Below are 72,089 nucleotides of genomic sequence, written 5' to 3'. Positions count from 1 at the left end.
GATTTCACTGTCAAATGGAAGAATGCGGTTCTCTTCTCAGAAATCCCTTCATTCTCACTTAGCACCACAGGTTGGGAGCAAGAAAGGGGAAGAGCTTTCCTGGTTACTATATATGATTGCTGGCATGTAGGGTTACATCCAAGCCCTATCAGAGAGGTCTTAGATACCTTCAAAAAAATCTTCATGCCAAGGTTGGAGTCCCCATTTGGAAGATTTCTGTAAAACCACATGTCGAAACAAAAAACATTCACATCATTAACAGCCTCCATCCCTTCCAGGCCAGGTGAGGGAGGCCACCTCACCGTCCCTGCCATCACAAAAGGCAGGCACAGACCTGCTGTGGCCTCAGATAAGAGTTGGACCTTGTTCGGGTGAGTAATCCCAAGCCCACAGCTCTCTTTCAGGTAAGAGAAGACATTCGTAAAGGGACAAGAGGCAGAAGTCCTACCGTTCATTTATCACTCTTGGGTCGTTGACCAGGAGGTGAGAGAAGAGAGCGAATGAAGGAAAGAGAAGAAGCTGCTGTTTCCCAGAATCAGAGCTCTAAGCTCCGGAAAGAATCCTGAGAGCTCAGCTGCTCTCTCCCTCTGGCCACATGCAAGACCATATTTAAATCATTTCAAATTGATGAGACTATGATATTTTTTTAAGACCTCTAGAGAAGCAGATAACATTCCCTCAGCAAAGTATTCCCTGACTCAACAACTCTCATGAAAGCAGTCCTTAACTCAATGTGATTGAAATCTCTACCACTGCTGTTTCCAGCCCTTCTGTGCCTTTAACCCACAGTCTCTGGTTTCCTAGTAGGTAGGAGGCCCACACTGAGGGGATGTGAAGGCAAAAGAGGCAGGCTCTGGGCTCCACACACTTGCAGTTCAGTAAGGAAGATAAGCCTTGTGCATAAATAACTGCAATCCAAGGTAGAAAGTGCTAAGTGCAATAAGATAATGCTCTGAGACAGATCTGAGGACAGAACTCTTTGTCCCTGGGAAGAATGGAGAACAGCTGGCCTCCATCCTCCTTGTTTGTCCTGGCTAATCTCCCCCTTCCTCACTTTTTATTTGCTCTTCTACATCATTTCTTAAGGCTGTCAATATTTTGAGACATATGGAAGACACTGTATGAGGTGGGAACATACCCTATCTGATAGTAGAATGTTCTGTTTGGGGACATTCTGGCTAACTGCCCAGGCAGCCACCACACCTGTTCCAGAACTTTCCTTTCTCTCTCTTGCCAATTATGTGTCCCACCTGCTGTATTAAAACTGAGATCAGAGATCAAAACAAGCACTAAACAGTGTATTTTTGAGCTCATTTAATGTTAAATAACATCTCTCTCCTTTCTCACTATCTTGTGTCTTTTCTGACCTCAAAGCAGTGCCACAGAGGATCATTCTCACATAGGACACCAATGTTCTTATATTATCTCGTGTGCTTGTCTTGTTTCCCTGGTGGGTTATAGCCCTTGAAAGCAGAGATTTAATTGTTTCTTATCCTTTTCTGTTTTTCTTGCTGCCAAACTATGTGGCTCTTAATTAAAAAAAAAAAAAAAAGAATGTTTTCTCAGAAGAAATCAGAAGTAAGGTCTCTGAGAAATGAAGTGACTTATTCAATCCCACACAACTATTAGTGATGGAATGGGGATTTGAACTCAGCTTTTCCACATCCTTTCTTCTTTCCATTGTGTTAAGTTTCCTATGTGCTCATCGGATCTCCTTGACAACACTGTGAGCTCCTAGGGGGCAGAGACCGTGCCTGACTTAGCACAGAAAATAAGAAGTACAATTCTTGTTAAGTAGTTGCTTTGACTGTTCTGTTATAGATTCCTGGAGACTAGTTTTATATTATTTAATTTACTATGCTATGTCCTTTCCCCTTGGGTTGAGTGTGGGAGTATACATGCATGTGCACATGCATGCGTGTGCTTTAACCTATGTGGGGAACGAGATCAGACAGATATGGAAGGTTCTGGGGAGAAAAACAGAAAGATGAATACAAATACCTGTTCCATGTACAAACCTAGAACTATTGGATATCTAAACACATGAATGTTACTTTCTATTTCTCTCAAAATAATACAATAGAGAACTAGGGTTTAGCTGTTTACACACACACACACACACACACACACACACACACACACACACAACAGCACAGGTGATGGCAAGTGTTAACATACCAACCAACCAGTGGGGGAGAAGCCCACCAGGCCTGCCTTCCCCTCAGACCCTGACATAGACCTTCTAGATCAGAACAGGCCACAAAAATCAATGGAACAAATTCAGGACCTGTTTCAGTTTTGGACCCAGTGTCAAAGTCCTTGAGGAATAGAGAAGGGGTGACATCATTTATGGTTTGTAATTTCTGGGTGTAGAGAGAAGGACTTGCCAAGGCAGAAGAAGTTGACTTAGGCACTTTAGATGCCCAGGGAAGACCGAGAATGGAGGGCTGATTCCACCTAAATAAAGAACTCAAGGAAAGGAGAAGATACCCCATAAAAGAGTAGTTGATAAAAATGGCTAAGTCTAAAAAATTGTTGTTAATGAAATGGTGAGACTTAACACATTTGTTTGAAAAGATGAGGGGGCTTTTTGAAATTGAAAGTGCTTGATATATAGTAATATATATAGTAATATATAGTAATATATAGTAATCTGGAACTAAAAACTTCAGGTTATTTCAACAATTTCTGGGAATTGCAAAAGGGTATTAAATTTCTCATTTAGCCCAAGGATAATCCATACTTTTTCATTCTTAATGATGAAAAAGAACTAGGCTTATATAATATGTATACATACATTTTTTCCCCCTTAAGTTTACCCTAGCCATGGAAAACAGAATAGAATGCATAACTTTGAATTACTAGAGAGGAAAGAAAGGAACAAAGTTTAATGCAACAATAGGGTAAAGCATGTTCAATTTTGAAATAATGCATGTTAATTTTTCATTTTCACTTATATTTACTTGTATTAAATTTGACACCAATATAGCTTTCATAATTTTCTCATGAGATTTTTTTTAAAAAAAAAAACTGTAATGTTTGTTTTTATTTTTGAGAGAGAGAAAGAGCATGAGTAGGAGAGGGACACAGAGATGCAGACACAGAATCCGAAGCAGGCTTCAGGATCTGAGCTATCAGTACAAAGCCCGATGCAGGGCTCAAACTCACAAACCACAAAATCATGACCTGAGCCCAAGTCTGAAGTTTAACCAACTGAGCCACCCAGGCACCCCTTATGAGATTTTTTTGATGTAAGATACAGTAGAACATTAAAAATATTTTTAAATAAAATGAGACAAGACATTTAAAATAATGACAATACCAAAAGGTTTGTTCCAAAGAAGATATGGTTTTCTCTGCTTTAAAGTCACATAATTTGGGGGCACCTGGGTGGCTCAGTTTTTTGAGCTTCTGACTCTTGATTTTGGCTCAAGTCATGATCTCACAGTTTGTGGGATTGAATCCTGCACTGTTAGCTCAGAGTCTATTTGGGATTCTCCCTCTGCCTTGCTCTCTGCCTCTCCCTCACTCACATGTACACATGTGCATGTGTGCCCGTGTGTAGGCGTGCATGCTCTCTCTCTCTCCACATAAACTTAAAATCAATCAATCAATCAATTCATGTAATTTGGAAGGAGGGACGGGAGATGTCCTGCCAGGGAAGATTGACAGCAGGTGCCAGAGTTCTTTATAAGGAAAAAAAAATGTCTTGGTTGAATAGACCCGGCTGAAACATTAGTTGTAAGTTGAGATCCTGAAGAGATGCCCTGGGAAAAGGCAGGACTTTACCAAGATAATTAGACTCTCAAGTAAGAAATAACAAGATTTGAGGGGATGGAGCTGTGGCCAGAGGAAAGATGGGGAATAAAGAGAGGAGGATCACAAACCAGGTGGCTGCTAAAACAGGTAGACAGTAAAAAGTTCCCAAGGACCAAGGATTTTTGAGCACTGCAGTGTTACATGCTTAACTTTACTGATACTATTATTTAAACTTCTTTCAATTAATGAAACAACTCCATTGCCATGAACTTTCAGGGAATGTCTGCTATACACACAGCCTTGGAATGGAGAGAAGGAGGACCTGGGTGGTGTCCTTTGTGGGGCACTGAGTGTGCAAGTAGTGACGGCACATGAAGTGGGTTAGCCATGGACCTAGCCAATCAGCAGAAGTAGGAACCCAGGGCCAGAAGAGGCCAGGAGAAATGGAAGTGGCCTGTCCCCTATCGGCTAAGATATTCAGAAGGACTGGGTCTCTCACCACACATGGGACAAAGGATTTAAGCCAAATCTCAAAGGACAGGTTGACCTGCAGTGACATTTTGGGTACAAAATGTATATTTTCTCATCAGGAAAACAAGAGGTCCAAAACTTGCACTTTAGAGATTTTCTGCAATAACAGCAAATTTAACGTTACTCTATGAAACATAATGGTCCAAAAGACTTTTTGGGGCGCGTGGGTGGCTTAGTCGGTTAAGCGTCTGACTTCAGCTCAGGTCATGATCTCACGGCTCATGGGTTCGAGCCCCACATTGGGCTCTGTGCTGACTGCCAGCTCAGAGCCTGGAGACTGTTTTAGATTCTGTATCTCCCTCTCTCTCTGACCCTCCCCTGCTCATGCTCTCTCTCTCTCTCAGAAATAAATAAAACATTTAGAAAGAATTTTTTAAAAAGACTTTTTAACGATGCTCAGCATCCCTCCTCATCAGGGAAATACAAATCAAAACCACACTGAGATACCACCTCACGCCAGTCAGAGTGGCTAAAATGAGCAAATCAGAGAACTCTAGATGCTGGCGAGGATGTGGAGAAACGGGCACCCTCCTACACTGTTGGTGGGAATGTAAACTGGTACAGCCCCTCTGGAAAACAGTGTGGAGGTTCCTCAGGAAACTAACAATAGAACTCCCTTATGACCCAGCAATAGCACTGCTAGGAATTTACCCAAGGGATACAGAAATGCTGAGGCATAGGAGCACATGTACCCCAATGTTCATAGCAGCACTCTCCACAATAGCTAAAACATGGAAAGAGCCTAAGTGTCCATCAACAGATGAATGGATCAAGAAGATGTGGTTTATCTATACCATGGAATACTACATGGCAATGAGAAACAATGAAATCTGGCCATGTGTAGCAACATGGATGGACCTTGAGGGTGTTATGCTGAGCGAAATAAGTCAGGCAGAGAAGGACAAATATCATATGTTTGCACGTATAGGAGGATTAGGAGGAACTTGACGGAGGAACAAGGGGGAGAAGAAGGGCGGAAATGGTGGGGGAAAGGGAGAGAGGCAAACCATGAGAGATTCTTGAATGCTGACAAAAACTGAGGACTGATGGATGTGGGGGGGAGGGGGGAGATGGGCATGGAGGAGGACACTTGTGGGGATGAGCGCTGGGTGTTATGTGGAAACTAATTTGACAATAAACTCTTTGTAAAAAAAATAAATAAATAAATAAAAATTTTTAAAAAAGACTTTTTAAGTGAAAAAAAATTATAAGAACTGGTTGTATGAGTTTATATAACAAGTTTGTAAAGAAAAGTAAAGAATTATAGATTTCTAGATAACTATAAAGTACTGAGTCCTCAAACCAGAAAAATAAGAAGATATTAATGCTAAAAGGTTAAAATTATAATATGGAATAAAACGTCTTACTAATTAGTTAATAAATATCATCTCCTATTGGAAGTGGTTTTAAAACAAGCACTGTGAATCTAAAATATAGTTGAGAGCAACTTAAAGGTTAGATGAAAGAAAACAGAAAGCCACATAAGGTTTAGACCTGATAATACAGGGGTTCCTTTCCATATTTCCTGGTAAAGGAAACGAATGAGTCAAAAGAAGAGGAATTTCTGGTTGGTGAGAGATCAAAGATGAATGTGATTTAACCAGTCAAAAGAGAAAAACAAACATTGAGAAAGATTGCATACAGGTTCTGAAATCAGAGCAGATCTTCTAAAAAGCCTTGAGCCACAATGTGATGAAGAGAAAAGAGAAAAGGAAGAAGAGTACAGCTAAGAGTCCTTCCTGATGATTCAGGTAATGACTAGAAACTGCTTCAAGATTCCAACTCTTACTAAGCAATGGGCCCTCTGGAATGGCCTAAGGGAGAAATTCTCCCACCTCCACAAACCAAAAAACCCAGAAGATTTCTTCTCCACTGGTAGGTGATAGGCCAAACTCTCATCATGGGCAAAGGCTTGACATGCTTCCTGTTCACAGAGCAGGCATAGGAGCCTGGAGAGAGAGTTCCTTTTCTTTCTCTGAATGGTGAACTATCACCTTCATAGAGTGACCATTTGTGTTTGCCTTGATTATAATACCACCGAATACCTGCTTATATGCATCAAAAGTGTCAGGAAACATGTTCAACCCATCTTTATCTCTTCCTCCCTGCAACAGGGTCACTATAGAATATACTTTACATACTCAGTAAATACTAAGAGATAGCTTTTTACATGTTCAGAATATTTTTAATTATCATTTCCTCTTACTCAAGATCCGAAAATCAATCAAAGATGTTTGTTTGCTCTAGATCATGCTTAGAGATTTTCACTCATTCCTTCGCCTTTCTGAGCCTTGATTCCTCATCTTATAGGAAGGAAATATGACCAGTGATCTCCAGTGTCACCTTCCACCTTCAGCATTCTGGGACTGCCTTGTCTTAAGTATGCAATGGCATTTGCCTCAAGACATATTTCCTCAGCTCTCTATTTCCAGGCAGAAGCAAGAGAGGAGGAGGAATGAGGAGGAATGAGTACACCAGAGAAACTGCACCTTGAAGATCAGGGTTTGACGTAGTCCTGCACTTATGCTTCTCTGTTTCTTCCCTCTTGCTTTGTTCTTCTCTCTGAACTGGCATTTCCTACATCTGATTCACTCCTGGTCCTACTCCTTCTTGTCCTTTGATTTGGAGCTTCAATAGAGGCCAAGGCCAAACTGAAAAGTTTGTTCGGAGAGAAATGGATTTCCCTAGAAATGGTTGTCTTCTGGGCATTCCAGCCCATTCCAATGATCTACCCGGAAAAGCACCACTTCTACACTTGACCAGACCCCTTTCACCTTTTAGCTATCAGTGTGCATGAGAATTTTCAAAGGTCTGTTATTAAAAATGCTGGAGGGGGTGCCAGGGGAAACTCAGTCAGTTGAGTTTCCAACTTTGGTCCATGATCCCGCACTTTGTGGGCTCAAGCTCTGCATTGGGCTCTGTCCTGACAGCTCACAGCCTGGAGCCTGCTTTAGATTCTGTGTCTCCTTCTCTTTCTGCCCCTCCCCTGCTTTCACTCTGTCTCTCTGACTCCCAAAAATAAAATAAACACTAAAAAAAATTTTTTTTATTAAAAAAATAAAAACGCTGGAAACTTCTCAAAAATCTTTCCTCCTACCCCTGCTCTGGGCAAATAGCCTGTGTCACTTGATGTAGGACAGGGAAAGGGGAAGGTAGATTAAAACTCAAGCCAGCCTACTATTATTATTATTATTTCTAGTAGCAAGGCAGTGACTTCAACAGAAGAAAGGCAAAGTTTCACTTAATGAAATGCTCAGGTTATCTGTAGAACTCAGTATTCATGTTTATTTCTGTCTTCCCTCATCAAAGCATCTATCAGAGGCCCATTTGTGCTTAATCAAGAGTTAGACACTCAAAATTAACTAGAAATATTCTTTTAGCTTTGTGAATCACACATTCCTAAGGCCTGAAGCTTGAAAATGACAGAACTGTAGGTGATAATGTAAGTGATACTGGTTTTTAAACTAGTCAATACTGTACAATACTACAATACCACCCTACTGAGTTGCAATGAAACCATTCTCAGAGGCTATGAATGGATCCCAATGGACACCTGTTAGCCTTTTAAAATAGAAGACTGAACTGAAATGGAGACAAGAACATTGCTAATTACATAGGTGTCTTATGCAAGCTGAGATCTTTGGATGTGGGCCTACTGATGCTGATTCCTTCTGTGCTATCTCTACTAAAAAGGCTGTAAAAAGTAGATCTCCATTACACATCATATATTGACTTTAGGTTGCTACTTGGGCACATTTTATCATTTATCTCGGGCATTGGTATGCATTTGGTGTTTTTGTTTTGCAAGTACTCAATAAATTGATATATAAAAACACAGGAATGTCAGCACAACAGATAAGTTTGTTTCTAGAATATATCAGATATTCTACAAATATGATCATTTCCTTTTAAAATGGAACACAATAATTGCCTCTAAAGAATGCTAAAGCCAGATGTCCTTTTTTAATGTCAATCTGGTGTGCGATATCACCCTATCTAGTTAAACTTTATCTCCAACAGGAAAGAATTTTAAGGTTTGCTGTGACAACAAAACAAAGAACCAAAACTACTCTGAGAACTCCGGAGCCTTCTTCCCCAAACTAATCAAACCATGTTGTGTGCTTAATTATTTCTATTGTACCTTTAGACTAAAGAGTTATAAGAGGGTTTTGTTTTGTTTCTGCCAGTTTACATTAGGATTTTGATGTATGGTCTTCTGTTCCCTTTAATAAAATCAGGCTACTCCATTTAAGGAATATTTGCCATGAAATAAGTGTTTCATCGTGTTTTTGTTTCCTAAAATCTTAAGGGTCTGCTCCATGATTCCCATTATTCATACCCTTGGAATAAATTACTACAATCAGACCACATAGGGAGAAAAGTTAGCTTCTGATTACAAAAGGAATCAGTCCAAGAGGTAAAGTATTAATCAACATTACTTCTTAACAATCCCATTTTCCATGTAGGACTGCCTCCTCTCTCAGGCCATGTTAAAACAACATTGGTATTGGTCATTTGTTCTGTTACTATTTGGTTTCTGCTGAAATCTAGGGTCCCCCACGGTCAATGCGAAAAGGCTACCCTTACACCCATCTCCAGTGTCCCCTTGATAGCTTTATCTGGCTAGTATAATTTGTCACTGTCAAGCCATTAGGCCTTTGGCTTTGGTCTTATTTTTCCGGCAGGTGTCAAAAATGCAAAACCACAATTTATAAAACACAACATGACAGAATCCCATTTGCACTGGTTTTGAAATGCCAGAAGGTAACTTTATTTAAAATATCACAACCTTCTTTCCAAACCAGTTGCCTGAGTTCCAGGGTGGTCTGAAGAGTTGATTCAAAAAATAAATGCCACCGCAGCAACTTATAATTCCTAAGGCCAAACATCCAGATGTGTCAATAATCTGTATAAATTAAAAACAGATGTAATCCCTTGTTGAAAAATAATTATAATAGAATTATTTCCTTTTGCCTTCTTATGCTTTCACACACTTGAATTTATTCCTTCCACGTTTTTTTTTTTTTTTGAGTTGGTTCAGTTGGTTCCAATTTGAAAACAAAAATCATTTCTATTTTTCACACGGGGGTGTAGCTACATATGAAATTCTCTAGAAAAAGAAAAGAACAGTCCATTTTTTACCTTGTTTCATGCCCAGTGGAGCTAATCCAAGCACAGAGGCTTTCTGGAGTCAGTCGGAGATCCAAAATCCAGCCGAATTTTCTAGAGTATATTCTAGATTACGACTGCCATGTGTAGCAATCTACACATGAAACCCTCATGCCATCATGAAACTCCCTCTTTGTTCCCATGAGATTATCCTAGTTTTAAGACAAAATAAACATTCAAATATGGTAGAACCTACATTCCCAGCTACTTCAACTTACCTTCATTTGATGTAATTATAACATTGTTGATAGAGCTAAGAAAAGGCTTTTTGTTGTTTCAACCTTTTTTTTTTTTAGAAATGAACTTGCTAGTTAAATCCCATTGTGTGTGTGTGTGTGTGTGTGTGTGTGTGTGTGTGTGCTGGGGTGGGGGTGAGGGACATGTGTACCTCTAAGAATTTTATGAGAAGAGATAAATGGCTGTCGGTGGATAGAGGATTCCAAGATAGATATCAGTGGTTTGCACGTCTTTAGAATATAAATACCAAACCAACTGCAAAGCTGTTTATTACACCATTGACATCAATTAGAAAAGTTCCAGTGACTACAGAGTTCTATTCCGGATCCTCTGGGGCCATTCCATCTCTATCATATGGGATCCAAGGAGGCAAATTCAGCTACTTACAAGCTCTGAGAAAAATAACTGTACACAAAATGAGCTAGCTTCACATTCACCTCCTCAAACATCATTCAAAATAATAATAGTAACCTTCTTGCAGGAAGTATAGTCCTCTAGAATTTTCTGATCTGTTGACATAAATATTCAATTCTTTTTTTTAAATGTTTTTTATTTATTTCTGAGAGAGAGAGACAGTATGAGCAGGGGAGGGTCAGAGAGAGAGGGAGACACAGAATCTGAAACAGGCTCCAGGCTCTGGGCTGGCTGTCAGCACAGAGCCCAATGTGGGGCTCGAACCCACAAATGGTGAGATCATGACCTGAGCCAAAGTCTGACACTTAACCGACTGAGCCACCCAGACACCCCTCAATATTCAATTCTTTAGTGATCTCTAAATTTTCTATAATTGTTGGCCCCAATTACTCAGCCCGACCCAGATATAGTGAAATGCTATTGTATTGACTATGTAATGTCCAAGGCTAAACTGTATTAACAAAAAGGCAACATTTGCACTTCAGCTTCTGAGAAATTTGACCTTAGCTAAAATAATAAAATAAGCCTGGGGGCACCTGGGTGGCTTAGTTGGTTAAGCCTCTGACTCTTGATTTCAGCTCAGGTCATGATCTCACAATTCCTTGAGATCTAACACTGGGTAGGGCTTTGCACTGACAACATGGAATCTGCTTGGGATTCTCTCTCTCCCTCTCTCTCTGCCCCTCCCCCATTCAAGCATATGTGTGTGCAAGCACACACTCTCTCGCCCTCAAAATAAATAAATAAACTTAAAAAATAAATAAAATCGGTGTGGTTTGCCTTCATTGCTGTTTATCTATTGCTCCACCACCTACTCCATTATGGCAATGACTGCCAGGTTCTACCCAATGACATTCTCCTCCATTTTCTTACTAGCAGAAGGACTGGGGAAGGGAAGCAGGGGTCAGGGAAGCAGGTGCTCAGGTCAGAAAGCTATTTTCCTCAGGCTCTTTGAAGATAGGCATGTTAGTAAGTAGGGCTTCAGGAAGAGCTCTTTAAGGGAACTGTCTCAACTAGCAGATCTCCCTTGCTTAGTCTCTCCCTACTCTTGTTTTCTACCTGCATCATGGATCTGATGGCTAGAGCTCTAACAACCATTATATAAGCCTGAGAATGAGAACCGAGCCTAACCCTGAAGGAGCAGCCATATAACAGATCAGCTTGCCTACCTCTGCACTTGTCATTAAATGAGTTCAATGTAAACCTTCCTTTTGTGGAGGACACTATTTCACAGCCCCTATTAGCAGCTGCAGAATGTAATATCTGATACGCTCTCTGAAAAGCTTCTTCCCTAAGCTTTGCCCGGGTCCCACTTACCCAAGCAGCCACAGACAGTGAGTCTAACACCCACTTCTGCCTTTCAGAGAATTATTGTATTTTCCCTCCAAGTCTCCAATCTTGTCTTTGCCAAACTTTTCTCTAGTGAGGAAATTGTTTTTTATCCTCTCAGAGATGGCTTTGGTGCTTTCACTATTTTGTATTTATCTTGGAATGTGTTTATAAGCCACCTCCTTTTCAAAAGATTTACATAAGGCAGTTTATCACCTAGCTGATCTGATTACTTAATATGGGTTGTTGGGCAGATAGAGAGGTCATGGTAGAAAATAAATAAAAAGTAAAAACACAGAGATGGTTGTACTATGCCAATGATAGCCAAAGGGATATAAATAGAATTCTCTCCTACCCAAGTAACCTTCTTTAAACAAATACACAATCTTTTAGAGTTAAAAAGAAAAAACACATTTGTTGAGGATGGTTCAACGGGAGTGAGATTAAATAACCACAACCAATTATGGAAATCATCCATTTCTTCAGAAGCCAAAGCACAGCAAATCAAAAGAAGTTTAGAGTCCTTCTCCAAAACATGGCTTTCTCCTCTTGAAAACCCATTCCTTGCCAAAGTGGCTTCTTCATTTGCTCTGTTTATTGTCATTTTACTATCAACAAGTTGGAGAAAGGCACTTACAAACACGTGCAATTGTTTGGGTTAAGCTGCAGCTGCCAGAGGGCTGTTCACACTGACCCCATCTGGAAGGCAGGCTCCCGAAGCAGCCCTCTTTCCAGGACTAGTCTACTGTCTGCTTTCCAAAGGCAAATCGTGCCTATCTGTAGACGATCCTGCTGAGGACCCAGACACACTACTTTTCGGCAACCCTCCTCCTCAGTTATTTCTCTGTTTATCCTCTTGGCTTGGTTAAGGCTTGAGGAGTGGGCTCCAACTCTTTCTTTTAGATTTCCCTTGCAATTCTGTACACTGAGTCTCTGTACTTAACAACCTATACATTCACCCTTCTGCTTCCCCCGTTGAGAGCTGATAATCCGGGGAGGGATGGGTGGGAGAGAAGAAAGAAAAAAAATGTGCCTGCAAAACAAATTTGCTACTACTGAGTCAGAAGGATTGCGTCCAAAAAGTGACTCACTGCACCAAGTGACATTGTCTTCCTAATAAGTAAAGGCAAGTAGCCAAATGCACACCTGCCCACAGGTAAGACATTTAATTATTCCCAGGATTGCAGATACCGTGAGCTTAACATGCAAATGCACAGCCTTGATTTTGCACACTTGCATGGCAATCATCTCAAGGAGATTTCCATCTCACTCCACCTCTCAGCTGTCATTTCACCAAACATGTGAGGAAATGGCAATATGCTCAGTGAGAAGCTGATGGATCAGAAAAATCAACTGCTACACTGCCTCCTCTCTGAAAACTTCTGATTTTCCTTTGGAAGATTCTGATGTGCAACTCTATTGTTGTTGCATCTTTAATTTCTTTTGTAGGACATTAGCCTAAAATAGCTGTACCCTGGTGTTCTACGAAGTGTTAATATATCAAAAGAGGCATTGGTTGTGATTATCAATGTTATTTCCATTTTAATTTAAATTATCTTATCACAAAATTATGAATTGATGGGATGCCTGGGTGGCTCAGTGGGTTGAACGTCTGACTCTTGATTTTGGCTCAGGTCATGATCTTGCCGTCATGGGACCAAGCCCTAGGTTGGGCTCTGCACTGGGCATGGAGCCTGCCTGGGATTCTCTCTCCCTCTCCTTCTGCCCCTCTGCCCTTAAAAAAGTTTGTGACTCGTGTACTGTACACACCATCCCCACTTTGCCATATGACAGTTTTTTTCACTCATGGCGCTCAAAACTCGATCTCCATGCCAGATCACTCGTTCCCAAATCCATATGTATGAAGCAGTGACATAGCTCGGTGATTAAATGTATAACTTCTGGGGCCAGACTCCTTAGAGTCAAATCCCAGCTCCTCTATGATCTAAATATATTACTTTGCATAAATTGCTCTGCCTGGCTTATTCACCCACAAAATGGGGACAATAGCATATTTTTATCAGTTCTAGAAAGGCCATTTAACATCTTTGATATCAAGTTGTGCTTTACAACTGATGGCATCTTAGATTTGATGGTATAAACAAGCAATAGCTGCTTGAGTGGTTGTGAGGATTATATCAGTAAAAAGATACAATTTACAACAATATTTGGCATATACTGGGCTTTCAATAAATGCTAGCCAATATATGCATTAATGGATAGATCTCTTTCAATTTTTAGGCATCTCAAATTCATGTTCCCTTCAAACATGCTCATTTTCCATATTTCTTATTTGTTTAATGCCAGTAACACAAGCCAGAAATATGGAAACCATCACTAACCAATTCATTCTTCTCCTTAACCCTCTGCATCCAATCACTTAACAAGTTCTCTTAATTTTGCAGTGTGAATTCAATATCCTTCAGCTTTCCTCTGCTTGCTATGTCCACTGGCCACTCCAACCTGGAACATGGCAGCCTCTCATTAAAACTTTGCTTTGTCTTTTTTAAAAATTTGTTTATTTTGACAGAGAGAGTGCATGCGTGTGGGAGGGGCAGAGAGAGAGAGAGAATGAAGATGGCAAACGGGCTCCCCACTGTCATCACGGAACCCATCGGGGGGGCTGAACCCACCAACCGTGAGATCATAACCTGAGCCAAAATGGAGAGTTGGAGGCTTAACCGACTGAGCCAGCCACCTTTTAGAATCATCTTTCTAACATGGAAGTCTGATAATAGCCTTCCCTGTTTCCAATTGTTCAGAGGCTCCCCACCACCTACAGAATGAAATCTCAACACCTTGATGTGGTACCAAAGTCCTAAGTTATGAGATGGGCCTGCAGAACTTGATCATCCTTTCTGCCACAGTCCCTCCCTCACCCTAAGCACTGCCTTTACAGGACACTTACCACTCCCTGGGCCCTTTGGCTGATTAACGTCTCAGGGCTCTTCCCTCTGCCTGGAGCAATTGTTGACCTTTGATCTACTTATCCTTGTCCTTCACTGCATAAAGCTGTGAAGATCTTTCTCCCTTTCCTCCTTCCTCCTACATACTTATACTGGCCCTTCCTGGTGGTCCCATACAACCTTGTTTCCATTTCTACTCTATTTCTCTAATTCTTCATCTATTTATCTCCCCCTAGTTGACACTGAATGTTTGAAAATAATATTTCTTTATCCCTAATACCTGGCTGTTTCCTGTCACATAGTGGGTAATCAATATGAGTGGGGGGTTTTGTTTATTTTAAGGTTTATTTTTATTTTTGAGAGAGAGACAAAGAGCATGAGCAGGGGAGAGGTAGAGAGAGAGGGAGACACAGAATCTGAAGCAGGCTCCAGGCTCTGAGCAATAATTAATATGATTGTTACATGAAGAAAGGAATAAATATGACAACATGCATGTATATGACAGTGTTTTGAGGGAAATATATTGGAGAAAATCATGAGAAAGGGTACTATCAAGAAAAAATCCAATTACAAAGTAAAATAAAATAAAATATTCAACTACAGCTTTCTCAGTAGCTGCAAAGATCAGCTCTTTTCTTCCTGCATTATGCTTTCTTTTGTTTCCCTTTCCTAAAAGGGGCTCCAATAAAGGATGGACATTCTCTTGCCCTCCGGCCAGGGGACTGATGCTCCTTTTCAAAATATTGGCACCACTATCCTGTCTGGGTACCTGATAAATGGATATTATTCTTATTCCAGTTCCAAGACAACCTCCTTTAATGTACTGCTCTGTTTTTGTTGAAAAGGTGACAAACTATCGAAATGTGGTTAGGAATAAAAATTGCATATGTGGTAATAATAAAATAATGGAAAATGTGGACAAATGGCAAACTTCAAGTGCATTCTCTAAGTTTGCTGTTTAAATGACGGGTACTTCTTGTGAAAGGCACATTGCAGAAGCATTTTCACAGACTTTCAGCACATTGCCAACCCCACCCTGACCCCCACGTGCACTTTCCAGGCAAATCCAATGTTCATATGACAGAAACAGGGTACCAGAAAAGTTCTTTTATTAGCTACCCTTAAGGATTCATTTGTGGCATGGAACAAACACACAGGGCAATGCAAGCTTGACATCTCTTTACCCATAGTTCACCGTCATGCATTTCAGTTAAAAAGTGGGCCCAAGGGGCTCCTGGGTGGCCCAGTAGGTTAAGCATCTGACCCTTGATTTTGGCTTAGGTCACGATCCCATGGTCATGGGATCCAGCCCCAAGACAGGTTGTGAGCTGGGAGTAGAGACTGCTTAAGATTCTCTCTCTACCTCTCCTTCTGCTGCTCAGCTACTTGAGCTCATTTGTGCACATGGACACGCTCTCTCTCAAAAATAAATGAATAGGGGCACCTGGGTGGTTCATTGGTTGAGCATCCAACTTCAGCTCAGGTCATTGTCTCACAGTTCATGGATTCAAGCCCTGCATCAGGCTCTATGCTGACAGCTCAGGGCCCTGAGTCTGCTTCAGATTCTGTGTCTCCCTCTCTCTTTCTGCCCCTCCCCTGCTTGCTCACTCTCTCTCTCAAAAATAAATAAACATTAAAAATAATAAACAAAAAATGTACCACCAATGCACTGGAGCAAAGTCTTCTCAATTCATAATGGCCAAAAGTCATTACAGAAAGTGCCAAAAGTTCAAATTATTGACACTTTCCTTGCACAAGCCAAGAGCTCATATGCAGCAATAACATGACAGAAAATCATATCTAGCCTCAAAAGCAGCAAATGTATAATATACCCTGGTTAGTTTAAAGGGGGGAAAAAGATTACAGCTAATATATCTTGCCTACTGCATCTTATCTGAACTTCATTATTTGTATATATTCTTTTAGTTGACAGCAGGACAATGACTGGTAGAGGACAGAAGTGGTGTCACATTGGTTCTTAGGAAAAGAAAGGTGTATATTTAAATCTACGGAGTAACGATCTGAAATGTAGTGATATTCTACTGCAGTAGCCTGTGATTACTTTTCAAACGGTGTGTCTTATCTCAGGGTCCTGCACCAGAGGGAGATAATTAAACGAGAGCCTCACTATGCTATCATCTTCCAGGTCCAGGCTCATAACTGCTTTCTCAGCAAGGCAACACTGTTACCAAGTCCCTCTGGCAGTTTAGAACCAAGAATCCCCACCCCTTGGAAGGAATCCAAGACAGAACTTTGTCCTATCAAATTCCATTGCAGTAAATTGTGCCATACTGTATTGTACTTTAACTTGTACTAATTGCATTACAAAAGCAAGATTCCATTTATACTTAATGCAATGTTCATCAGATGCAGGAGAAAGCTTGGCCTAAAAAAAGTGTTGGACCAGATTCTTATAACCACTAAAAACATCACTTCCTGGAACATTACTAGGACCCACCATTGTTTCCCATTCTGTTCCCATCTCTGAACATGACTCTTTCCCACTCAGTGAAATTGAGCATGACCTTTTGACTTGTTTTGGCCAATAGGTAGTGAAGTGGAGGTGATATGCACCACTTCTGAGCAGAAGCATCTGGAGTCAGGATGAGATTCTTTGTGCTCTTTTCCACAGCCATAGTGATCATGAACATAAATACTGAGATGCAGGTACCCTGAGATCAAAGGGCCTCCAAGGTTGGGCCACTGTCCAGTGAGTCACCTGAACCAAAGTAGACTTGTGTGTCAAAGAAATTTTCTATTGCTTGTCACCATAGCATAACTTACCCTATGTGAATAACACAGTAACTTCAGACCTTGGGGAGCAAAGATGCTTCTATACTAAACAAGAAAATGCTAAAGCTTTCAAGATTATATAACTGTCAGAGAGAAGCTTATATTCTGTTTCATCTAACAAACATAAGAATCTAGTGGTTCCATTAAAATTCAGTTGTAAGATGAACCTGGATCTCTTTTTGACACCATACACAAAAATAAATTCAAAATGGATGAAAGACATAAAGATAAGACAGGAAACCATCAAAAGCCTAGAGGAGAACACAGGCAGTAACCATTTTTACATAAGTTGTAACAACTTCTTACTAGATATGTCTCCTGAGACAAGGGAAACAAAAGCAGAAATAAACGATTGGGACTTCATCAAAATAAAAAGCTTCTGCACAGGGAAGGAAACAATCAATAAAACTAAAAGGTAGCCTATGGAATAGAAAATACTTGCAAATGACATATCTGATAAAAGGCTAGTATCCAAAATCTATAGAGAACTTATAAAACTGAACACCCATAAGATAAATAATCCAGTTAAAAAATGGAAAGGAGACATGAATAAATGTACTACTCGGTATTTACACAAAGGATAAAAAATATTGATTCAAAGGGGTACATGCACCTCAATGTTAATAGCATCATTATCAACAATAGCCAAACTATAGGAAGAACCCAAAAGTCCATGGACTGATGAATAGATAAAAAAAGATGTAGTATAGGGGTCCTGGGTGGCCCAGTTGGTTAAGGGTCTGACTCTTGGTTTCCACTCAGATCATGATCTCACAGTTTTACAAGTTTGAGCCCCTCATTGGGCTCTGTGCTGATAGTGCAGAGACTGCTTGGGATTCTCTGTCTCCCGCTCTCTCTTTCTCTGCCCCTCCTCCATTCACAGTGTCTCTGTCTCTCTCAAAATAAATAAATAAACTTTTAAAAATACCATTAAAAAAACATGTAAGATATATATATGTGTGTATATGTACACACACACACACACACACACACACACACAAGAATATTACTTAGCCTTAAAAGAATGAAATCTTCCATTTGCAATGACATGGATGGAGCTGGAGAGTATTATACTAACTGAAATAAGTCAGAGAAAGACAAATATCATGATTTCACTCATTTGTGGGATTTAAGAAACAAAACAGATGAACATATGGGGTGAGGGAAGAGAGAGGGGCAAACCAGGAAACAGACTCTTAACTACAGAGAACAAACTGATGGTTACTAGAAGGGAGGTGGGCAGGGATGGGCTAAATGGGTGATGGGGATTAAGGGGCCACTTAATAGGATGATCACTGGGTGCTGTATGTCAGTGATGAATCACTAAGTTCTACACCTAAAACTAATGTTACACCATATGTTAACTAACTAGAATTTAAATAATTTTCTAGAACTTAAATAAAAAGATGAATAGGAAAAAAATAATGAGTTGCAAGAATACAGTGAAATCCTTTGCCATAAATCATAATTTTCTCTCTAATTAATTAACTACATGTTGTTTTAAGAAAATCAAGCCTTTGCCTAGTGTGATCACAATTATTAAGGAAGTTTAAGGTTACAGTTAATTTAAGTCTCAGAACTGCCTCAACAATATCAATTTGGCGTCTGAATCATAAAAGTCAAAACTGTAAGAATTTATGCAAAAGTGCATTTAGCTAATTACTTAACAAATTGTTTAATATGCATCATAATATCCTAAGAATATAGAGAAAATATTTTCCATCTAAAAATATGTAGAGTGGAGTATCTTTGTATTCCTCCATGCTTCTATGGCCCTAAATAAAATTAAGACATCTAAAAATAGTTGTAATATTGAAAATTTAGGTCTCTGGGTAAATTTTTTTGAGAAAATTCCTCCCTAGTTTTGATAATTCTGAAAATAAGCAGATGACAAGGTAATTCTATCTTTTGTAGAATCCAGTCTACACAAAAAGGATTTTGTGGAAATTCATGCAAACTGTATTTATTGAGCATTTTTTATGTGTTCATTGTGCTTGCTCCAGAGATGAGGTGATGAAAAAGAGAGATGTGGCCCCTGCCCTCTTCAAACTTACAGTCTAGCCACATCTCCTTCAGGGTACATATTTTTCTATTTTCTCTCCAAGTTTTGAGTTGTGAACATAACATTGCCAATCTTAACCAATATAGTATATCTTAATTTATCTGGAAAGCTCAATTATTTGGATCACAGCTGAGAATCAGGAAAACAGTAATGGGAGTCTTTTGAGAATTCAAATATTTCACACATTTAAAAAAAACTGCTAAAAGTTAGAGTATATATTCTGTGCTATTCACTTTGCTAGCCGCTTTATACCAAATATCTCATTTATCATATAAGCTCATGAGGGGAATATAGTATTTTCCCTGTTTATAAGTGAAGAAACGGAAGCTTGAAGAGGATCAGAATTACACTTGCTTGGGTGTTACAGCTGATGGAGCTAGGGTTTGAATACAGACCTGCCCAACTCCAGAGCTCAATCTCCTTTTTTTTTCTCTTTCTAGAGAGAGAGAGAGAGAAACATGAGTGGGAGAGGAGCAGGGGGAGAGGGAGAAAGAATCTCAAGCAAGCTCCACACCCAGTGCAGAGCCTGCCACAGGGCTCCAGATCATGACCGGAGCTGAAATCAAGAGTCATATGCTCAACTCACTGAACAACCAGGGGAATCCTGAATTCTACATCTTAACAACTACCCTGCACTCTGTTTTTGCAAACGCTGGACATTTAAATTCTCAATCTCTACTTACAGAAGGACCCCTCAAGCTTTGTTCAAGTTACTATTGCTGCATAACAATAACAAACACTCTGGACTCTGTAGTTCAAAAACTTGGAAAGGGCCCAGGGGAAACTGTCTCTGCTTACTCCTAGCCTCAGCTAGGAAGACTCAAGGGGAGCAGAGGGAGGGGATTCAGGAGAAGGATTCAGCAGATGAAGGCTGGAATCATCTAGAGGTGTGCATCACAATCATTCAAGTGCCTGGAGGTCAATGCTGATTAGCTGGACCCCAGCTGGATATGACAACTGTACTACCTTCAGGTGGCCTCTTTATGTGACTTGGGCTTCTTCATAGCATGGAAGTCATATCTCTTATATGATGATTCAAGACTTCCAAAAGTGAGTGACAAGGCAAAAAAGTACATTATCTTTTATGATTTAGTCTTAGGAGTCACAGAGTTTCACTTCTGCCATACTCATTATAAACCTACCCAGATATAAAGGGACGGGATACATCAACCCCATCTCTCAATGGGGGTCAAGGTCACAGTATTGAAGTAGATGTGGTATGAAGACTGTTGGCAGGCATCTTTGGGAAGTGCCATTGCCACAAGCCCTCACCTGAAGTTTGACTGCCCCTTTGTCCTACCCAATCCACCTTGGGAATATTCAAACATTTCCCAAGTGGAGAGAATACAGTAAGCCTTGTGTAGACATTGCCCAGCTTCAATAATAACCAATAATCTGTCAATCCAAACAATAAATGTCAAGGATGGCTAATAGGGTTGGAATTAAAAAGTAGGAATGTCAGGGTTGTTTTTTTTTTTAAGATTTTTTCTTTTTACATAATCTCTATACCCAACATGGGACTCGAACTTACAACCCTGAGATCAGGAGTCACATACTCCACTGACTGAGCTAGGTAAGCACCCCAGAACTGTGTTTTACTGTAACACAGAAATAGAAAAGGAATGGACAGCAGTTAAGAAAAACTAAAAAACTACAGCCTGCAGGGCGTAGCTCTCCATATACCTCAATGACACCACAGGCATTCCTGCAATGAAAATTAATTTTTTTAATAATGACCATACCCATCTAGATGAGATTACATTCTATCTAGTATAGTACAAATGGAAGATTGTAAGGTATATATGATATATTTTTATAATGATTTGCATTTGAAAGAGGTATTTTCAGAGAGTAAACACACTTATCTCACAAATGGACTATTCATTTTTCGGTGATTGTTTCTGGATTATTACCACTCACACAGAATACATAGAGTTTTGGATGTCTCTGTTTGGATGAGAAAAATAAAAATAAAAATAATGCGGGTTGTGTTTTCCAGAGCTAATGCCCAAATTCCACCCACAATCACCAAGCTGGCAAACACTGCATGTTCACATAGCTATGTGCCGATGCATGCACACATTTGCAGACAAGCACCTGTTGTGGATATTTAATTTTGATCCTTATCTCCTAAAACTATCTTTAAAAAACAAAATAAAAGATTTCCAATATTTTATTGGACCCTGGCCTTGAGTTCCACAAACAGCAAGAACCAATGGAGTAACTGGAGGTAGTTCCAAAGTTCATATACCATACATCATAAGGCAGACCAGTAGTCATCTGCATTGGATTTTTCCCCAGCAAATTTGCTTCCCTTATCAGCATAGGTGCACTATGCATAGATGCATGAAATATCAGTTTACATTTTTTGAGCACACATTAGCTGACAGATGAGAAGACCCAATGATAGGTAAAAAGACTAAATAGATCATCTGGAACATTGGCACTAAAATTTACCAAGGGAGGACCATATCGTCTTATGGGATTATTTCAAAAAGAAACACTTGATGGTATTTTTAAGTTTGGTTCTGATCTTTCTGAACCTCTGAATACTTAAAAACATCTAAAAGAAGTCTCTTTTCCCATGGTTCCTGTTCATCCACAACTTCAACTTTCAATTCTCACAGTGACTTTTCAAAAATGTTTCTCATTGAGCAATGGAAAACTTGAGCTATTTTATAACATCACTGAACAGAATAAACTCTTGAAGAAGCTGCAACACAGAATTCTTTAGACCTGGAATAACTGATGAGATGTGAAAACCAGGTAAATAAATGGGAAATCAAAGAGTACAGGATGTGGCAAAATAAACAAACAAAACAGTGAGGATGTTGGTCTCTTTGATTGTTTAAGAAAAGTTCTGTGAACTTTAAAAATCTCTCTGTCTCCCTGACCCTCCACATCCATCCACCTCTGAGCTTTATTTCTTTATGTTTATTCAATATCTCTAACAAAAAAGTATACTTGTTTCTCCATGTTAGTTGCTAGAGCCTGGGCATTGCAAGTGGCTGTCAGCCGCCGTGTCGCTGCTGGCAAGATGGTGGGTAATGGTTAAAGTAAAGAACTGAGGGAGGCTGCCAAGCCCAGCCTGGGAGGCTGGTGCACAAGGCCCAGCACCTCTAAAAACCAGACGGCCAGGGACACACCCAGACAGGGTGAGAGAGTGAAAACAGAAAAAACAAAACAAAACAAAACAAAACAAAACAAAAAACAGGAGAAGAAAGGGAAATGGTTATTAAATCAAAATATGAGGAAAAGTTATAGTGTTCTCACTTCCTAGCAATCATACTCATGACAAAATCCATATATAAAAGCAAAAGTTTAAGGGTTCTTTCAGCCATCAGACAATTATTACCAGCAAACAATGGATATATTTTGGCAGTGTTGGGAGTCAGGACTCTAGCTTCTTAATATTTTTTTTTTAAAGGAGTCTACTTTTTTTTTAATGTTTGTTTATTTTTGAGAGAGAGACAGAGTGCAAGTGGGAGAAGGGCAGAGAGAGAGGGAGACACAGAATCTGAAGCTGGCTCCGGGTTCTGAGCTGTCAGCACAGAGCCCAGCCTGGGGCTCGAACCCACAAAGCGTGGGCTCATGACCTGGGCTGAAGTCGGCCACCCAACTGACTGAGCCACTCAGGCAACCTGCTTCTTCAGATTTTTGTTATTGTTAAGTTCACAACTGTGCTTTGGCTTTATGAATAGAGTGGCACATTATACCATATTAATATGTAAAGATTATATCTTCTGAAAAGATAGAAACATTTCAAGTATTATCATTAAAGAATAGAAATGGAACAAACAATCCTAAAATTTACACGGAACCACAAAATACTTCAAATAGCCAAAGCAATCTGGAAAAAGAAAAACAAAATGAGAGGTATCACAATTTCAGATTTTAAGTTATATTACAAAGTTAGACAGTTAAAACAGTTAGACTAGTTAAAACAGTATGGTACTGGCATAAAAATAGACACATAGATCAATAGAATAGAACATCAAAATAACACATTTTTGCACAGTGAAGGAAATAATCAACAAAACTAAAAGGCAGGCTATAGAATGGAAGAAGATATTTGCAAATGATTTATCTGATAAAGTGTTAGTATCCAAGATATATAAAAAACTGACCCAACTCAGGCAAAACTTTTTGAATTTGAGTTAATAGGCAGGGACAGAATTCTGGATCAAACCATTAAAGAATAAATATTTTTCTGAAACACATGTGAGAAGTTGACCAAAAACTCATAAAATTTGTTTCAACGTATTTCTAAGAATCAATGTATACAGGCCTTATTCCCAGACCACACTATAATCAAGTTAAACACAAAAATAAGTTAAAAAATCAATGCAATCAGCAATTCAGAAACACATCCCCCAAATAATTCATAGGATGCTGAAGAAATCACATTGGAATTTTTAAAATATAGACTGAAGAAGAACAAAGATACTGCTATTGAAGCAAAACCTCAAGACAAAAATAGAATATTTTCTTAGAATAGTTCCTATTAATCAAGAAGAAAGGCAAAAAGTAAATGAGCTTCAAGAAGTTTCGTATCAACTTGGTAGAATACTATTAGCCTCATCCACACTCCAGACTCCCTTCCACCAATTCAGACTTCCAATAAGAGTGCTCCATCACCCAAGAAGACTCAGAAATAGCAATGATAATGTATGATGTCATTTGGTACTGAAACACAGCCTGGCCCTAAAGTCACACTCCAAGGGTTTCTTGGCTTGCACTTAGTCTGGGAGAGAAAAAAGAGGGAAAACTAGGAAGGATTTTTTTTTTGAAACAATATGAATTGGTAGAGAACTGGGAAAATGATTTTTCTTTGATCCTTAACTGAGCTATCATTAATCTCCACCACAGTCAACCATGCATGACCATCTAGTTTATAATTTTGGAGCTAGTAAAAACATAATGAATTGTATGTCACATCAGCCATAACTAAACTCCTAACATTACCTCGATTACCTTGTCGATGGAAAGTCACTAAGCAATGAGTCTTGGAAAAAAATCACTTAAAATACCTCAGTTTCTTCATTTAATCCCTTCAAAATTAAAATTGCCTATATTTCTCAAATGTTTTCTGGTGAAGTTGAGCTGATAAAAGTAACATAACATAGGGTTTGCGGGCTACTGCTACTAGTTACAGTAGTAACTATTTCTCAGTCAATGTCTTCCTCAGAGAGACGCTTCGTAAAGGAAATATCTAGAAAACATTGAAATCAACCTGGATTGAAGGTTTTAGGGTATCAGAGGGGGACATCAGCTGAAATGTTGGTCAGCTTGAAATCAGCAGGGAAAAAGAGTCACCAAGGCAAACATCAACAGTGCCCATAAGAACACTGTCCAGGATTTCTCTTGTCTAGTAGTGATGGTTACATAACTCTACTGTGAACGGATCTTGCTAACCAACCACAGGTCTCCCCATTTGGGTGGCATTTTTCATAGAGTCAAAAGGCTCTACCCTCCCCTAAACATTTGTCACAGTGTGGGAAAATCTAACAATAACAACTGGGTCTTGCATTCAGGCATTGTATCTAAGAAGACCCTGATGAGATATAAATGCTTTTTGTAAAATAGACTTTTTTTATTATAGTTTATTGTCAAGTTAGTTTCCATATAACACCCAGTGCTCATCCCAACAAGTGTACTCCATGCCCATCACCCATTTTCCCCTCTCCCCCACCCCCATCAGCCTTTAGTTTGTTCTCAGTATTTAAGAGTCTCTTATGGTTTGCCTCCCTTCCTCTCCCCGACTATTTTTCCTTTTCCCCTCCCCCATGGTCCTCTGTTAAGTTTTTCCTGATCCACATGTGAGTGAAAACATATGGTGTCTGTCTTTCTCTGCCTCACTTATTTCACTTAGCATAACACCCTCGAGTTCCGTCCACATTGCTACAAATGGCTAGATTTCATTCTTTCCCATTGCCACGTAGTATTCCATCCTATAGATAAATCACATCTTCTTGATCCATTCATCAGCTGATGGACATTTAGGCTCTTTCCATGATTTGGCTATTGTTGAAAGTGCTGCTATGAACATTGGGGTACATGTGCTCCTATGCATCAGCACTCCTCTATCCCTTGGGCAAATTCCTAGCAGTGCTATTGCTGGGTCATAGGGGAGTTCTATTGTAATTTTTTGAGGAACGTCCACACTGTTTTGTGAAATAGATTTGAGTTAAATAATTGTGTTGCTACTAATCTGAAAGAATGGGAAATGTTACAATTAAATTTTAAGTAGGAGAAATTTCATATAATATATGAGTCTGAGCTTCAGACCGGAATTAAAATTTCTGTTGGTTATGTGACCTTGGGCAAGTTACTATGCATCTTGAGGCTGTTCCTTTATGTGCAAAATAGGGGCAAAAAAAAAAAAAAAAAAAAAAAGCTACCTCACAAGGTGAGGTGAGGTTTAATGAACACTTGTGTAGTGTGGCATACACGAAGCACTGGATGAGTGGTAGTGATTATTCACGAAAGGAAAAAGAGAGGGCGTAGAGCAGGCCTGGCTGAGGAGGATGGGCCTGAATGGGGAGCCAATGTGGGAGAAATGGAACACACTAAACACCTCATAAGCATTTGAGCTATCGACTGAGAAGTAGCATGAAGTGGGGGTAAACACAGAAAAGAGTGGGACACCGATGACTTATTTTACCTCCTTCCCAATGGAGTTTCAGACCACGTCCATGTGGGAGAGAAATGTTCTCCCTTCAGAGTGAAGGCAGTTCAGACCTGGGAAGATCTAACCATGTAGGATCACAGGTTAAGCCCCTGCTCAAAGAGCCCCAGCCTGTGTTAAGTCTTGGCTGCCAGTGAAAGGCAAACTGCTTCCCATCGCATACCTCATATTTCCCAGGCAGGACCTATCTACTGAACATTATACATAAATTCCAGATGAAAGCAAGGCATCTATTTCACATTAATGTAACTTTCCCAAACACTGCACACACAGATTTATAGTAACATTGGGCAGCCATGCAAAAGGTTGCATTGTGTTCAGTAGTATTGCTTCTAATTTCAGGAGGATTTCGGTTGAGGACCTTTGAAGTGGGAACTTGAATCATGCATCTGTAAATTCCTCATTTTCCACAGTTATTAAAACGCCCGTCAGTTCCAGGGTATCCCATTGTTCATTCACTCCTTTGGCATGCCAGCGTGGGGGTGGATGCCAACCACACGCAGCCACAGAGTCACAGACAAATAGTAGGTGAGGCAGGCAGGCGTCGTGGAGACTAGAGACTGCATGCCAAAGGGACACATGTTTGGGACCAGCCATACTGCCACCATTCAGAAGTCCTTTAACTCCTTGTGTGTGTTGAAAAATCCTTCTGAGCTATGTGACACAACATGGAAACAAGCTGAGTTCATCAAGAGATGATCTTCTGCATCCAATGAGGTTTTAATTTTAAATAACAACAAAAGCATTCAGGCATACGAAAATCAGCAAACATTTCCTTATTGTTCCTCATCCACTATTTTTGTCCTGGCCACGTGCCATGGGTCAGGGAGAGCGTACCCGGAAGGGTATCCCAAGGTCATCATCAGAAAGCATATTTATAGGTTAGGAGATCAACACCTGCCACAGAAATATGAATTAGAACCAGAACAATATGTCTGGCTTAATTAGTTCTTTTCTTTGGAGTACAACACACTATATATAAAACACTTTGTTCCCCCATACCTCAGATCACCACCACTAATTATCATCATAATGCTTTAATAGTAATTTTCCCATACAGAGAGCTCAAAACTTCTCACCTACATTATCTCCTTTTTCTTCAAAATATTTTTATGAAATAGCTAGGGGGAAAGCTATTATTTTCTCATTCCAACATATAAATGAATGGAGGCAAAAACCTAGATATTCAAGCAGGGTCAGAAACTAATAAAACTAATTTTTAGGTGTAGTTTGTGGGATCAGTTTCATTACGCTCATAGTGACACTGTTAACTCACCCATAATCATCTGTTTTTAGTAATGTAACCAGGACCAACTGCCCTGGCCTGAGCTCAGAGGTGACTCTATGGAGGCAGCATTCATTCTAGGAAGGGTCAGCAGACATGTTACCTGCCACCAAAACCTACCTATTAGCAGGCAGATGGAATAGCCTTTGAAAATTCTCTAATGGTTATTCAACATCAGCACTATTGACATCTTGGGGAATTTGGTGTAGGGGGCTGTCCAGTGCATTTTACAATGTTTAGCAACATCCCTGGCTTCTACCCACTGGATGCCAGTAGCATCTCCAGTCGGGACCACCAAATGTCTCCAGACATTGCTGAATGTTCCCTGGGGAGAGAGGAGGAGATGTACAAAACCATCTGTAACTGAGAAGTCCTGGCTTAATCAATCAAAAGCAAATAACAATTGAATGCTACTCCCAGTCTGGCAGTATATTAGCCAGATGCTAGAGGATAATAAATAACATGGTCTTGCCTTCATGGAACGGAGGTAAAGATGGAGTTTATATTCAGAGACAATCACTGGAGGCTGGATATGAAGAATCAAACTAGGCAAAGAACATTTGAAGTGGGAAAATCACAGTGGGTCAGAGCAGACTTCATGTAGGAGTTTGGATTAAATCTTAAAAGACATAGAGAACTTAAAATATTAAGTGGTGAAAGACTTTATGGCTTTGCTGAAGGGGAAAAATTACAACTATGGATCTGGGTGCAAAAAGGAGCACAAGAAGAATGGATTGCCTGAATGGTGGGTACTGAGGGGTAGCCTCCTAGTGATGGAGCAATGTCAGCCAGAGGGGAAAGCCAATGACTGGTCAGATCTTCACCCTGTGTATCAGTTGTCCTTGCTTAGAAGACAAAAGCTTTCACAATCTACATATTCAATGTAATCTCTATCAAAATAACCCCAGCTTTCTTCACAGAGCTAGAACAAACAATCCTAAAATTTGTACAGAGCCAGAAAAGACCTCGAATAGCCAAACCAGTCCTGAAAAAAGAAAACCAAAGCTAGAGGCATCACAATCCCGGACTTCAAGATATATTACAAAGCTATAATCATCAAGACAGTATGGTACTGGCACATAGATCAATGGAACAGAATAGAGAACCCAGAAATGGACCCACAAACATATGGGCCAACTAATCTTTGACAAAGCAGGAAAGAATATCCAATGGAATAAAGACAGTCTCTTCAGCAAATGGTGTTGGAAAAACGGGACAGCGACATGCAGAAGAATGATCCTGGACCACCTTCCTACATTGTACACAAAAATAAACTCAAAATGGATAAAAGACCTAAAAGTAAGACAAGAAGTCATCAAAATCCTGGAGGAGAAAGCAGGCAACGGCCTCTTTGACCTCAGCCACAGCAACTTCTTACTCAACATGTCTCCAGAGGCAAGGGAAACAAAAGTAAAAATGAACTATTGGGACCTCCACAAGATAAAAAACACTTCTGCACAGTGAAGGAAACAATCAGCAAAACCAAAAGGCAACTGATGGAATGTCTGCAAATGACATATCACATAAAGGGTTAGTATCCAAAATCTGTAAAGAACTTATCAAATTCAACACCCAAAAAAACCAAATAATCCAGTGAATAGAGGGGGAAAAGACATGAATAGACACTTTTCCAAAAAAGACATCCAGATGGCTAACAGACACATCAAAAGAGGCTCTACATCACTCATCATCAGGGAAATACAAATGAAACCCACACTGAGATACCACCTCACACCTGTCAGAATGGCTAAAATGAACAACTCAGGCAACAAGAGATGTTGGTGAGGTTGCAGAGAAAAGGAAACCTTTTTGTGCTGCTGGTAGTAATGCCAACTGGTGCAGCCACTCTGGAAAAAAAACATGGAGGTTCCTCAAAAAACTAAAAAGAGAACCATCCTACGACCCAGCAATTGCACTACTAGGTGTTTATCCAAAGGATACAGGAGTGTTGTTTCGAAGGGGCACATGCACTCCCATGTTTATTGCAGCACTACTGACAATACCAAAGTATGGAAAGAGCCCAAATGTCCATCGACTGATGAATGGATAAAGAAGTAGTATTTATATGCAATCAAAAAGTATGAAATCTTGCCATTTGTAACAACATGGATGGAACTAGAGTGTATTATGCTAAGCAAAATTAGTCAGAGGAAGACAAATATCATATGACTTCATTCATATGTGGAATTTAAGATACAAAACAGATGAACATAAGAGAAGGGAAGCAAAAATAACATAAAAACAGGGAGGAGGACGAAACATAAGACACTCTTTATTTAAATAAAGAGAACAAACTGAGAATTGCTGGAGGGGTTGTGGGTGGAGGGATGGGCTAAATGGGCAAGGGGCATTAAGGGGGACACTTGTTGGGATGAGCACTGGGTGTTATATATAAGGCATGAATCGCTGGATTCTACTTCTGAAATCATTATTGTACTATATGCTAACTAACTTGCGTGTAAATTTTAAAAAATAAACTTAAAAAAATACAGGCTTTCAAATCAGCTGATGAAATGAAGCCAGAAGTCACAGTGAGTACAACGGATGTCAAGATCAATCTTCAAAAATATCTTAAGCACCTGGAGTACTAGATTGAACTTAATAAAATGTTATTTAACAGTGACAAATGTAAGGTTTGTGTTTGCATCCAATAAAATCAACTGCAGAAATAAAGAACAGAGATAATTAGGGGTAACAAAAGTAAATGTAAAAGAAAAAGAATTCTGGACTTTGTCATAAGTGTATTTAATAGAATCAATGATAAAATATTAATGTCCCTTCTCTGACACCCTGAAAATGTAATAAATTCTTAGCTTCCATTAACAGAAGTATAACATCTAGAATGGGGAAGGTGACAGCTCCCTTGTGCATATGCATTTGGAAATCCACAGGTGGACTTCTGTTTTCAGTTCTTTAAAGCTTATAGACAAACTGGAATGTATACAGAGAACAGCACGCCCAGTGAGGAAGAAAGTTGAAATCATACCGCATAAAGAATTTGCATTTTTAATCCAGAGATAAGAAAAACCTGCAAACATGATAGCTATTTCTGCATATTTTAAGGCCCTTAGTCGTAGGTATAGAATGAGGACCAGGGAGCAGAAGTTACACGGAATTAACTTTTGGATCAAACATAAAAAAATAACTTTCCTATGCTCAAAGTTGCCCAAAGATGTTACTTTTAAGAGGAAATGAGCTCCCATCTGAGAACATTTTCCAACATAAGCAAGATGACAACTGAACAAGAAAATTAACATCTCTAGAAACTTCCATGTCATCTATCTATAATTAGAGGTAAGAACAAAGAGCTTTATGAGAGAATATATGGCAAGAGGTCAGCATCTAGAAAGTACCTGCAAAAATCATATCCATGACTTTTCATTTGTTTTCTCTAACCAACCCCTCTCTACCAGAGACTGCAGGTGGATCAACTAATGTATGGAGTTTCCAGTATCCTTCACTGTTCTTGGAAGGGGAAGCAGGGTCAAAAATGTGTGGTTACAGGAACTCTAAGCCTAGAACTCCGATTTCACAGTTACAGAGGATAGGTAAGAGATGGCATGGCCTTTACTGCTTTCATGATATTGTAACCACACAGCATAACCAACTTCTCACATTTCCCAACTTACCTTTTTTATTAAAGACATTTGTAATCACTTGTTTTCATACCCAATGCATGAGAGCCAAGCTACTCTCAGACTAGTGTGATTCAGAGCACAACACTCCCCCTGTGTCCTTCCTCTCTGGTTAGGTGGGAAAACGAAGTGCCACTCCCGCAGACTGGTGCGTGTGTCTTCCACAGGCCCACACAGGAAGAACGTTGGGGCCTTCCCACAATCCTCACTCTATGCGGCTTTGCAGGCAGTGCTGGTTATATGAACATTATAGCCAATGCCTTTAATGTTTCCTCTCATCAGGATCTGATGTGGGTCTACTCATGAAATGGCTAAAACACTACTCAGCATCCCAGAATGACCATGCCAGAATGAATGTGATTTGTCCATGGTGCATGATCAATAAGAAAGAATTCTGCGAGTTGACAACAAAATTTTCCTTTGGTTGAAGGACTGCCAGACTGTCATGTGGAGCTGGCCCTCGATGCTTCCTTCTTGGCATACGTGGGAGCGGCCTTCTGTTTCTTTACGTGAAATGAGTGAGGCCAACGTCCCACCCTTGCTTACCGCCAGTTTCCTTCGTGCACCTTTTATCCTAGTCCAGGGCTAGGACTAGGGTTGGGCAAGCAAGGCACTAGGGCACAAAATTTCTCCACTTGTCCCACACTTGCCAGATCCTGAAACTGAGTGCTTCATCTTCTCCAGCTCGAATGTTATACTTTTCTCCTACTCAAAGAATGAATTCAAGTTCTATCTTCTTTCAAAAGCCTCTCACTGCATGTGTTTCTGGAGGCCACCTCTCCCCACTGAATTCACACTGAAATCTACCTGAAGCTTCCTTAAGGCATGTGAAATTATTTACCCTGTTTTATAATTACTCATATACTTACTAGTGACAGAAAATGTTAGTTTCCTACCCAACATCCACTTTCCTCTTTGCTTTGGTAACAGAACCTCGATAAATGGCCAGATACATCTTACCTCACTATAAGATCATATTTCCCAGCCTCTCTTGAAGCTAGATCTCTAAATCTTGACCACTCAGTTATAATGTAGTATAGAATACCCAGAAAATCTCAATGAGAGAGAAAGGGTACATTCTTTTTCTCCCTCTTCTTCTATCTTTGTGTATGAAAAATGGATGTGATGTCTGGAATTCCAGCAGCTGTCTTGAACCCTTTGATCAATGCCCTCACTTTAGGGAAATGAAGAGGAAAGCTAGAACATCCTGAAACACTAATGATACTGCATAGCTTTGATACCAGCTCTAGAGTGCCTCTCCCAAAACTCTTTTACTGGAAGAAAAGTAAACATGCATCATTTAAGCCACTGACACATGCAGCCAAACATAACCACAACTAATATAGATGTTGATACCAAAAGGGGGTCTCTGCATAGCTACAGTGTGGGATTCATTTAAAGGAGATAGTTGAATGGCATCAGCAAGGACAAAACTACTGCAGACTGGAGAGCTGGCATCCTGGTAAAATAGTGACTACCAGAACGGTGTAAGACACAAAGGGTTGTGTCATTGATGAAAATTGTGCAAGATTTTTATTTTATTTTTTTTAAGCTTATGCAGTTATTTTGAGAGAGAGAGAGAGCACTACCATGGCAGGAGTGGGGGGTGGGGGTAGAGAATCACAAGCAGGCTCTGCACTGATGTGTGGCTTGAACTCATGAACTGTGAGATATTGACCTGAGCCAAAACCAAGAGCCGGACGCTTAACCGGCTGAGGCATCCAGGTGCCCTGAAAATTTTATGAGGCTTTTCAAATGTGGCATATGTTGGCTGATTCTTGACACTGTCAACAATATCCTACAAAAGAGGCAAACCTAGGCTCGAGCTAGCCAGTCTGCCAGCAGAGTGGGAGGGAATACAGCTTTGTTAAAAGCCAATAGCTCACAGACTAAGTTAACAGAGAGTCTAATTTGGAGTCCTATCAGGCTGGAAAAACTTACTACTTCCTTACTTCAAAGCGAAGCTATTGTAAGCCATGGCCAGAATCAGAAGCAAAAGCAGCCCTCATAGGAGATAAGACCATGGCCCGTGCCTTTTTCAAGTACTTCCTTCAAGACTTTTTTCTGTCAAATGTGGAAGCAGTTAATGACAAAGGCCACCATGCCTCTTTTTTCAAGTAGTCTCAAGTTAATCCAGGGAAGGGGGAGTTAGCAAAGCACAGAAGCCCATAGGTAGTAAATCTGTAGGCTCAACAAACTTATTAAGACAAGATCTCTGATCCTGATTACTCACACATGGACTAGAATAGCAGCAAGTAAATTGGAAGCCCCCTTGGGTTTTTAGGGAATTGCATTGCTAAGGAAACTCCATGCCTAGCCAACAGCATCAAGACAGTCCAATCGCTAAAACAATTTCTGAGTCCTCAAACCTAACCCCCCAAAAAGATGGAATAGTAACACAGGCTCCAAGAAGAATCTACTCTCTAATGCCTACCTTGGAAAGACCATTGAGGAGATTGGACCAGGAAGAGCATCCCAGAGCACAAAGCCACAGAGTGTTGAGGACAATAATAATGGACATCACTCCACTGCCTGGGCTGGAGTTGTCACTACTCTGGCCCAACATGATTTAAAAGTTGTTGTGGCCTAGTGTCTGATTTTCTTCTTTTCAGCATGGAAGTTATATGCCAGTCATGTTCCTACTCTGTTCTTGAATATTGGGTATGATGGGCAGAAATTTTTTGCGAGATCATAATGAGCCACCCTGGATTCTGAGGAAGCTGACTGCACACAGGAAGAGATCTTTAACCTTGAGCTGGAGACTATAACTCTGTTGCATCTTGAGGAGTCTCCATTGGAGAAAGGCTCTACATATGAAAGGAAAGGTGTGAATGCATATTTGGGGAGTGAGTCTAGCAGACTGGCAGAGACTGAGTGCTTTCTCCTCATTACCTCTTCTTGTTGTAACAGAAGCCTAAATTTTATTTAGGTAGGCATGTCATTTATTTATTGAACAGATACTGGGAAACACTTGATATTTTTTATTAGAATTATGCTCCAGGAAGATTACTCTAAAACAGTAGATAGTATTCATTAAAGGAAAAACAGATTAAAAGAAGGGACTCAGGCTAAAGGCTATTGCCATATTCAAGGAAGAATTAATGAGACCTAAATAAGGCTGGATGCAAGGAAAATGAGAGAAGGTGGGGACAGACAAATGCGGAGGTAGATGCTGCCTAATTTAGTGATGAAACATGAGAAGAAAAGGAAAATGTCAGACATGACTCCATGGTCCATTTAGAGTATATCACATAGTCAGTGGTCACACCAGTAACAGAAACAGAGGAAGCAGGAGGAAGAGAGGACCGCAACAACTAAAATAAACTCTGGTCTGAATATATAAGTGTGCATTGCTGACAAGACAGCCAGGTCGGCATCTGACACTGACAAAGTCATTGAGAAAAGAGTGGTAGACAGCAGACTGGAAAATTATCTGCCAAAGATAGTAATTAAAACATAGAAACAGGAAAGATTGTCAAGAGAATGTCTGTAGAAAGAGTAGGAAGCCAAGAACTGTCTCACAAGATTGGGAAATGTCTTCATGGATGTCATTTCCCTATCACACAAGTCAACTCCAGAGGTTCTCAACGTGTGGGTCTCTGGACCTATAGCCTCAGCATTACATGGTGTTATGGACTGAGTTGTGTCTCCACCAGACTCAGTATCTCAGTATCTCAGGATGTGACTGTATTTGGAGGTAGGGCCTTTAAAGACATAATTAAATAAAAATGAGGCTATTATAGCCCTCATCCAATCTGACTGGTATCCTTATAAGAAGAGGAAATCTGAACACACAGAGATACCAGGGATGCCAGTACACAGGGGAAGTGATGTGTGAAGAGGCAGCAAGAGAGCAGCCATCTGGAAGCCAAGGAGAGAGGCCTCGGAGAAGTCAACCCTGCCAGCACCTTCACATTGGATCTCCAGTCTAGAACTGAAAGAAATACATTTCTACTGCTTAAGCCACCCAGTATGTGATAACTTTGCTGTGAGAGCCCTAGTGGTCTAATATAGATGAGAATTTGTAGAAGAAATGTAAACCTTCAGGCCTACTCTACCCTAGAAACTCTGGGGAGGAGTTTGTATTTTACACAAATATATATACACATATATTCAGACCAGAGTTAGTATTGCTCCTCCCCTGGGGAGGAGCAATCTGTATTTCAACAAAATCTCTGAATGATTCTGATGTACTAAGTTTGAGAACCATTGGTCTAGAACATTCTAGCTCAAGAACAGAGGAGGCCAAATAAGCGATATTTTTTTCTTTTATCAAGAATTCTTTAAATAAGCAGAAACAGGCTATAAGAATGTCTTAAATGATCAGTTCTAGTCTTTATTAAAAACTGATTCAGGTAATAACATCAGTTTCTAAAGCATTCACTGTATTGGTTCCTCTACTGTAAAATTATATAGGGAGCTTTTTAAAAACACAGTTTCTAAAACTTGGATTGCACTGGTCAGTGTAGAGCCCAGGACTTCTATGTTTAGCAAACTGCAAATAATCTTGATGCAGGCATCAATAAGGCACAAACTGTGCTTCTCTTATTCAGTCAAAGAGCAGAAAGACTAGAACAGCTAGCTATCCAGATGTGTTGAGGTGGCTATAGAGACCAAAGAAAAAAATTGGAATCCTCAAAATGCCATTCCAGTTACTTCCTGGTCTTCTCAGACAACCCTTTTTTCAGTCTACTCCAGGTGATTGTAGTTGCAGAGATACTATAAGACCATTCATTCACTCTGGGAATAGTGACTTCAGAGGCTGAAATTCAGGTAACAGGGGCTGACTAATGTTCCTCAAACTCTCCCACCACTTTTGGATGTCACAATTTTTGTTCTACTTGCATCTGAAGAAGCCACATCAAGGCAGATCACTACTGGTAACATCAAACAAATTTGATTTTTTTGGATCTCATTCCCAGACCACTTCCTGTTCTACAAATAAGGAGAGTTAGTCATCTTTCTCTGTCCTCTATTGAAATAAAAATACAAAATTTCACTTTTTTGTCCAACTACCACCACGTCAAATAACACCAGGGGGAAATGTTCCATTTGACCACAAACCAAGTTTTAAACGTGTGTTCAAATACAGAAATAAGGTATACCGTACATTTGGTGAAAGAAAAGTCACTTATGTTAAAGATACAGTTGACTTTTCAACAGCAGTTCAACAGTTTAAACTGCACTGGTCCACTTATACACAGATTTTTTTCAACAAATAGAAAACAGTTTTGTAAATGTACTTTCTCTTGCTTATGATTTTCTTAATAGCATTTTCTTTTCTCTAGCTTACTTTATCAATGTAGTATATAATACAAAAAGAAAATATGTGTTATTGACTATGTTATTCCTAAGGCTTCTGATCAATGGTAGGCTATTGTAGTTACGTCTGGGGGGGACTTAAACATTTTATGTGGATTTTTGACTGCACAAAAGGTCAGTCCCCCTAACCCCTGCATTGTTCAAGGGTCAACTGTATTTTAAATAATCATCTACTCCCCACATGGCTATAAGTAAGTATGTAAGACAAAAATAAATAAATAAGAAATGGATTAAGAGCCTTTTGTTGGTAATAGTTCTACCCTAATTTTCCTCTTATATAGTGAACTCTAATTAGCTATACTTTCTTCAGTTTTTCAGAACCTACAATAAAAACACTTTTGTTGAAATATTTAATCATTTTAAGGGTTTCTTTCTATAACCACTATCTTCTCATAGACAAATTTTCTATTAGAACTTCAAATGTAACAATGGAGAAGCCCCTAAAACAGAATTACCCACTGATATCCAGGGAACATGACCTACATGCCTTCCGTCCTGAGAAAAAGCAGCTTGCAATGGTTCACACAGTCAGCATGTTGTTGCTGTTTTTGTGACACATCCATATCCGATGCAAACATTAAATATTAACAAAACTAATTTGACATTTTTAAGGGGTTTGGATTAATTGGGACAAATAGCTAAAAATGACAAAATTAGCTCAGAAACAAATAAAAGGATTAAAATTACCCAGTAGAAAAAAAGAGAAGCTGAGGGGGGCTGCTTCACCCTGTTTATGGCTTTGTTAAAAGCTTGTCACTAAAAACCAGAGCTGGCCCTTTCTGCCACACAAATTTCATGTGTAACCTTGCTTTGTGGGGTAAAGGGAGAATCACATAAAACTATATTATGAGGCCCATCCCATGTTGGGTGTGGTAGTTGAGAAGCCAAGTCTTACAATGAGGGCTAAGCCTCATATAACTAACTGAATTAAGCCACAGGAGGCTAACCTCTTTTCCAACCTCTCTGTGTCCCCTTACAGTCCTCTCTAGTAGGACATATCTAGTAGTCCCCTGCTGAAGGACATATCACCTCTTTTCATAGTCCTGGTTCCATTTTTGACTAGCCAGTTCTTTTATCTGAGCTGGATGCCAATGGACTTCCTAGTGACCCCTTATGCAGGGACCTTGCAGGTCAAGATCCTACTAAGAGGAAGGAGGCTGGTGGGTGCTTTAATACCTGTTTGCTAAGGCTACTAAAGTTGAAGCCACTTCCAATCTAGTTTCTGTGAGGACTACTTATTCCTCCTATTAAAATGACTTCCACTTTTCTCCTTGGGAAAGAATAACCCGGGCCTTATCATGCTACACCACACTCCCCCTTTTCCCTGTCTGGGTTTTTCATGAAAGAGATTCTCACACACTTTCTCTGCCTGAGCCTGGGCCATCCCAATAAGAGGCACTAAGGTCACACAGTATCTTCCTACTGTCAAGTTTCTCCCTTAACTACAGGGAGGGGGAGATTGTTGTTAAAAATCACAAATCCCAGAGGGAGTCACTTTTCTTGCCATTGTAAAGTCTATTCTGGAATAGGAACCATGCAGTGTGTTAGAGGAAGTGGCTCAGACCCAGTGAGTGGAGCCTGCTCCCAAGGTAGATGGGAAGTAGAGATGACTGCCCTGTCACCTCTGATGGAGAGAGGTGATCCTGAAACTCCTAACAGAGGACATCATGTTCTTGTGAAAGACAATGGATAAAGAAAGGCTGCTAGACCAGACTCGAGAAGAAAAAGTACTGTGGAACTGAAAATACAGATGCTAAAGGAGCAGGAAGAATGAGATCTAATGGGTATAATTATAAAAGGTCTATATGTAAATAAATAAATAATTAACTACAAAGCAAATCTAATTGTATTTTGTTTAAGCTATTCTATTAAATTTATTATATCGGTCAGTACACACATATTAAACTCCAACAATTGGGTTCTGTCCTAGACAGCAAATCAGATAAACACAGTCTTGGCCATCAAGGAGATTACAGTCTTGAGAGAAAGAAACATTAAAAAATAATTATCCAAGTACCTATATAATGTTAACAAAGAAAAGTACAAGGTGCAACGAGAGCATGGAACTGAAATAATGGGTTGGGGAGCGTGAAAGGAACATCTTCAAGAGGAAGTGACATTTAGACAAACCAGAAATGAGAAGAAGCACTAACCAGGCATGGAGGGGCAGGAGAGGAGCTCACAGAAAGGGTCCCAGGAACAAGCAGTTTGATGTGTTCCAGAAATTACAGCAAGGTCAATGTGGCTGTGGAAAAATAAACAAAGGAGATGAAGTTGAGGGCAAGAAGAGCAGGAGAGGCAGATAATCAGGGCTTGTAGGACTCAAAAAGACTTGGGTCTTTGTCTTACAGGTACTGGGAAGTCATTCAGGTTTTAGCAGGAAACTGGCTTCAGATTTGACCACTAGAGCAGCTGTGTGGGAAAAAGATTAGAGAAGGACACGGGTGGATGAGGAAAAACCCGTGAAATGGAATTCAGGTGAGAGGTGAAGGTGGCTTGGACAAGGAAAATAACTGAACAGATGCAAGAAATCCTACATAAAAATGTAATTCAAATAATGAACTTCTTTGCTTTAAAAAAACCATTCAATGGCTTCCCGTCACACCAGAATAAAAAACTAAACTCCTTACCATGGGCTCCAAGGCCTCAGATAATTTGGCCCCCACATATCTCTCCAATATTACTGAGCCCGCTCAACCCTCAGCTCACTGTGCTCCAGCCCATGGATCTGTGTTTAGTTTCTTGAACTCTCCAAGCTCCTTTCTATGTATTTACTGCTTCTTTTGACTGAAGCACTTGTCGCCCCTATCTCCTCAAGGCTAGTTCATTATTCACACCTCAGCTTTAATCTCATGTCCTCAAGGACCATTCCTAACTTCCATGTCTCAAGTAGATCACTATCACCTTCAAAATTTTCTCATTCAATATAGTTATTAACCATCTAGTGTGTGTGAAGCACCGGAAGATATATTAGTGAACAAAACAGGGAAAAAAAATCTCTGTCTTTAGGGGAGATTCTAGTGGAGGGGAATGGCAGATAATAACAAAAAATCCAACTTAATACATAAGTGTTAAGTAAATACAGAGTATGTTAGGTCAGAATATTATGTTAGAACATTAGAGGAGATAAGAAAAAAAGGAAGGAAAATGGGGAGTGAGTGAGGCAGCATGGAGTAGGTTTTAATTTTAAATAGGAGAATCAGGGCAGGCCTCATTAAATTAGATGACACTGGGCAAAGACAAAGAAAGTGAATTACCCTGTGAAGACCTCCAAGTGTGTTTCCCTATAGCCTTTATTACAATTTTTAATTATGGTTGCTTCTTTGCATAGAATGTAAGTTCCATTAGAGCAAGGTATCTTGTCTGTCCTATTCATTCTTGCATCCTTAGGTCTTAGTACAAATATTTTGTGTGATGAGTCAACACATGAATTAAACCAAATGTTTAATGGGCTCTCCTATCAACTTCCATACCAATCAAGTAAAATTAAGATGACTAGTCTTATCCAACATTGATGATTTTCCAAGATATCCAGCATTTACTTGGCAGAGAGCCATGGTAGCTTAAGGTTTTTGTCTGCCCACCACACACTCTCCTTTCCCATTTCTCTGGTAACAAACTCTTCTTATGGGAATCCTACTCCTTCCACACCAAGTGAGTATATCCACAGAGAGCCAAAGTTCCACGCTATTGTGGCTATGCAGTATATCCCAGGATGGATGTGTGATCCAAACAGTGCCAATGAAGTCCCCTAAGGGGTGTTGATTTTTCCGCTCTATACAAACTATGTCAGCTTCCTGTGGCCAACTTTGTCCACATGTACAGAGATCCTGCTTAAGAATGAAGTCAATGCAGAGAAAGCAGTGATAAAGGAGGAGAAATAGAGATGGCTTTATAAGTGCATGATAGAAACTCTTGGAACTCATTCATTTCCAAAGCCAAGTTCACTCCCTAAACTTCCCAAATAAGTGAGGGGGGAAATTTTTTTAATTTCAAGTGGATTTTTTTTCTGTCATTCAACAACTTAAAGTCGATATTAAATATATCCACCCAGGAAAGGTTTAAGGGGATGCTATCAGGAAACTAGAAGGTTTATCTTTCTTTAAACTATTCATCTTCCAACTAAACAAGTGTTGCATTAATATCTAATGGACTGATGACAATGGGACCATGAATAATTCTATCCAAAATGTTCATCCAATTAATAAAACATATAGTGAACATTTACCATATACTAGATTCTGTGCTAGGAGCTGGGTACAGAATGTTGACATGACCACCAAATATTTGTCCTTGTTGGAAGAATATAAACAGTAGTAAATTTCATGTGATGTAATACAAATGAAGAAGCTCAGGGTATAAAAGAATGGAAGTTCAAAGTAGAGAGCCCATTCTAGTCACCAGGGGTAGAGGCCTGGGGTACTCAGGTAAGTCCTCAAAAGAAAAAAATGCCTAAGGCAAGACCCAAAGATTACTAGGGTTTTGTCAGAGGAAGGCAGAGGAAAGAAAAGAAAAACAGTTATGGTCAGAGAGAAGGGCAACTCAAAGACCTGGAAGCAGGAGTATCTTGGTTCTGAAATGTTCCCATGTGATAATATCAGCAGAATCTCAGGAAATGTCTCCATGGAATCACCTGTCACATGACCTTTTAAAGGTCACACATTCAAACTTCAGCATTTACACCTTAATGACACTTTCCCTTTGCAAAGCACATACCCACGACTTTATCCCACATTCAACCTTTTCCCATTTCTTTATTAAACAGATGCCATTAGGATGGGTCACGTATTACTATTACTTAGCAGTCTCCTTACAGAATAATACAAAAAATCACCTTTTTATCAAATGTTGCAGATATGTTAACATTCAAACTATGTTTATAAGTTTATGGAAGTAATTTCTATACAATCCTCTTGAAGATGAGGTTTCCGCCACATGGCATGTAGTCTCAACTTGACAGAGGTTATGCTTTACGCCCTCTGTGGAACGTTATAATCATATATTTCAATAATAAGGTTCTGTAGAGATGAAGTGGTTGTTTTGTGTAACAAGATCATATATCTTGCAGCCGGAATAAAATGAGACTTTGAAAACAAAGTTATTATATTGTTAAATGGGACATAGAAAAGACATTTCTCCACCTCAGAACGTTTGTTATGAATTTAAACAGAAAATATTTTTATGGGAACAGCAATAATAACTTATGAACAATTCTATTTCACCAAGTTTTTTTTTTAATGAATCAATATTTTTGGTTACAAAGAACATTCTTCTAGCTTGATATGTTAATGTTCCATAAAATATATTTGAGTTGAAATATGGCATCACTCATGACTTTCATTTTGCCCACCAAAGGCCAAATCATGTTAATTTTGTGCAAACCACACATCTGTTTTATTATAGAAGATCACTATTTCTCACTTGTTAAAAATATATACAACAGTACACACAAAACAAAGCCTCCCAAAGTCTAAACTGGTACACATTTAGCCCCACTACAAGCAATCTATGGTCCTTGAATTGAGCAAATCACCAACCAAACTAGCAAATGTTAACGTTGCTCTCTGCTTTTCATAATGAAAAGTATTTTGTTTCTGTTGGACACATTTTCAGGAAGTGAGGTAATGTTCAATTTTCCCCTAGGAAAGTAAGCCTGGGGCATGCTCAGAAATGGCTTGATAGGGCCATTGTTTGAAGGTAGAGGCAGGTGGTGGGTGGTATGATGAAACCAAGATAAGATTGAACTCAAAACCAATGAGTATGAATGTTCAAAGTCACTGACGTCAATTAGACTTTTACAGAAGAAATGACTACAGTGTGTGGCTTCAGGATTAAAAATCCATTATTGATCATAGAGGTCTTCCCCCCCCATTCCTTCCCTCTGACCTTTCATGTAAAAGTTATCCTCTCCTGGGTAACGGGAGTTGACCTCCCCTCCAAAAAAAAGGAAGGGAGGGGGAGAAAAGGAGAGGAGAGGGGAGGGGAGGAAGGGAGGAGAAAGGAGGGAGAAGGGAGGGAGGGAGGGAGGGAGGAAGGGAAAAAGGAAGGAAGGAAGAGAAAGTGTTTTCAAATACTTCTCTGTATTGGTTATAAAACATAAACTGAATGTTCTTTAATATTTACTGCTCAAAGGCAGTAAAAAAAATATTAAGTGAATTGACAGGATGTCTTCATTAATGTCCATATTTCATACCATATGATTATGGTCACAATTTTACCTAAGACTGAAGTCGCTTCCTGACCTCACAAACCATGAGAGCATGACCTGAGCAGAGATCAAGAGTCTGACACTTAACAACAGAGCCACCCAGGTGCCCCTGAAGTTGTACTTCTTAAACTGGGAAGGGAGTGATATTCCACTCCTTGAAAGTTCTAGCCATTTCCCATTTACCAATTAAGAAACTTAGAAGTTACTAAAATCCCAGGCTTTCAAAACTTCCTGAACTTTCTCCTAATACCCAAGAGAGAAAGCAGCCCCCAAAGGGACCAATTCACAAGCAGGAAGAATTTAATCCCTCGGAGAAACTTGGCTTAATGAAATCACTTCAGCATGTCAGAAATGCTTTGGAAAATATTTTATAATTTTTATCACTTATATAGCAGCCAGTTATTTTGTAATAACTAATTAGTTCATCCTCCCTCAGCTTCATCTCATTGCTATGCCTCAACTGAGGTTCTAAGATGCATTTTATCCACTTTACATAGAGAAACTGTGATCTAGAAGAAGTCACTGTAGTCCACGTTATCCCTGTGGTGCTGGGGAAGGAGGCAGCCCTGAGCCCCAGCTGTGGTGGTGCTTTCCATCTGGAATCTCTTTGAAATAATAACAATAATACCAGATATTTACACTGTTACAGTTTACCAAATGCTTTCACAGGTTTTATCTCATATAATCTTGACAATGACCCCCTGAAAGAGATACAACAGACATGATCCATCTCCATATTCAGAGGAGAAAAATGAGACTATAGAGAGACACCGTGTAAGAACTCTGATCTAGGTCCCAGTCAAAAGACTTAAGATAGTGAGTGACATAGCAGAAGGTCTAAACAACATCATCCTCCAAAATAAAATCCAAATGAATCCACTTTTGGTCATCTCCATGGCTCACATTATGGCCCACATCACTGTCATCTTTCACTTAGACTTTTGCAGGTCCGATGTGATTTTTTTTCCTTTCTAGCATGCACCGCCAGCTGAACTTTTCACACCATTTCTCAGATCTTGTCACCCCCTGCTTGGAACCTTCAATGGCTTCCTTCTCACTGCATGTACGATGAATCTGTAACTCTTTTCTCTGTTCTACAAGGCCCTCTGGGATTTATCTCCTGAGCTCCTCTCTCCAACTCCCAGATGGTTCCAGCCTCATGGGCCTTCTCTGTGAGCACACCAAACTATTCTACCTGAGAGCCCTTGAATATGCTCTTCTCTTTGCCTAGAACATTGAACTCCAAGTCCATTTCCCATGTCACTTCCTGGGACTTCCTTGACTAAAATAGCTGGTCCAATCAGTTTCTATTACCATATCACCCAGTTTTATTTCTTGATATCATAACTACTTGAAGTAATCTTACTTATTTATTTTCTCTTTTCTCTTTCCATATACTTGCTCTATGAGAACTGTTACCTTGCCTATCCTGATCCTTAATATCCTTTATCCCTAATATCTTAACTAGTAGATAGTTGACAGCCAAGAAAACCTTTTGAATGAAATAATGAATAATATACAGTTGGCATTTTTATACCTATGCTATAGACCTACCTATTTAATTATATGGATACAAATAATACATCTTATTAATTCCCTACTGAGGGACAATCAGGATATTTGCAATTTTTGCCATTGTAAACCACACAGAAACAAACAACTTTGCTCTTTTTAAAAATTTTTTAATTTTTTTGGTTTTTTTAAAATTTATATCTGAGAGGGGCGCCTGGGTGGCTTAGTCGGTTAAGCGTCCGACTTTCGCTTAGGTCATGATCTCGCGGTTCGTGGGTTCCAGCCCCGCGTCGGGCTCTGTGCTGACTGCCAGCTCAGAGCCTGGAGCCTGTTTCGGTCTGTGACTCCCTCTCTCTCTGACCCTCCCCTGCTCATGCTGTCTCTCTCTCTCCTAGAAATAAATAAAACATAAAAAATTTTAAAAATAAATAAAAATAAATTTATATCTGAGAGAGAGAGAGCGAGAAAGAGCATGAGCAGGGGAGGCTCAGAAAGAGAGGGAGACACAGAATCTGAAACAGGCTCTAGACTCTGATCTAGCTGTCAGCACAGAGCCCGACGCAGGGTTCGAACCCACGAACGGTGAGATCATGACCTGAGCCGAAGCTGGACGTCCAACCAACTGAGCCACCCAGGTGCCCCTAAATAACGTTGTTCTGATACCCTTCTGTCTGTGTAAGTTTCTCTCTCTCTCTCTCTCTCTCTCTCCGTTCCTTCCTTCTTCCTGCCTGCCTGCCTTCTTTCCATCCTTTCCAGTAGGCTCCACACCCAGTGTTGGGCCCAACACAGAGCTTGAACTCATGACCCTAAGATCAAGACCTGAGCCGAGATCAAGAGTCAAACACTTAATTGACTGAGCCACCCAAGTGCCCCATGTATAAATATTTCTATAAGGTCAATAAGAATGCAGGTTTTGGATTTTAATAGCTACTAACAAATAAGCAATACAGTTCTTCCTTTAATCTTCCTTCAGTATTATCAAATATATGGTTGGTTTGTTGTTACTTTCTAGATTTGTAGATTTTTCCCCACTATGTTCCTTTTGTAAAATCTCATATTAATACCCACAATGAATGAAATAGAGCTCTATCTATAAACATGGAAGATAAATCAACTTTCTATCTTATCATGTAAACAAAATTCCACAGTGAGAATTAATAAATTTTCAACATTATTTCATGTCATGCGCAGGGATAGCACATACTTCTTAAACATTGTGCAAAACTAAACATGTTACCACTTTTTAATGAGAATAATGGAAGAGAATTTAGACATTTTCAATAGACTACTGTGGCTCTAAATCTTGGGGTTCATTATGCTGCCCAGGAATCACTTTAAAATCACTGGGTAAGATGTGTAGCCTATAAATCTGATTTTTTCCTGCTTTTATAATTATCTCCCAAACTGAAAAAGAAAAGAAACTGTACTACTTGAAGAATTAACAAAATTGACTCCATTATCTTGCCCAATTAACTCTTCTTGTTTCTGCAGCTGAGAACACCTCAAGGGCTCTGTCAATCAGGTTTAAATCTCTCAGGTAAATCCAAGTTCTCATTTAAAGTATTCAAAAGAAAATTAAGCCTCTATATGGCCTCCTGCTTGTCCTGCTGGGAGAGCTGGCAGTCTAGGATTTCAGTTTCTCAGTCTCTTTTCATGAAAAGTGATTTTAAATCTCAGAGTAATATAATCTTTTGTGATTAGATTTATCTCACTGTTGAAGAAAGTTCTCTCTAACTTGGCTGAGGTGCCTGCTAGGGCCAAAATGACAATCACAAAACCTTAACTCTTCTTCCTCTGAATAGGGTTCACTTCTGATTGTATGCTCAGCACAAGGATGGATGGACAACACCATATTGAGATGGCATTTGTGATAAAAAACATTATTGCTTGTACTGCAAGTTTGAAATTAATCAAAGTTCCAATCAACAGACTGTTCCTAAAAAAAATGAGGACCAAAGTTTTAGTGCTGAATATTTGGTTCCTATCTGAGATAGATTTTTTTTTACATTGAATTTTTTAAATTTTCTCAAAAAAGTGTTTACTCATAAGTAACTTAGTTATTATTTTTTAATGTTTATTTAGAGAGAGAGAGAGAGAGAGAGCGAGCGTGAGTAGGGGAGGGGCAGAGAGAGAGGGAAATACAGTATTGGAAGAAGGCTCCACGCTCTGAGCCATCAGCACAGAGCCGGACATGGGGCTTGAACCCATGAACCATGAGATCATGACCTAAGCCAAAGTCAGATGCTTAACCAATTGAGCCACCCAGGTCCCCCATAAGTGACTTAGTTATAAGACACAAGTTCATATTTCAAATTAGTAAGTAATCTAGTTATTCTCCTAAACTTCCTTTAGTATATCAAGGCCAAAAATGTGGTTGCTTTATTCACATGTTGTTTTTTCTCATACAATCTATGCTAGAAGTAGGTATTTTAACCAAATTAAAATGGTTACAAATTGTTTGGGCCTTCCATCATTATATGCTTTGAATCTCATTCTCTACTGTTGAATGAAAACAAAAATGGGAATACATCACGGGTCACCCCAAAACTGCCCCATAGGCAGAAAAGTTCACACTGGGGCAATCCCAATAGACCAGAACTATTCAGTGTTCAAAGACTTCCTCTTAGGAAGTTGAGAATTAGCCACAATGGGGAAAGATGTGAGCTGAATTTCCTGTTGTCACCTAAGATTAGTTGACCATTTCAGAGCAATACAAAAATTCAAAGAACAAGTTCCTTGGAATATAATAATACCTGCGCTCGCCTTGACAGCACATATACTAAAGCTGGAATATAGTAATACCATTCTCCACTTATGAAGTAAAACCCCAAAAATAACCTTTCTTTGTCATTCCAATTCTGACTGAGTTTGAAGATCACTGCTTATAGTCTAAAGAAAGCCTAGTTGACTTTTTAACAATATCCCTGAAACATGAACATTTTTATCCTTCATTTGGGAAACTTTTAAAGTTTTTTTTAAGTTTATTTATTTTTGAGAGAGAGAGACTGCAGAGCCCAATGCAGGGCTTGAACCCACAAACCCAAGAGATCATGACCTGAGCCAAAGTCAAACATTTAACCAACTGAGCCACCCAAACACCCCCATTTGGGAACCTAAGCATTGTTGTTTCATTCATCATGAAGGTGGACCAGATGCCTCTATGATTCTTTCTGGCTCTAATCTTCTATAATGAGTTTATGTTCCTCTGTGAAGCATTTATTGTGCAAACAACCCAGAGGATGTCTTGAGTTATTTAAAAAGAGAATGTCTTTAAGAAGCTTCCTCTCTGTTTTCAGGACAATTTTACTCATATATACACAACATGAGTACATGCCTCCTAAATTTCCCCAGCTTTATTGATGGTCTACACTTTACCTACAAGTTATCAAACAACTTTCCATTTTCCTTTGCCCAAAAGCCTTCATATCATCACTGACTTCTAAGTCTTTACCAACTGCCGATATTAGAGAATCTTGACTTTTTTTTCACTATTCTTAAGACACTTCAGTTTGACTTTTTTGGTAGGAAAATTACTGAGAACTTACCATCTGATCTTCACAATAGCACAGTGAATTCTGGAGTTATGTATCCATTCATTCATTCATGCATTCATTCACTCAACATCTTCAGGAGCTTTTTATTCTAAGATGATAGTATTGGCAGGGGTGATAGTCTAACAGGAGAGATAGGCACTTCTAACAAAGAGATACATAGAAGCTATACCACCAGATGAGGAAGCTTTCTTCCAGTGGAGAGTGTCAGGAGCAGGAGAAGCTTTTGGTGGAACTGAACTGAGCTGAGGTGGGAACAAAAAGCATGCACGGATTGACAACATGGAAAAGAGTGAGAAGAAAGAGTGAAGGTGCATTCCAGATAAAGGAAATAACAGTTACTTAACAAAGACTTGTGCTAGGCACTAGAAACTCAGTGGTGATAATATAATGCATTAATTATATTTGTGTCCAGGGCTGTGAAGATGAAGAACAGGTTAGAGCACAGCGACAGCTATTTCTGAATCCCACTCTGTTGCCAGGTGATGTTCTAAGTGCTTTACTTATTATAACTACTTCTCGGAATGACCAATGAGGAAACAGACTCAGAGAGGCCAAGTTGCTTTCTCATGAACATGTAGCTATTAAGAGATAGAGGCAACTTCAAACTCAGGCTCTTAACCATGAAAGTTAAGATAGTAGCCTCTCCTCCCAGACCAGACTGAAATCAGTAGTAAGTGTGTGAGGTGACAGGGAAGGGGTGGAAAGATTGGGGAAAGTTTTTATAAAATGGTTCCTGAATAATTAGCAGGACTGAGACAGATAAGGAGATGGGACAAATGTGTGCCAAAAGTATAGCTTCGGAGAAGTAAATCCCTTCTCCGACCACTGCACCCCACCACTGAGCCTATTATAGAAATGTCGTCCCTGAAGTCATAGCAATGAGGCTGCAGAGCTTTTTGGATTTTTATTCTAAGAACAAAGGGAACCCCGTGAAAAGTTTTAAGAAGAATATATTTTAAGAGATCACTGTAGCTGCTAAACAGGAAATGCATTGGATGGGAACAAGAACGAGTATAAGGAAACGACTACGAGAGAAGAAGGAAACTATATGAAAAGCTATTTTAATTATACCAGGAGGATGGGATTGTGGCTTCCATGAAGGTGGTAGCATGAGAAGAAAGTAGCCAGATTTGAAAAAATATATAGGAGACCAAAAAAAAAAATTAGATCACACACACACACACAGACCCACTCACACACAAACACAGGAGGAGAAGCATGTTTGCAAGGGCGTGCATGTCATCATCATGTGGTCCGATAGGAAGGGGGAAAGGCGTATAATGGTGGGGGCAGATTTATGGGAGATGGAGTACGAGAGAAGAAGGCAGGTCTCAGTCCATGAAAGGCTTGTTCCGTTAAGTTCCTCTTGAAAGCTAAGAGATGCCACCAAATGTTTTCTTTTACTATGTAACTTGACTTTTTATATAATTTTTTAAATTTTGAAGGAATTTGGGGGGGCTCCTGAGTGGCTCAGTCGGTTAAGCATCCAAGTTGATTTCCGTTCAGGTTGTGATCTCATGGTTTGCGGGCCTGGGCTCCGTGTGGGGCTCCATGCTGTTAGGGCTGGGGGATTCTCTCTCAATATAAATAAATAAATATTTTAAAATTGTTTGGAGTAATTTTAGATTTACATAAAAGTTACAAAGGTAGTGCAGAGACTTCCTGCATACCCCTGACCCCGTTTTCCCTAACACTAACATCTTACATAATCATGGCACTTTTGTGAAAACTAAGAAACCAACATTGGCACATTACTACCCACTAAACTCCAGATTTTCTATAGGTTTCACCTGTTTTTAAACTAGCATCCTTCTTCTGTTCAAGCATCTCATCCAGGATAGCACATTATTATGTTTGTAATCTCATCTCCTTAGGCACTTTTGGCTGAGAAGTTTCCATTTCCTATTGTTTTTAATGATCTTGACAGTTTTGAGGAGTGGTCAGATGTTTTGTAGACGGTCTCTCAACTTGGGTTTGCGTGATGATGTTGTCCTCATGATTATTTTGGCACATTAAAGGATGTTAAGAATGGGGGAAAGACTGGCTCAGTTTTCATTCAGAAAGATCACTATAGGGGCGCCTGGGTGGCTCAGTCGGTTAAGTGTCCAACTTCAGCTCAGGTCATGATCTCATGGTTTGTGAGTTTGAGCCCCACGTCCAGCTCTGTGCTGACAGCTCAGAGCCTGGAGCCCACTTTGGATTCTGTGTCTCCCTATCTCTGCCTTCCCTCCCCCCCCCCCTCCACGGCTTGTGCTCTGTCTCTCTGTCTCTCTCTCAAAAATAAATAAACATTAAAAAAGAATTTTTTTGTTTATTTAGAAATAGAAAAATCACTCTATGTATCGAGACAAAACAAGAATGTGGCTTCCTAATTTTGTGATGATAATTTCTGCCAAATGAGACTGGAGTCGATTTCTAAACTTTCATCTTTGTGATGCTTTTATCTTGTTTCAATGCTTTATATGGAATGCAGGTCATTTTACTTTTAGAAAACAAAAGAGTGATTTTTCTTTCAAAAGAAAAACTGGCAGCAAATAAATAATATGTCAACAGTGATTAATTCTGGGTGATTAGAATATGGACGACTGTTATTCTCTTCCCTTGGATTTTTCTCTATCTTTAAAAACTCTAAAAGTAAGAAAAGGTAAATTTAAAAAAAAAGAGGAAGGAAAACAAATCTTAGAGTATGGGAAGGAGGAGGACAAGAGGGGAAACAGGGGTTCCAGGGAAGAGACTGGAGCAGTAAACAATTTGGATAAGGGAGATGCGGGAGGCCTGAACTTGGCAATGAAAAAATTGAACAAATTCTGTAAATGGAGTCCGTAGGCTGCAATGACTGACTGAATATAGGGCTCAGGAAAAGAGAAGAGTCTTTGGGTTCTGGCTTGCGCCCTGGGGATGGTAATGCCATTCTTATAGCAAGGGAACCCCAAATGCACAGCGGGTGTGGGAAGCAAGAGATCAGTTCAGCTAAACACATGGGCAATGGGATATCATGTCTGATGCTACTGCCTTTCTTTCAGTTCTTTCTCGCCTTAATGCTATTTGGTGATATTATTTCTATATTTTCACCACAATTCTCTGACCACTTATTCAGCATTTTTTCCTAAAATTCTTATTTATGCCTCCTGTACTACCCAGGAATACTACCCTGTATTATCTCAAGTAGTGATTGCTCAGATTGTCCTCGTTTGCTTTTAGAGTCATGACCACGGTACAGGTGTTAAAAGTAAGAACCAACATTAGTATATTACTACAAACTAAACTACAGATTTAATTCCGATTTCACCAATTTTTAAACCAATGTTTTGCTTTGTTTTGTTTCTGCTCCGGGATCTCACAGGCTTCTCTAGTTCCCATAGGGAAAGCAGAGCACTAAGATCTCACTCTCCGTTGGCAACTCCCCAGAAACCTGAATTTAGAACTAAAATTAAACACTCTGAAGATGTTTCTTCTTTCATGAAATGCAAATGATCATAGTATCGGCTCTCCTTTGTTCAGAGTATTTTTGTGAGAATTGTAAATGTAGAGTATAGATCCTGGATGGCTTAGAAACAACAGAAATTTATGTCTCATAGTTGTTGAGGCCAGAAGTCCAAGATCAGGGTGCCAGCCAGCATGGTTGAGAGAGACTTCTTCCAGGTCAGACATCTGTTGTATCCTTGTATGGCAAGAGTGGGCAAAGGTCTCTTTTAGAAGGGCACTAATCCCATGAGTAAGGGCTCTGCCTTCATGACCTAATCATCTCCCAAATGTCCCACCTCCTAATACCATCACCTTAGGGGTTAGACTTAATATATGCGATGGGGGTAGGGGACAAATTCAGACTGTAGCAGGTGCTGTGAAAGACTTTAAAATGCTTTTTTTTTTCTTAAAGTTTATTTATTTAAGAAAGACAGAGACAGCACAGCGGGGGAGGGGCAGAGAGAGAAGTGGAAACAGAGAATCCCAAGTAGACTCAGCACTGTCAGCACAGAGCCTGGTGTGGGGCTTGAACCCACAAAGCCATGAGTTCTTGACCTGAGCAGAAACCAGGAGTAGGACACACAATCAGCTGAGCCACCCAGACACCCCAAGACTCTAAAATGTTTAAAGTTGCACAAACATAAGAAGACTTATTTTTTGTGAGTTAATGCTGACTATCATCTACTGCTAATAGAAATCGAACTAAGATGTGGGTGACTGATCAAATAATCAAAACATTATGTACAGTCGACTTAGATATGTATTTATGAAGCATGTTTATATTTAAATATGGGTATGCCTAATACCCTGCCAATTTCATTCAATCAAAATACCAATACCAAACAGAAGATCCAATCCTGAAGGGGGTAAGATATCCAATCTCTTCTTTCTGACCCCTTCCTATGCAACTTCTCTCTGCAACCAGTCCTTCCTGGGAATGAACAACCCAATCTCCACTGTCCTTCACCACTAAGCACACCTACTTTTTCTCCAGGGCTCTTTCAGACAGCTTCAATATGTAGATTTCCAAAAATCCACCTAGTGAGATGCAAAGTAATAGAGGAACAGCATGAAAGGTTCACAAAATCTTTACCTCCATGAGCATGCTCCCTGAAAAGCAAACGAAGCAAAGTTTTACCTAAGCCGGTAAAAGACAAGACAGCAAGATGTGCTTGTCACAAGAAAGTGGACTATTTATCTGAAGAAAACCATTCACTCTCTGCAGTTAACTACAATGTCAGCCTCCTGACCAGCTGCCCTCTCTCAGCCTCTGACTGCCAGGATATTTCCTCTTAGATGTCTCTATATCAAATGAAACAACAATATCTAAAATTTCAAGCCAATTTACAAGCAGTATCCAGCAAGGATAAAAAATTCATAGTACTCGATTTATGTTCTAACCCCGCTTGAGGCTTCTCCTTTCCTATTTTCTTATTTTTCCTTTGACTTATTTTTCTTAAACCTAAATTGTTGTTTATTTTGATCTTGTAATATATGAGCCTTCAGAAACTAGCCTTATATACCACTTTTTCATGATATGCATCTTTGCAAATTATCTTTATATAAAGCCTTTCAGGAATAAGATGAAGAAAAATAAATAAGTGAATAAAAATACATGATAGATAGACAGACAGATAGATATCTCGATCACTCGCTCGCTCTATGGTCCTTTTTCAGAATTCAGCAATTCACCTTTCCCAAAACATGGGTTCTACCTGGATTTTTCTGCGTTCTCCTCTGCCTACACTGCCCCTCCAAAAATATATTTATATACATAATTTCCTGCCGGAATACTATGTCCCTGTCACTTTCACAACGTTATCTCATTAAACCATCCCTCAGCTCTGAAAAGTTAAATGTTGTGTCTTAAGTGCATTCAGGGAATAGCCCAGACCCCAAATCTGAACCCTAGTCTATTTGATTTAAGCTCTCCTGGCTTTTTTGGCACTCCATCGAACTTTCTGGTCTCTGTGGGCTTGGCATCTAACAGGATTGAAACACCACGAACTTCTCATTATCACGTATTCCTGCCACCACGCTAGCTGGTGTGAGCCTGGGCAGTACTCCTTCAGCATGTCTCCTTGTCTCCCCAAATCCTATGTCCAGCTCTCAACTCTGTCCCATTAGAGGCAGAGCAAAACACTTGGCCAAAATAAAGTTTATCGTGAATGGTCTGTGGACTATTCAACTCTTATTCCTGGGCTATTTTCTAACTTAGTGCTATCAGTTTAAACTTCAATTGATTATCAAATTTTTTACTCGAGACTCTCAATTCTTTCCTGCATTTTCAGATCTTGGTGGGCTATCTCTACTTACTAATTTCACTCTAATTCTAAATTCTAGGTCTCACTCCCTAAAAGTAATCTCCCTTCAGCTATTTTATTTCTGTCAGTGAGGTGATAGCTCCATTTTCCCAGAAAACATATACTCTTCTTTCATGTAGACAAAAGGGAATTATAGAGTTTCAAAACATATTTTCAATCGCCATTTCAGTCACCTTCCTCCAACACTAGTCAGAATAGACTCCCAGAATATTAATCATAAAAAGGAATGAAGTACCGATACATGCAACAAGGCAGATGAAAGAAGTCAGACACATTGTGTCACAAATGATACGATTCCATTTTATCTAGAGTCAATAAATCCATAGACACAGAATACAGACTGGTAGTCACCAGAGTCCAGAAAAAGAGGAGAAATGGCTTTTAATAGAAAAGGGCTTTTACTTTGGAATGATAGAAACGTTTTGGAACTAGATAGTGATGGTAGTTGCACAACATCGTGAATGTACTAAATGCCACTGAATTGTTCACTTTAAAATAGTTAATTTTATGCTATGTGAATTTCACATCAATAATTTTTTTTAAAGATTTCTATCAAGTCCATCAGCCTCCAATATCTTCCTATTCCATTCCTTGCTATCTCCTGCTGATAGATTTATCTTCCTGGAACACCACTCTCACTAGGAATCCACTAAAGGTTTCCCTTTTCATCAAGGTTAAACTCATCTGCCTTCAGTGATTAGGGTCTTCAAACTAATTTTCCATAAATATCACTATACATCAATGCTCATCTTCTCAACATATTTCAAATGTGAACACTCAAGCTCATCTCTTGGGCCAGGAATCTAAGGGCCCACCTCAATGTCTTCAGTGACCATCTGTAAGCTTTCTTCATCTTGTTCCAGCTTCTCTGTGCATCACTAATGTCTTGCCTCTCTGAATGCTTTATGCGTTTGTGCAGACACTTCTAAAGAAAGCAGTGCTTTCATGTGATAAGTCAAATATGTATTACCTAACCAGACCATAAGCTCCTTTAAGGCAAAATATCATGTCAGAGACATCATTGATTCTCATACTACCTATGTCACTTTTGGGAATGTAAGAAGGACTCAATAAATGCTTCATTGATTACTCACTAGCTACTATTCAGGAAAGTTCATTATCTGTTTCTCCCACTCCTTCTGCAAACTTATAGTATACCCTTTGTTTGGAACAATCCCCAACCTGCTCTGTGAAGTATTCTCTTTCCAATCCATCATTAGCAAGAAACAGTTTCTCTTATTTAGGAGAAATTGACTATATGCCATCTAACAAAGAAGCACCATTAATATGCACAGTCCCAGGATCTAGGAGCTAGGATAAAAATAGCAATTTACATTAGCTGTCATTCTTTCACGGGGAATTCCTGAAATCACATCCCTTATATTTGTTGTGTTCTATAGAACAGGTAGTCATAGATGGAAAGACTGATAAATACCTCTGGAATGATGCTTAGGAAAAACACTTCAATAGATGCCCTCTCAACGAAAACACACACACCAAAAATAAATAAATAAATAAAATACATCATTAATTGAAAACACTAAATCTTTTGTCCAACCCACTAGTCTTTTATGGCCCTGTTCTCCCTCCCTTGTCCCACATATTTATCATGTGGCATAGGAGAAAAGGCGTTAGTATGCTGAGGCTTTTATAAGGGGTTATGGGTGGATAAAAATGGGGCAAACAGAAATCAGTTACATTAGGAGTTCAAAGAGTGAAGCTGAAGAGGAAGAAATTTTGCCTCTAGACTTGGGACATTCCAATGGCTGCTTAAATGTTTTATAAACCCAGAAAGAATAAAGACAAGCTTAACAGGCCTTACCATTTTAAGTAGCCTTCCCTTCTAAGATGCAAGAGAGCTATGCTGTATAACAAAGGTAGAGGTGGATGGGGGTAGAAGCAAGATATAAACATATCAACACCCAACAGACATAGATCCAAACACAGTGGAAATCTGATAAGAGTTAAAATTAACATAGTAAAGAGATTCCAATTATCTTTAATGTCAGAGATTTGCCATTTCATGACATTACCATTATATCATTGTGTTTATATAATAATGCCAGTGAAGTCCATAAGCTTTGTTGTTTCATACATTTATAAATGTATTTTCTTTCCATGGTTGAGGTTCTTTCTTTTTTACATATTTTTTATGTTATATTTTCATGAGCAATTCCAATTTGGCTTCAGAACAACATTTTTCCACCCACATGGGAAACCCTGCCAAACCTTCAAGGTTTTGCAATATTCTTTTGTAGTATTCCTTTTATCAGGGAATCAAGCAAATATTAATTTTTTTCTAAAGAGAGAAGTATGCTTTCCTGCCAACCGCACAAGTTACAGTGTGATATAATACGAACTATCAACACATTCTGTATGTTCTCCAAAGACTTCAATCAAGATACCTCAGTAGCTGTTAGCTTCAATGAGAGTCATATGTGTGGAACTAAGGGGCTGAATGTGGCTCTGAGCTCTGAGCCTTTTCATGAACAAATACATAATTTAAGACTTCTTTACTATCTTTTTTCCTCACCAGTTCATATGATCAATCACTTCATTTTTCACAACCCCAGGACCCCTTAGGTGCAATGGTTCTTAGACATCATGCAGTGGGACTCTTTATTCAACACAGAATATACCTTTACCACAGAAAACCACTCAAGTTTTAAAGCAGAGATGACCTGGTCTCGGTTCACAGACAGGACATTAGCCCTACAAACTACAAAGTGGTTTAAATACATTTCTTGAGGTTTAAATACATTTAAAAGCCACCGTGGTGGCAGTTTGAAGGAGAAGAAAGAGGAAAGAATAAAGGCAGCGGTGAGAGAAATAGAAAAAAATTAGGGAAGAAAGATGGCCAAGGAATTTAGTCTCTAGGACAGACATACGTGAGGCTTCAGATGTCACACCCAAGTCCTGGATGGAAACGCAATCTGTGGAAATCCTAACTTCGATGTGCCCTTCTAGAGGTCAATGTAGCTTAGGATTGTTTAAGTTTTAAATACCAGCAACATCAAGCCAAAACTAACTAGAAACTAGAAAAGAAGGAAATAAGATTCATTGGAGAAAACCACGACAGAGGCAACACAACTCAGGGCTTACCGAGGAAAAGATAATTCTCCCACAGTGTAGACTAACAGATCCATATTCTACAAGTTTCTAGTCCTTTAATTAAAAGAAGCCCAGTTGGAAGAGAGAAGAATGTCTATGCATAATGAGTCATCCCATAGCATATAATTTTAAACCTGTAACTCATTATCAATTTAAATCATATTAAATCTGGAATGCAATGATAGATGCTAAGGCTGGCAATGGAATAAAGCCTCACGCTAGTAACTCTGGGTGTGTGTATGTGTGCGTGCGCATGTGTGTGTTCCATCCATGAATATAGTAGTATTGACAAACGACGCCATATGGAGCATCCATTTTCTGAGTTTCCTTGTGATCAGACCACAGTGGTTACTTGATCAAACCATCATAGGATCCCTATTTGCCAATGAGGACATCAAGATGAATAATGAAAGCCCCCTGAAGACCACACATACTAACATGTAGTTTCCCTGCAGAAACTGAGCTCAGCCTTGGAAAGAAAGAAATCACCTAGCATCTGTCAGACTCATTTACCCATTCACTGCAAAATTCTTGGTATGCACATCCCACCAGAGTATTAAGCAAGTATTGGCCACCAAATAACCTGGCCCTACCTCCTCAGAAAGAAATCTTTCTCAAAAATGGAAGAGCTGGGAATTACAGAGTGGAGCTTCAATGCTCCTGACTAGTAACTCTAGCCATGAAATTCCTCATAAAAGAATCAGTGGGCAAACTTGAAAACAATGCAATTCTTTCTCTTTGTGGAAACCAACATGAATTACCACTTGACTGTCTACTCATTTCCTGAGAGTTACACGTTCTCCCAGGAAAGGACAGAGGATTGAGCCTGACCAGGAGGCAGACTGGCATCCTTCTCTAAATAAAAATGGAGTCCAACTTGATACTATTTGAGATGATTTGTTTAAACATACGAAACTTGTTTCATTTAATATGTCTCAATAGTCAATGAGTTCATGGCATAATACTCTGAAGAGATTATAAATTCTACTTGGTAGACGAGGAAAAAAAGAGAAGTAACTTGTCTTTGGTCATAATGTAAATGAATAGCAAACTCTATGCAAATAAAAATATATCAATAAAGTTTTAATTCCACTCTTTAGATGTAAGAAAAGTCTAAATAATGGTCATAATCTCTTAGATGTTAGGGCCAAATGTATTGCTATAGTAGTATTCTCTCTAAGGTCAGTTTTCCACAGTTCAGATTTTTATGAAGTACTCCATGACTATCACATGAAGGTAAGCAAATAGACCATATGTAAAGAATCCACTAACCAACAATTTTAGGGGCAGTTGAATAACCATTTAAGCAAATATTTACTGATTTGAATTCAAGACAGTGGGTTAACAATACCACAATAACATTTTTCTATGCAGATATACAGATTTAAAACCTAAAACCACAAAAAGAATTGGGGGAGAGAGAACATCAACAAATAGAAAAGTTTAACAAATTTATGGGAGATCATAGGCATAGCAATGGTAACCAATGCAGCTAATTGATTTTTTCAGAAAGGCTCAAGTATATATTAAAATCATAAAATAACAACAGGGTACTATAGAAAGTGAAAATTAAGAAAATATGAGCAAGGTCTAAAAAATCAAAATAAAACCATCAATCATATGATCCAACAATTCCACTCACAGACATATATCCAAGAGAAATGAAAACATGTGTTTACACTAAAATTTGGATATGAAAGTTCATACCAAAGTTCATATTATTAAAAATAGTGGAGACAACCCAAATGTCCATCACCTGATGAATGGATTAAGAAAATGTGAGGGGTGCCTAGGTGGCTCAGTCAGTTGAGCATCCGACTTTGTCTCAGGTCATGATCTTGTGGTTCCTGGGTTTGAGCCCCACATCGGGCTCTGTGCTGACAGCCAGCTGAGTCTGGAGCCTGTTTCAGATTCTGTATCTCCCTCTCTCTCTGACCCTCTCTTGTTCACGCTCTCTCTCTCTCTCTCTCTCTCTCTCTCTCTCAGAAATAAATAAAATATTTTTTAAAAATTAAAAAAAAAGAAAATGTGATATGTCCATACAACAGAATATTATTCAACTATAACAGAGATGAAGTACTGATACACATTATAAGGCAGATAAAGCTTGAAAATACTGTTCTAGGTGAGAGAAGCCAGACACAAAAGGCCACATAGTGTGTGATTCCATTTACATAAAATTCCCAGAACAGGTAAATCCATAGAGACAGAAAGCAGATTAGTATGCTCCAGAACTGGGAAGATAGGGAAATGAGAAGTGACTGCTAATGGGTACAGGGTTGTACCTTTTTGGGGTGATGAAAATATTGTCAAGTTCCACAGTTGTGATGGTTGCACAATTCTGTGAATATACTAAAAGGCACTGAATTGTTTACTTCAACTGGGTGAACTGTATGGGATGTGAATTGCATTTCAATAAAGATAGATATAGAGATAAAGATATAAAATCATCAGGCATATAATCCAGAGACTATCTCTGAGCTGGAGAAAAAACAAACAAACAAACAAATGCTATCACCTAAATATGTCACCGGGAAGTTTACAAACCCCAAGGATAATGGGAAGATTCTAACATCTTACAGATTTTCATCTACAAAGGAATGAAAATCATCCTGGTAAAGGATGTGTCATCAGCAGCTCTGGACACCAGAAGACTTTGGACATTGCTTTCAGTGCTGGGAGGGAAGATGATTTTCAATACAGAATCTTTTATCAAACCAAACTATAAATTAAATGAAAATCAAGGAAGACTAAGAACATTTCCCTCCCATATCTCCTATAATAAGAAATTTCCTAAAAATGCACTCCCACAAAATGTGGATAAAAAACCCCCAAAAGTAAGAAGATAAGAGATTTAGACAACAGTGAATTCAACCAAGTAGGAATAAAAGAAAGAAGTCCCAAATGCCAGCTGTGTAACAGCTTTCGGGGGGGGGGGGGGCAACCATCCAGACTACAGCAAGAGGCCAGAGGCTCCTGGAAGGTATCCAAAAATATTTCCTCCATTCCAGGGACTGGATGCCACCTTCGAGAAAGAAAAGCAACTTCTGCATGAGGTAAAGGTAAATAAAGATGTAAGTTTAAAATATCCTCATCTCCCATAACAGGCATTTCCCATAACAGAAAATTAGCAGAAAATGTCTAAAACAAAAAAGAAATAGGGAGCTAAGTATATTATTTCGTGAAATAAAGGTAGCTATAAGAACTTAAATCAAAAACAATTAAAAATTAAATGTGGTTTCCTCTGATAAGCAAATTCAGCGGTAAAGTGGGGAAGGGGCTATTGCTTTTTTCATCATAAATCCTTTATGGGCTTTTCGAAACCATTATTATATATTATTTTGATTCAAACTGCTTAATATTTAAAAATAAAATATATTTTCCTTTTACGACTAGGTGGATAGAACTAGAGGGTATTATGCTAAGCAAAATTAGTCAGAGGAAGACAAATTATCATATGACTTCACTCATATGAGGACTTTATGACACAGAACAGATGAGCATAAGGGAAGGGAAGCAAAAATAATATAAAAACAGGGAGGGGGACAAAACTTAAGAGATTCTTAAATATTGAGAACAAACAGAGGGTTACTAGAGGGGTTGTGGGAAGGGGGATGGCTAAATGGGTAAGGGGCATTAAGGAATCTACTCCTGAAATCATTGTTACAATATATGCTAACTAACTTGGATGTAAATTAAAAGAAAATAAGTTTAAAAAAAATTTTTTTTTCCTGAGAAAGAGACAGGGAAAGGGGGGAGGGGCAGAGGGAGAGGAAGAGAGAGAATCCCATGGAGGTTTCGTGCCCAGCTGGAAGCCCGACGCTGGGCTCAGTCCTACAACTGTGAGATAATGACCTGACCTGAAATCAAGAGTCAGATACTTAGCCAACTGAGTATAATATAAAAATATAAAATATAAAAACACAAATATAAAATACTTTTGCTTACAGATCACTTATCACTTGTAAAGCACTATGTTACAGTACAAAGAGAGATACCAAGCTGAATAATTTATAGTTTCTATGAGGTGAAACCAAATAGACACAGCAATGATGGGACTTGGTAAATTGACATAAATATTATGAGATTTACCCCTCTTCCTCAAAAAAGGTGCAATGGGTGATTAATTCTGCCTAAAAATAAAGCAAAGTTATGTAAAAGAGGTGACATTTGAACTAAACCCTAAAGTGTTGGTAGAATTTTGATAGATGGAGAAAGGAAAAGCATATTCTAGTTTGTCCTAAAATACATTCCACAAAAGGACAATCATTTTTAGACATTCCTAACCAAAAGCCAATTGCACCTTCCAGGAAGGAGCTGTTATTTTTGAAATACTCATCTGAAGAGGAGAAGAAATATTCAGAATATTTCATGCTAAGCTCAGACTTACCTGTACCAGAAAATATTTTCTGAGCTTATGAGTCACTTACTTACTTTAAGTATAAAATCCTGAGAGAAACAAGATTATATTGTGTGTCAGTGACCATGAAGATTAAATTCATTTACCTAAAACAGTTTCTGTTGACTTAAATATGCTTTAAGTTGACTTCTCTAATTCTGCAATAAAAATAGCAAAGCTTGTTTTATGGGAAATGTTCCCATTGAAGCATGGTTTGAGTGTTTTGTCCTTTTTTTACTATTGCATATTTTGGTAATTTTTAACTCTAAACTCTGATATTTATGGAAGACTTGGATCTAGAAATATATATATGTTACTATTTATGCCAACAAACTTGGTCTAAGTATTTCATTTGCCATTAATTTTTTTTTAAGAAATGAGAATTTTTCCATCCAAAATCAACTTGGAGTCAAATAGGTGATCTACACTAACATTCAATGAGTTTGCTATGAAGTCTTTTGGGGGGAAAAAATCACAAACACTTTTTGACTAAAACAAATGTTTTTGTTGCTGTCAAACATTTTAAAAATAATTATTCTACTTTTTAGCATCTGTGTGCCTCTTACTACTCAAATATACATCAAACTGTTAAGAGGATGAGAAGGGGGATCTGAATATTTTAAAAGCTTAAAAAATAGATTTAATAGCAAGTGATGATTTTTCTTTAAGATCATAAAGTTTCATTAAAATCTCCTCTGCCTCCTGTTTATTCTTCCACTTTACCTGCTTAATCTCAACTGCTTTCACATATCAAATTCATTTACTCAGGCAGAGATAAGACTAGTGGGAAAGAAAAAAATGTACCTTAATATTTCAAGTCGACAAATACTTATTAAGTGCCTATTTTGTACAAAGAACTATGCTAGGTGCTCTGGAGAAAACACAAGTAGTATGACACCCGATCTCTGTTCTCAGTCTTGTGTAGAGAGATTTAAATGGACATGAAGTTGCAAAATAATGCAGTATGGGACTACGTGCCAGTGGAGGAGACATAGCAATTTGCAGTCTTTTAAATTATTTTCTTTGTTTATTTATTTATTTTGAGAGAGAGCATGGGAGAGCATGAGGGAGGGACAGAGAGAGAGAGAGAGAGAGAGAGAATCCCAAGCAGAGTCCATGCTGCCAGCATAGAGCTCAATGTGGGGCTTGAACTCATGAACCATGAGATCATGACCTGAGCTGAAATCAAGAGTCAGACACGCATCCGACTGAGCCCCTTCAGGCTCCCCTGTAGTCTTTTAGAACAGGTCTCAGATGGAGTTGGAGTGGAGTGAACTGATGGTCTCCAGGAAGATGTGAGCCTTCAGGGCTGAGTTTGAAGGGTGGGGTGGAGAAGAGAAGCAAGCTCAGCCCATGCTAGGGCGACAGCATGACCACACTTGCACAGACAGGAAGGAGTGTACTATATTTGAAACTTAATTTTGACCAAATGGAGGCAAACTCTAAGGGAAGAGTGGGATAAGATTGGAGCTGTTCGGAGCCAATTTGTAAGTGATTATGTTGGCAGAGGAAAGCACTATGGGATGAGAGATGACAGCAAATCAGCTTCTGAGCATGTTCACAGTGCAGCCCTACACGGGGTGACTATTAGGAGAAGTATAAGGTAAAAGATTTTCCAACTTTCCAGATGAGAGGTGATGGAAATCTAAATTATAGAAGTGGAAGAATAAAATAGAAAAGAGAAAACAGCTTTGAAAAAAAAAGAAGTCAAAGACAGAATCCACAGGATCTGCTTGTTGACTAATTTGAAACAGCTCTTATATGTATATGTATATATAACTACAAACTTCCAATCTCAACATGTCCAGAACTGAGCTCAGAATCTCCGCCCCCCACCCCCAAGTTCCTCCTTCTATTTCTTTATCTCAGTAAATAGTACCTCATCCATCCAGTTATCAGAACCAGAAACCTAGATGGAGAATGATGGCATTCCTCTGCTTTCCTTTCTCACACCCCATCTCCAAGTGATCTCCATGCCTTAATGTTTCTCTAATGTTCCTCTATTATTTTTCAAATCTACTCCCTTCTCTCTCACTTTCTGCTATTTTTACCCTGGTCCAGGCCACCATCAGCTCTTGTCTGGATTATCACAAGACTCCTAAACAGTCTCCAGCCATTCATCCCTACTTCTCCCCAATGCATTTTTTTCTTTTTAAGTTTATTTTTTATTTTTAAGAGAGAGAGTGTGAGCAGGGGAGGGGTGGGGGAGTGGGAACCAGAGGATCCAAAGTGGGCTCTGGGCTGACAACAGCGAGCCTGATGTGGGGCTCAAACTCACCAACTGTGAGATCATAACCTGAGCGAAGTCAGATGCTCAACCAACTGAGCCACCCATGTGTCCCTCCCCAAAGCATTCTTAAAACCAAAGCTAGAATTATCTTTCTAAAATCTGATATTAGCAATATTGCAAATTAATCCATTCACATGCCAATCAAATGCAGCTTCTTTATCTTCTTTAATGTTCTTCATGTGTCCTCATTTCAAAGAAGAGAATAGGAAGAACTTAAACTTCTATTTTTAAATCTCTTTCAATTAGCTCAAACTTCCCAGGAATTTTGTTCTAACTCACAGACTTCCTCTCTCTTTCTAAAAACACTATCATTTGATAGTCTCTGGGAATCTTTCACCTACACATTAAAAAGATGAGATTTTTCCCCCCAGGTGATCATTCCTTAGTGGTTCCATCTTAGCTTGTCAATCCACTAAATTCACTTATCTCTTTCTTTGTATAAAACTTGGCTTACTTTTGGGGTGCCTGGCTGGCTCAGTCAGTGCAGCATGTGACTCTTGATCTCAGGGTTGTGCGTTCAAACTCCACATTGGGTATAGAAATTACTTAAAAACAAAATTGTGAAAAAAAAATTTTTAACAAACTTGGCATTCTTGGAAAACCGAAATCAAGATTTCTCCCTTTTCAGGTGCAAGTGTATATAACTGATATTAGTAATGTGTGACCTAGTGAAGCCAGTCTATCAGTTTCCATAAAGGCCCTAAAATGGAACATGAGGCCAGCATCAGTGAAGTGTTCTTTAAGAATTTTGAACAAGAATATTAGGATTATCCTGTGAATACTTCAATATTTTTTGTCTTGTATTTTTTTACTTTTTCCTGATAAAAGGAATAAAATTATTGTAAAACTAGATCTGATATTTAAAAATCAACACAAAAGGGGGCATAGTAGCTATTATTTTGTATATCCACCCCTCTTTCCTTCTTCTTATGTTAACAGACACTACCAATCTTACAAAGGGGTTTTACACAACTCAGTTTGTAGTCTTAATCCTTCCTGACACAGCAACTGGTCCAGGGATGGGCACATGAATGAGATAGAACTACTGAAAGTCTTACCAGGATTTCTTTACTGGGCATACCAAGTGAGGAATCGCTTGTTTCTCAAGTCAGTAAATTAAAGATTGTCTATGAGCATGTCAGCATTTCTCTCACCCCCTCCATCATAGAGAGAGCCAGGCTCCCATGGAAGAAAATGGAGCTGGCTTCAGAGGGGAGCAGAGATAAGACAGATAAAGAGAGAGACCTGACATTATTGTGATCTCCCCTTTGGTCATCGCTAAGGGTGGTGAGACCCTTGCCCTTTCAGCTAGTTACATTTGTCAGTACCTTTCCTTTTGTTGTTTAAGCCAAAGTGGGCTTCTATCAGTGCAACCAAGAGTCCTGACAATTCAGGATAAAGGATAAAGACATACCAATTCAGACTCCTGGTGTTAATTATGGGCTTTGGAATCAGACAGACCTGGGTTCAAATTCTGACTCTTGCTCAGTCTTACGTGACCTTGGATAAATTACTCAACTCTCAGCTTCTTAAGCCTCAAATGGGAAGAGATAGCACTTATTTTTCATATTTGTGGGGATTAGGTACCATACATCTAGAGAAATACTACATTTTTCAGAAGAGGGTTTGATCAGAGAGCTGTACTTTAGCTGGTCCCTGGCAAGACAACATAAACATGGAGTCCTCCTGGAAGATAAACACATAGGAATTTCTCTCAAGGAGTGCACAATCCTTTTGGCTCACACAAGCCATTCCCTTGCTCTGATCCCATATTCACCAAAGTGCTTCTTGACATGGCCAGACCATTGGACAATTCCTCTAAGACAAAGTGGAGGCTAACAGGACTGGGATCCCTTTCATTGCTGCCTTTGCATCTGGTTTTCAGTGTTTTCCTATCCCTTTGGCTGCTTGCCTCCAAGGAAGATGATGTCCAGTGTGCTCCTACCCTCCAGGTCTGGATGGCCCACAAGGGCCAGAGAGCTAATGCAAATGCAAAGCAGGCTGTGTGGGAGTTGGAAACAGAAGGGACTTGCCCAAACATGGCATGTTTTATCTTCTCAGTTCCAGCTGATTGCTGCATATGGAAATATAGACCCAGCATTGACAGATTACCTGATTTTGAAAAGAAGCTGGAAACGCAGGTTTATTAAATAAATAAATAAATAAATAAATAAATTTCTAGAATAAGGCTCTCCTTAAAAATTTTAAATGCTATGTAGGCCAGACAACACCTGCTTAGTCAACAAGTGCCAGTTTTAATATGGTGCTCTGAACATGGATGACATCAGTCAATAACTTCACTGCCACATCTTCCTTCCACACTCCTCTGGTACTGACTGGAGTAAGTGTATATTCCTTGAAGATTCTCTGTAAAACTTTCATTATAGAATGCAGGACTACATGATGCAGATGAGTATTTAATAAAAGCTCTTAATAATTTTAAAAATCCATTTAGAGGTACAGATATGCCTCCACTGTCTTGCAAACTTTACCAAAACAACAGTAAAGGGATTTGTTAAGGCATAAAGTCCAAAGACAAAGAAAATGAGAGATATGATGACAGCTACTAAATTTTAGAAACTGAAGAGCAGAAAGATTAGTGGTAAATGACTTAGCAAATCTCAGAAAGCAAACAGTGGGGAAGCCAAGGGTTGATGAGATTATACTACAGTACCCCCAAAACTTTGGAAATGGGCAACACTGAGTAATCTCAAACCAGGGAGGAAAGTAGTGCTAAAAGCCAAGAGGACTGGTTAGAAGTATGATTAAGCAACAATTTTAAAATTCTGATATTTCTACCCTACTCCAAGAGAAAATGGGAATTAAGAGTTAAGCCTTACTGTCTGGAGACAGTAGAGAAAGTCTGTGGCTCAAAGGATACCAAGCTAAGTCAAAGGCACAGGGGCCATTCTGAAAACAAAGCAATTCATTGAAAGTATACAAACTGAATGCTGAAATCCTGAGCTTTCTTCTCCCACCAGATCCTAAAATGCTGACAGTCAGAATTATATTCCTCAGGAAAGAGATCAGCCCTGATTTGTTTGGGAGAATATGATCAGGCTTAGGTAAAAGAATTGAAGATGCTAACACTAGGGATTCTCCAATAAAATGTCCAGTGAAGCAGACAGTAGGAAAAGCCTACCTCCATGCCAAGAGACTCCAAATAGCTTTTAGTGCCCCACTCTTAAATGCGGACACACAACCAAGGATCACCAGACATTTAAGAAAGCATCTAATGAAAAAGACAACGTGGAAAAAGGGGCACCTGGGTGGCTCAGGAGGTTAAGCATCCAGCTCTTGATTTTGGCTCAGGTCACAATCTCATGGTTCATGAAACTGAGCCCCACATAGGACTCTGTGCTGACAGCATGGAGCCTGCTTGGGATTCTCTCTCTCCTTCTCTCTTTGCCCCTCCCCTACTCTCTTTCTCAAGACAAATAATTTAAATAATAGGCATTTAAAAAAAGTGGGGGCACCTGGATGGCTCAGTTGATTGAGTTTCCAACTTTTGCTTTCAGCTCAGGTCATGATCTCAGGGTCCAGAGACTGAGCCCCACATTGGGCTCTGCATTGAGAGTGGAGCATGGTTAGGATCCTCTCTCTCTCTCCCACTGCCCCTCTCCCCCATTCACAGGCTCTCCTTTTTCTTTTTTTTTTCTAACTAAAAATTTTTTTAAAAAATTAAAAAACAAAAAAGATAGTACAGGAGAAAGAACTCAATGAGCAGAAACATTACCAAAAAGTACCATTAACAACCTAACAGAGGTAAATTAACAACAACAAGTCAGGAAATAAAGAAAGAGGCTTTAGAAATTCAAAACTAAAATAGGAGAAATAAAAAACTCAAAAGGTCATCTTTTGAGATTGGAAGGTCATCTTAAGAAAGGATTCCCTAAAGAAAAGCAAAAAGGCAGTGATGGAAAATTGGGAGATTAGGTCCAAATCAGAGGATTTGTTCAGCACATTTTCCAAATGATAAAGTTCCAGAATGAAAGAATAGATGGAATGGATGGAATTAAATCATCAATAAAATAATTTAAGAAAATGATCCAGAACTAGAAGGTATGATTTTCCTGACTGAATATTTGAGAGGGTGGGGGTACTTAAATATTTTTATGGATAAATGATCAATTAAAGATAAATATTAATATTTATTTTAATTAGCATCAGAAATAAATGGATCAATTAGAGATTTATTCAATAAATGAATCCACTGAATTTATGGATAAATAATCAAAAAAAGAATTTACAAAAATACCATCAAGCTCTTTTAACTTTCAACTTCTAGTATTTGTTTATGAGCAAATTCCTATCATCAATTCAGCCACTAATCATTCCTGGCACTGAGTGGATATTAAGCAATGTTTGTTTTTTGAATGAACATGAGAATAAATGTCATAAAAGAAAATATTCTCATTAGTCACAAAATTTAGAGTAAAACATTATTTTCACTATCCCCTGATGTCTCTCATTCACTTGTCATTACCTGGCACCCGTACTTCTTTCTTACATTCTTCTTATTGTTACATATTCACAAGAATCTTACTTTAAATTTTCTACATTCTCAGTGCCTTTGCATTAAAACAACAACAACAACTTTAAGAAATGATTAACAATTTCTAAATGAAGATACCACTTCCTCCCAACCCCAGGGAAGGGATGAGACAAATGTCTCATAATGGGATTTAGATAAAGAGCAAGGCAGATTTACTTTAGCTGGTTCAATGCATCAGTCTGAAATGAGGCTGTGTATCCAGAAAATGGGTAAAGCAGGTAGGCTGGGAATGAAAAGAGACAAACTAGGTGCACTTGAGACTATCCCCACCCTGGGTCTCTCCTTGGATAGTTAATTCACTCAGATTGGAATGCCATAAATTTCCAGAACACCAGACACGCCCAGGTTCCAATGCAAGTACAAAAACATATTTTGTCGCCAAATCCAAATTATTTTTGTATCATCCACCATTTGAGATTATGTCCTGTTTTTCCCCTTTTCCCCAGAACAGATAAGCAAGAATCGACTTTGTAGTCATCAGCTAACAGAAAGAAAATGGGATTAAATGAATTGACCAGAAATGCTGCAGGGTCTCAATAGACTGGTGAATAGAAGAATTTGGTTTCTTATCACATCCTCAGCTCAGTCACTTATGCAATAGGGTAACTGCTTACATCAATTTCACTGTTAGGTGAGAACAACATGTCTTTCTTTCTTCCTAGGATGCTGTGAAAGCTACAAAGAAAACATCTGAAAATACTGAAATACTTGGAAAAAAATGATACCATAGATACATGATCTTATCACCACACTCCAGTGTAGTGTGCATTTTCTTCGTATACAGAACAAACAAAATTCTTCCATAACAGACACAAAGATCAGAAAAGCAAAGAATACCACTCTGCTTTGTGCATAAATCTTTTATTGGGAGGGTGAGAGAAAATAAATTTCTGTCTTCAGTCATATGCATTTGTTTGATTTCAATTAATGGCATATGTATCCAAATGAGAAAACTTGGCCCATAACTTTAACTAAGGTTTGGAATTCAGTCTTCACAAATGAACTATAAATGTTCCCTGAAGTTTGGAGGAAATAGAAAAGTATTATTTTAGGTTACTCTTCATTCCAATTTCATTCAGAAATTTCAAGCCACTGATACCTCTAAAAGATAACATTAAAAAAAAAAACTTACCTAGAAGGCAAATATGACAACATGGTCCCTATTTCATAAGATAAAGGACATTACTGACTAGTAGGAGCCTATGCAGGAGATTGACATTTTTTTAACTTCCAAGCTACAAGTCTAGATCTATTGATCCCGATGGCAAAATTCCAGGAAGAATTCCATGCATGTGTTGTAGATAACTAAATATGCATTAGGTCAGCATATAAAACGTGTTTCACATCACGTGCCAACTCCAACTAATTGTTCTTAGTTTCTAAAGCACCTTACTGAAAAAATTCTGACACTACATCTAGCATCAGTGATAGAACACTATTATTAACCAACAAAGTACCACAGTCAAAGGAATGGGAAGTGGTGACATATGCATGATATGTGCTGTCTCTGGGATAGAAAGTAAATGTCCCCTAACACAGTGACTTTCATAATTAGTTATTACTGTTTAACTTAGATGGTACTAATATTATTTTGTTATTGAGAACCCACAAATTACCAGTCTCCATGCTTTTGACATTTTCCCAATAGGATTATCTTAATATTTCTCACAATAATCTTCTGATAAATATATTATTTTTTTTAATGTTTATTTATTTTTGAAAGAGAGAGAGACACACACACAGAGTGTGGGCGGGAGAGGGGCAGAGAGAGGGAGACACAGAAGCTGAAGCAGGCTCCAGGCTCTAAGCTGTCAGAACAGAGCCCAATACTGGGCTCAAACTCACAGACTGGGAGATCATGACCTGAGCCACAGTCGACCACCTGGGTCAACTGACACCCTGGGCCTGACACCCCAGGTTCATTGGGTGTCACCCAACCTGGAGTACAAAAACACATAGCTGAAAAACCTCTGATGGTACTTTCTGTAGCAAGATGACTTACACTTGTCAAAGAGAAAAAATAAAAAAAGTTGGCTCAATGTTTCCCAACCTCACTGCTTCAAAGAGCTCTTCCCTACAGAGTCTGTTCAAAACCTCCCTCTTACATCGCTTTTCCCCCTCAGCACACAAATATGCACAGGTCTCCTCTATTCTATACTGGACTTAAATCACACAGGTATTTCTCTACCAGACCTTCCTGATTCCTCTTGATTTCTGACACTCTGCCTCTGCTCCCTCACCTCCAGCTCTCCCGCTCCACTCCTCCCATGGGATTCAAAACTCACAACGATGGCAACAAAGCAAAAATCCATGTCCTCTGCTCGGGTGCCTCTCTATACTCTCTTGGTGTCCCTTGAGAAGGCCCTTCCCTCCCTTGGCTTCTTCCATGAGGCTCCTGTACATCCCCTCTTCCTTTGTGACCATTCATCCTGTTTCCTTCAAAGGAGTCATTCTCACTCTGTGCATTCCGTGCCCCCAGAATGTCTCCCTCCATCCTCTACACTAGATTTCAGCAAATTTTCCACATTTTCATAATAAATATTTTATATCTCATGGGCCGTCAGGTCTTTGCCACAAGTACTCAACTAGCACCATTGTTATCTCCAAAGCTGCACAGAAGATATGTAAAGGAATGTATCTGTATTCTAATAACATTTTATTTATGGACATTAGAATTTAAGTTTCATATAATTTTTAGGTATTACAAAATTATATTCTTTCTCAAAAAATTTTTTCCAACCATTTAAAACATTCTTAGCTCATAGGTCCATACCAAAATAGGCAGCAGGCTGGACAGTGGATTGTCAACCCCTGATCTGCACAACAAAATCCAACCCATCTTTAAAATCTGACTTCCTTCTCAAAGCCTTCTTTAAGGACCCCAGATCAAGGGACATCTTCTTTCTCCAAGTAAATACATCTATCAGTTCAGCTAGCAACTATCATTATAATCTTATCTCATTATTTCTATTATTGCATGAACACTCCCTCAAAAATGGTTTAGATATTTTACTGGTTTTACACTTTTCATATATATAAATCCTATCTTTCTAAACAAACTACAAAAGCCTTAAGAATAGAAACAATGTCTTTGAGTGCCTGGGTGGCTCAGCAGGTTAAGCATCCGACTCTTGATTTCAGCTCAGGTCATGATCTCATGAACCGTGAGATCAAGCCCCATGTAGGGCTCTGCTCTGACAATATAGAGCCTGTTTAGGATTCTTTCTCTGTCCCTCCCCCACTCACACAGGTGTGCTCACACACTCTCTCTCTCAAAATAAATAAATAAAGTTAAAAAAAAAAAGTCTTAAAGTTGTTTACCCCCCCACAGTGTCTTGCAGATTGCAGGTGTTCTATAAATGTTTGTTTGTGATATAATGTTAACATTAGCAACATATTTTAGAAGCTTTTTAAAAAATGTTTGTTTATTTTTGATAGAGAGAGAGAAACAGCGCGAGTGGGGAAGGGGCGGAGAGGGAGACACAGAATCTGAGGCAGGCTCCAGGCTCTGAGCTGTCAGCACAGAGCCCAACGCGATGCTCCAACTCGTGAACCGCGAGATCGTGACCTGAGCTGAAGTCTGACGAACATGAGCAGTGTATTTTAAAAGACTATATTATTACACAAATGAATTAATAGAGATCTAAATGCCAGTTCTATATCAGGCACTGGCTAAAAGCTTTCATATACTTTAATAATCCTTTCAATTAACCCTCACAACAGTATAGTGATGCAGGTAGTATTATTCCCATTTTACCAAAAAGGAAACTGAGACTCAAAGGCAATTGACTCCCCCATATGATCCAAACCCGTTAACTTTATACCCCATACTTCTACATTTGCTTCATTTCAGAGACTCTTTTTCAAATCATGTTTTATCATCATCCCTGTCATGGTTGAAAAGAATGGAGCCAAGTATAAGTATAAAGTTTACAGACATTTGATAAGCTTATTTTATCCAAGTTCCTCTATCCTTGACCCTTCACTGTTCTTAACCCTCAAAATCCAATCTATCACCAATTGTTTTTTACTGACTTTCAGTTCTACTCACTTCAGTCTTCTTTGCTGAATCACTTCAAGGCCTCCAACTCATTTTTCACTCTACTTCAGAGACATTTCTAGAGCACAAATTTGCTCATGTTGCTCTTTTCCTTAAGCCATCCAAAAATGTCACTTTGCCCTGAGAAGGAATGGCATACATCTCCTCAAGTGGTATATAAGGGACTCCAGGGACACCTGAGGGGCTCAGTCGGTTAAGTGTCTGACGTCAGTTCAAGTCAGGATTTCTTACTTCTTGGGTTTGAGCCCCACGTCGGGCTGTGTGCTGACAGCTCAGAGCCCGGAGCCTGCTTTGGATTCTGTGTCTCCCCATCTCTCTCTGCCCCTCCCCCACTCATTCATTTTTTCTCTCTCTCTCTCTCTTTCTCTTTCTCAAAAATAAATAGTAAGCATTAAAAAAAAATTTTTTTAAATGGGCCTCCACCATGTGAACCCTGCCTCACCTCTGGCCTCACCTGGCACTGCGTGTGCCCTCCTGTTCT

This window comes from Hyaena hyaena, unplaced genomic scaffold (genome assembly GCF_003009895.1).
Source record: "Hyaena hyaena isolate Hyena2069 unplaced genomic scaffold, ASM300989v1 scaffold_166, whole genome shotgun sequence".
Lineage (NCBI taxonomy): Eukaryota > Metazoa > Chordata > Mammalia > Carnivora > Hyaenidae > Hyaena > Hyaena hyaena.
The sequence above is the reverse complement of the archived record's forward strand: the minus strand, read 5'-3'. Positions refer to the sequence as shown.